Consider the following 60,948-nt stretch of genomic DNA (forward strand, 5'->3'; position numbering starts at 1 on the left):
GAAAAGTTGATTAATGGTAACGAAATAATTCTCCAAGAAGTTCCACTCTAACCCAACGTGGTCCCTTGCTGGGAGAAAGGATTATGTCCCCTTTCTCCGCACGAGTCACGGTGCAGCACACAATGACCATTCGTATAATTTCCTTTTACGTCCAGCTATCGGCAAAATGCCGCAAAAGCATCTAAAAAGGAACAAATCTCGCAAAAAGGACTCTCGTAAATCGTCCCTCGCAATTGTCCCCTGCCCGGGAGCATTTTATTGGCCAATAGTCAGCTTTGCCTCAACGGTCAGTCAGCAGTCCGGCTTTATTTGCATATTGGGTCGTTTAACTCTTTTTACGGCCCCCCGAGCAAAACCCTTTCCCTTCTTCATTAATCATTAACTTTACGTTCGTCATATCCCGAAGGTTTTGTTTTTACTGCCCCAGCGTGTGATCTCTATATTTCGTTTTTGTGTTGGAGTGTTGCAAAATGTGTCGTACATTTATTGCAAAACTAGCACGTTTTCGGTTCCAGGCAGGAACAGGCAGGTCCATAAACCGTTAACCCGTCCACGGCAAAGAGGTCAGCTTTTTCTTGGATTTCGATTTCGGTTCTCATTCGGTTGGCGAAGCCGACGAGGACTGAAACAATATTTATTCAGAGTCCTCGCAAACTTCCTCCTTTCGAGATTGTGTGGCGTCTCGAATGTTGGTTTTTAAGTTTTGCAAAAGTTTGCTGTTGGTTTTTTGGCGCACTCAAGGACCATGCCGGCGACGACCACGTGATGAGCTGTTATGTCAATAGGGTCAGATAAGACAAGACGATTTTGTATTTTTGGCAAAAAAAGGTATTGATGGGATGAAAAAAAAAAGATTATTGCTTGAAATTGTTTAAATTATTCACAAGAAAACGAAATTTCGATTTTTTTATTACTGATTTAGGCCGATGCAAATATTTTTAAAAGTTTTTGTCCCTCGGCTCTGGCCGGAGTCGAGGGGGGGGGGGCAAAAAAATAAAAAAAATATAAATATTAAAATAACATGCCATAGTTTCAACATTTGCATGGAAAAAGTGTTTTAAAATGTATTTTACACTCGTTCAATTGTTTTGCAATAAAAGTTTTCAAAAAATGTAAAATTTGACGAAAACAAAAATTTTAGCGAAAAAAAAAAAACTTTAGCGATAGTAGACATCGAAAATTTTCAAAAATTCAAAAGATTTTTAAATCAACCCAAACATGCTAAAAATGATTCTAAACGCAGGGGAATTCATTTTAAATTGATTTTAACTAATTGCACATAAATTTTCATAAAAATATTGAAGTTTTTTGAAAAAAAAAAATTTTTTCGCCCCCTGATTTTTCGGGCCAACATTAATGGGGGGGGGGACAAAAACTTTAAATAAAATTTGTACCAGCCTTACTGCCGCTCGAAGCTAGTCCGTCCCATATGTAATTTCGTCAATTTTGAGGTAATGATGCAGTTCGGTTCAAAATCACGTAAACTTTCAGAAAACCAATAAAATTTAGAACTTTGTTCTAGAAAACCGAAGAAAATCATTTTTTTCGTGAAATTCTAACACGTAGCCTTATGGGCGGGATAAATTTGACATGCGTTTTTTCGGCTTGCTGTTTTTACATATGGAACGGACTCGATTAGAGCGGCAGTGAAAATGTTTGGAAATTGCCACCCCACTGTTTTACTAAGTATACTAATGAATATTACTAAAATGTTAAGCAATACGGTTCCTCATGCATGTCACCTTTGCCAAACCTATTGTAATAGTATAAAAATAGCTCAAAACAAGAAAATATTTTTTCTACTTGAAACTGGATGTAATTTTTATGATTTACAACTTAAACATTTTGATTAGGTAACAATATGTAATACTTTCTTTAAATATTTTTTCATGTTAAATTGAAGTTTTCCCAAGATTATGTCCCTCGAAAAAGTTTAAAAAATGCGTTGAGGTATTTGCAAAAAATATTTTATAAAATAATTAATTTGGGGGCAAGACGGCCACCTGTTATTTGTATTTTGGTTTGATAAAGGTTGCATTTTTGAAGGATTTTTGACTGTTAAGGCATATTTAAGACATATTTGACATACTTTCGATAAAACTATCAATTTTTTATCAAAATGCTGTTTACTGCCGGTTCGTCAATATTCCTACTGTGATATAGCAAAGTTCATTGGCCATTCATGGTCACCCGCGACAGACACGGACGACGAAACAAAGAGAAACGCAAAAAGTAACTTTTTCAAAACTTTTTTTTCGTAAAATCGTGATAACTTGTGATGTTTATAAGCAAACCCCTTATGTCTATATATCAAAATTTTTGTAATTGTCTGCTCTACAACTGTGTAGAACATTGTTACACTCTAAAAAATAACCCTGCAAAGTTAGAAAAAACACGAAATTTTAAAATGAAAAATTTTGTTCTAAATGAAAAAATGACCCTTCTGGGACAATGTAGATTCGAAAAGTACATTAAATTTCCCATCAAATGACATGTTCCAAAAATTTTTACAGTCGAGGAACGGAAAATGGGAGAATTTTTAAAACTTTTTTAGTGTTTTTTTCGATGAAAAATACGTTTATTCGGAATTCTTTGTACGCCATCAAATCGGGCGTCTAATTTTACATAAAAGTCCCTTTGACACCAAATTTCTATCTCATCACCGTTTCAGGCTGAAAATTGTTGAAAAACACCTCTTTTTTCGCATGTTCAAAAATGGAAGGGGTCGTACCGCCCCTCCGTCACGAGATATAAAAAAACGGACCTCGGATTCGTGATCAGGGACAAAAGTTACCCCTAAGGACAAAGTTTCACGCAAATCGAAGAGGGGTCGGGGCAACTTTTCCCGATTTCGTGTGAGTTGGTAGAGAATTACCCATATATATATGCTCAGATCAGCTATTTCACATATGTTGAAATTTTAAACATTGCGATTTAATTTTTTAAAAAAATCATAGTTTCCTCAATTTCATGACAGTTGCAAATCTTTGGTCCCAGAGCTGGAAAGGTATTTTTAACGGTTTGAAGTTATGTTTTGGGAATATTTTGAGGTGGATGAGTGTGATATACATACTTGGAAAATAATAAAATCATTGATTTAAGAATTAATGAATTTTTAATTTTTACTTATCAATATACATTAATGGAACCTTAAAAGCTAACCGATTTACAGCTCAGTCTTTTGAAAACAGTCTTTGTAGGATGATTCTGTTACAAATAAGTAACACATTTTGGCAAATATCGAGCGAACACCGACCAAACGCACAAGGAACTTTACACCTATTTACACCGTACTCGTCGAATCCCATCAAGGCGATCCCGCGCCCGCAACCCCGTACAACGCCAGCTGCTTCCGTGCCGCGGCCAGCTCAAATTTCAGCTCGATATTTTCCCGCTCCAAAAACGCCGCCCGAATCGCGATTTCATCCTCCTTGATCCGACGCCGGTCGCGGCTCTTTTTCGCCGCCGCATTATTCTTCTTGCGCCGCTCGTAGTAGGCGGAGTCTTTCACCATTCCTCGTTCGCCGCCGCCATTGCTTGCGCCACTTGCGTCTTCCTGGCATGGCTTGCTGCTGCTGCTGCATTCGGTGGGCGTGTTGTCACTGGGTTGATTTGATTGGTGGGATTGCTGTTCGATGGATTCGGAGGTCCGTTCGGGGACGCTTTCCGTTTCGGACGCGTCGCTGAGGGATTTGTTGAGGCGTCGCATTTTCGGGTTCGACACGGTCGGTTGACCGCCGTTGGCCGCGTGAATCTGCTCCAGCATCCGCTTGCGGAACATGTTGTACTTTTCGGCGGAGTTGGCGTCCAGGATGGAGCCGCTGGACATGAAGCCGGTAGCGAGGCTTAGCGGATCGCGGGGGTAGGCTTTGAAGGGTCGGGCGAGTTTTCCGTCGCGGCCAACGACCATCGGGTAGGTTCCACCGGAAGTGTTGGAGCTGGTTTCACTGGGAATTTTGAGCTGAGGTAGTTTCATGGTGGATCCGATGAGTTGTCCTTCGGAACCGGATTCGGACAGCGAGTCGGATTCACGGGCCGGATGAATCGGACTGCTGTGAGGGAACTGGTGCTGGGGCGGAATGGCACCGGATTGAAGCAGATAGGAGGCAATCTCCGGACGATGCACTGGATGGTTTTCCTGTTTGGGGATCAGCGGAAATCCTTGAGCTGGAAGGAATCCCATTGGCATCGCCGGATGTCTCAGGTCCAGGTGGTTTGGCGATTCGTATGGCATAGCTGCTTTCGGGGACAGTTCTCGGTGGTGACGCTGCTGCATGGCGTGATAGTTCATCAGAAGTGCGTTGGTTGAGTTGATCGGGGAGGAGTTCTGGAACGGAGGCGATCCGTTTTCGCTGAAGCTGTTGTACGGTGACGGAGTTCGGCGAGTTTCGACAGAATCGCGACGTTTGGACAAATCCAGGACGCCGGAATCGGTCGAGTCTGGGCGGTAGTTTTCGTGCATTTTTGGAGAACTTGGCGGGTACAGCGAAGGACTTGTTCGATGCTCTGTAAAAATAATTTTAAGTTAGTAAAGTTATCATTTTTATCAAAAAAAAAATCACTACTTTTTTTATAAAATTGTGATTGATTCTTACCTGTTTTGAGATCCATCATAAACTGAGCCATCATTTTGATTTGATAATCACACTTTTTTTTCAACTCGTCGCAATATAATCCACGAAATCAAACAAACGCTCAAAAACAGGGCGATCGTATTCCTTCCACAAGCTAACGTCTGTCTAGTTTCAGATTCTCTCACTCAATGACCGCAAACTGACCACGGCGACCGGCTTTTATACCCGGCTCTGGAGAAACCCTTTCGCACCCACGCCTAGGCCCTAGGAAGTGAAAAATATGCAAAATTTCTGCAAATTGTCACTCTTTCCCGCTCTAGCCAACGCACCCAGAGAGAAAGTGCAACAAAAAAGATCGAAAATCCAAATTTGAAAGGGTCACTTTTTTCCTTCCTTGTCTCCCTTTCTCCCATTCGCCTTCGAGAGCTAATCCCTCACTGCAGTGGCCCATTCGGGACACTTGTGACTTTTTGCGGTCCCTTCCCGAATCTCTCTGAAAGGAGTTTATTGTGGGCGATCTCGTGTGTGCACGAGTGAGAGAGAGAGAGAAATGGAAAGAGTTTTTCGAAAATTTTGGTTTTGGACGAATCTACCTAAGAGGGTGCGATGTGATTTTCCGGCAGTAAACATTGGTTAACTTTTAGGTCAACTCGTAGCAGGCCATTATGATAAGCTTTTTAGTTAGTTTTTTTTTGCAAGACTTGACCGAATTACCCGACTATCACTAAAGCTATTCCCTGAATTAATAAGGTGCTACGAGTGCTTATATAATGCTAGTTTTACGCTACGCGAAAACTAGCGAAATCAACACTTTTCCTGCATTGGTTTTGGTACAAAAATGAGTTAGATTCTAGTATTCCCGAGTTTGAGAAATTTGCAATTCTGGTTCTAGTTAATTTTTCATTCATGTGAATATTTCATTGTTAAGTCTTGAGTGTTAATCGTTCAATTTGTATGCTTTGTAATAGTACGAAAAAAATATGAATATCGATTTCAGACAAAATGAAAGTTCAGCAAAATCTCAATCGATTTGATTTTTGTATAATTCGATTCAACATTTTATCAGCTATTTTCTATTAAACTTTCAAAGGTGATAATTAGGTTCAACTACTGAAACAATGCAAAGTTTCGCAATACTATCATAGTTTTCGGAAACTCCAAGCCAACGTAGGTTTCCCTAAAATGGATGCTTACTACAATGAAATTTTCCCCTGAATTTGCACTTTCCAATCACAAAAAGTAAATTTCAAGTAGGTACCCAGAATGCAGATATTTCTGGATCAAAACTAGTGTTTCCCAAAAACTTTATTATATTTGAAGTACCTTTAGCTATTTTTTCGCCAGTTGTGTGCCCATATCACTGTAAATCATTGTTTTATAAACTGACAAACATCATGTCATCCAAATATTTTTTTCGATGTCTTATTTTTTATTGTCGAGCTCAAGTATGACCCCTTAACTACTCTAAAGTGCTTTAGAATGTTTAAATCCAAGATGGCGGCCAAAATGGCGTTGATGAAATATTGAAAAAATGCTTATTTGATTTAGTAAGCACCGCTAATGAATTCAAATTTGACTAAAATTGGGACGCAGAACTCGAATTTGTTGTTAAAAGAAAGAAAACAAAAAAAAACGAAAAAAACATGTTTTTGCTCATACTTTGATTAGCCCATACAAACCTTCGGATAATCTAACTTCGTATAATCGAAACATCGGATAATCGAGGCTTTGGATAATCGAGTCTGGACTGTATTTCAAACCACCTTGAGTTAATGGTATTCAAAAGACTCAAAAAGCAAAAAAAAAAAATGGAAATTTTATCCTTATATAAATAAAACTCCAGAATTTTAAAATTTTGAAACTAGATTCTCAGAGTTGTGAAATTGAACAGTTTTAATGTTTTGTAGAAAAACATAAAAATTTTAAGATTGTTTTTTAAATTTTCAATTTTCCAATTGATAGGTAATTAAGATTTTTTTCATGAATGAAAAAATGATAGAATTTGAGAGTTTTAAAATTTAAAATTCTTAAATTTTCAACTGTGAGCTTTATACATTGAAATTCTTATTTTTTAAAATTTAGCTGTTTATTTAAAAATTATTAGCAAAAATGCTGAAATTTTGTTATGAGACTGCCATTTCTCTCAAATCAGACCACATGAACCATCTTCCCAGTACCGTAAGCCTTTTTCGCCCTGTGCGTTGTATTTCCTCGTTCTGATTGTTTGCAAAACCCAGAGAAGAAGAAAGTATAATATCCCGAAAAACGGGGTCCGGAATCCGTTAGGCCAAACTCTCGTATGCATGCATATGTGTGTCGTGTGAAAGGACACACCAAAACTTCCCTTTCTAATGTGGTGGGGGTGGGTCGGGAAAAGTGAGCTCTCGAGGGTCACACGCGCTCTAATTTTGCTTTTCCGTGAGAGTTTTTGCCGGGGGTAGCACAATAAACAGGGAACCCTTTTCGGACGGGACTACTATTGATGCAGGAAGAGAATGAATGGCTTTATTGATTTTGTACGCCGTCTTTCTCACTCTGGCTTAGGACGCGCCGTTCGGTTCAATGAAAAGGGGTGAATCTTGACGAGGAGCGCTTAATGAAGGCTGCATTATACTAGGACAATTTCTTCGTTACTTCCCGAAGACATTCGGACGGCTTTGGTCCCGGTTAAGGTCACATCATAGGGCATAAAATTGTTCAGGGCAAGCTATACAAGTTGTCATCCAAAGTAACCAAGTAAAAAATTGAATGCTGGTACAATTTACAAGAAACACAAGGAAATAACCAACAATAAACGCCTACCACATAATCCGCTCTTCCTCTCAAGAGCCGACCTTTTCCTTCACACAATGTCTTTGAAACATTTTTGTCCCAATTGAAAAAAAAACCCCTCCAACATCTTTGAAAAAACTTCTGAATTGCACTCGACTGCAAAATATGAGTTCAAAAGATCTTGGACTCACTCGTTTAAAAAAAAGGAAGGAAGCAGGAAGCAAAACCCAGAGAGGAGATCGCCCGCGTGAGCCTCTAATTGAGCTAAATCGGATTTGCAGAAGAAGCAGAGCAGTTCTCTAGGATTTCGGTCATTCGATTTTTTTTGTATTTTTTAATCCGACTGAAACTTTTTTGGTGCCTTCGGTATGCCCAAAGAAGCCATTTTGCATCATTAGTTTGTCCATATAATTTTCCATACAAATTTGGCAGCTGTCCATACAAAAATGATGTATGAAAATTCAAAAATCTGTATCTTTTGAAGGAATTTTTTGATCGATTTGGTGTCTTTGGCAAAGTTGTAGGTATGGATACGGACTACACTGGAAAAAAATGATACACGGTAAAAAAAATTTGGTGATTTTTTTATTTAACTTTTTATCACTAAAATTTGATTTGCAAAAAAACACTATTTTTAATTTTTTTTATTTTTTAATATGTTTTAGAGGACATAAAATGCCAACTTTTCAGAAATTTCCTGGTTGTGCAAAAAATCATTGCCCGAGTTATGAATTTTTTAATCAATACTGATTTTTTCAAAAAATCAAACATTCAATATTACGCCCTTTTAAAATGTTAGTCTTGATTTGAAAATTTTGAAAATAATGTTTTCGAAAAGATCGGAAAATTTCACAAATGTTTCATATATTAACATTGAAAATCGGACCATTAGTTGCTGAGATATCGACACTAAAAAATGGTGGGCTGTTTGAGTGAGACTTAGAAAACATCAATTTTCCTGTTTTTAAACCTTTGCATTGCAATATCTCAGCAACTAAAGGTCGTATCAACAAAGTCCCAAGAAGCAAAATATAGAGAATTTTCTCAGCTTTTCAAAAATATTTTTTCCAAAAGTGTGCAAACATGTGCACTAATTTAAAAAAATGAAAAACTGCCACAATTTTCAAAAAAGTCACCTAAATATGGATTTAACTTGAAAACGGTGCACTTTATCAAAATTTTACTAAAGTACTTTTTGATTGCAAATTTGATTTTACATCGAAAAATGAAGTTGAAAAAATTTTGCGACCAATATTTCGATTTTTTGAAAAAATCAGTATTGATTAAAAAATTTATAACTCGGTCAATGATTTTTTGCACAACCTGGAAATTTCTGAAAAGTTGGCATTTTATGTCCTCTAAAACATATCAAAAAATAAAAAAAATTAAAAATAGTGTTTTTTTGCAAATCAAATTTTAGTGATAAAAAGTTAAATAAAAAAATCACCAAATTTTTTTTACCGTGTATCATTTTTTTCCAGTGTAGTCCGTATTCATACCTACAACTTTGCCGAAGACACCAAATCGATCAAAAAATTCCTTCAAAAGATACAGATTTTTGAATTTTCATACATCATTTTTGTATGGACAGCTGCCAAATTTGTATGGAAAATTATATGGACAAACTAATGATGCAAAATGGCTTCTTTGGGCATAACGAAGGCACCAAAAAGGTTTCAGTCGGATTAAAAAATACAAAAATTAAAATTGAAGAAAAAAGACCGATTTCGTAGAGAATTGCTCAGCAGCAGGTCCACGGGGCACTTCTCCGGGCCACGGTCTGCTGATAGTGACCGGGATGCCGTCCAGTCCACCACGGACCGGGGTAAAAGGATTAACCATTGTTGGAACTATGTTACTTGCTGCAAAAACCAAGGCCTGAATGGATGCGTGAAAAAGGATTAGAGAATAATTTCATAATTGTTGGTCGAGTGCGCACCAGATTCGGGAATTGGTCAGCATCCGGACTCTGTGGGTCTTACCGGACAGAAGAGATCGTTCAGAATTGATAACATATGGTTGGTTTTTGTGTGGTGGATAGCGTTAAATTTTCTGAGCTATTCGTGCAAAAGAGGATGAACTTCTTTTAAGTATACTGACATTTTGAAATGCTCTTCTTTTTGAATGAAAGTTGAAGAAATTAGATTTTTTTTTCTTTGATGCGTGTAGCAATTAAAACAAGATCTGTAAAAAACTATGAATTTCTCATAATATTTCGAAAATGATTTTTATGCTTTCAGTCTACGGATATTCTCGGCATGCTATGATGTATAATTTATTCGTTAAAAAAATGTGTAACCGTTGCAACCATTTGAGTAGGCGGAGCACGTAGAGCGTAAAATTTTCCCGGGTTTTGAATTTTCCGGGAAACGGGAAAAATATTTTTAGAATCCCGGGAATTACTGGGATCCCGGGATATTTTTGAAACAGTCATAAAATCTATGTTTTCTCTATATTTGTTATGTTTTTCAAGCTTTAAATCATAGAATTAGCTCAATAAAATTAATTGGTGATAATCTACACTTAACAAGGACGATAGTTTTTTAAAAGCTTAAAAGAAATTAAAATTGGATTTTTGATGCTCCTTGTTGTGCTTTGGATTTTTAAATGAAGTACCTACAAGGTTTTATCCAATGTGATTAAAAAAAAGACATAAGTCTTTCATAAACATATTTCTTTTATATATTTTTATATGACATGACTGGAAAAACTTGAAAAATTTCTTTGAAAATGTATAAAAAAAAGAATCGACAGCAAATAAAATTATACAAGTTAATGTAAAATTTTAGATACTTTTTGAATTTCATGTTTTATGAAAAACATATTTTACAAATTATCTATTAGTTACTACCGCCAACTGGGGAAAACAGTCGGAATAGATACAGGAGATTTTAAAACAATAAAGTCAGAAATCGGTGAACTAATTGTTTTGTTCCTTTCCTGTTTTTAATCGAAGTCATTTAAAACAGTTTTGTTTTTTTTTTGCGGCGATTTAAATAATTAACGTAAATATAATTCCCAACTCTTTTAAAAACATATAAAATTCAATTGAAAATATTTATAGCGCTAGGCTGTTTATTGGCTATTTAAAGCGGATCTGTAAACGAAAATTTTAACAATTTTTCATAAAAAGCCAAATTAATGCTGATATATGCTAAAAAAAACAAAGTTTAATGCATTAAAATTCTTATCGATTACTATGCATTCAACTTGTCATCTACTTCCTTAAACCAAATATGATTTTCCAGACCAAAATAAGTTTTTTTTTTAATTTCGGGAATTCCCGGGACAAATTTTAAAATTTCCGGGATCCTGGAATTCCTGGTTTTGGAAAAATCCCGGGATTTTTGTCCCGGGAATTCCCGGGATGGACGCACTAGGTGCACGTCCTGAAAAATGGGGGTTGATTCCCGAATTCTTTTTAAGAATTTTACCGTGCATAAATGCAAGATATTAATTTATCGAAAGTTTCTTAAGCAACACACCGTGTTATTGCGTTATTCTATTGAATTGTACCGACAGATCGGCAGACTCAAAGAACTGCAATTTGTGAATAAATATGAAGTTCTAGTTGATCACAAAAGTATCTGTACTAAATTATTGAAAGGATAAATATCTCTTGATAGCTAATATCTACATGAGTCAGCATATTACAAGGTGGTCACCAGATTTAGAAATCAGTTTAAAATATTAAAATTTGAAGATTTCACGATAAATTGAAAAAAATAAATAAATAAAATGTTTCTGGAGATTGTGTTGTTTATGCAAATTTAAATGAACTTGTCTAAGAATAGTTTCAAAAATATCTAACAAGTGCACTTGCCAAAAAAGAATAATCACTGTAAACTATATTACTAGGTTTTTGTTGTTATTGTTAGATAATTTGATTTGTGCCATAAAAAGGAATAAGAGCAAGTTAGATATTTCGTAATTGATAATAATTGGTAAATCAAACAAATCATTTTACCTTATAATGTTGCCATTGTATTTTTACCAAAAACAAACAGTTCTAATTTGACAACCCAAACATTCTACTTTCTCACATTACATAACTGAACCCTTTGAGCCGGTTTGAAAGCAATAGACCTTAACGCGCTTACGGCATCCAAATTGCATCAACTCGCTGTAAATAATGGAAAACTCGTTTTTGAAACAAGTTCTTAACGCAACCGAAATTTCGTCTTTCCTAAGAGTGCAAATACTGCGTGCGGTAGAAAGGTGTGCGCCCTTTTTGGCAGCGGAAGTCGGAACATGTGTTTTCTGCCTCTTCACAAACGTTGACCATCGAAGGCTCCACAAATATTTGCTCAAAGTCTGTAAAATGGAAATGTCCCAAGCTGATGGATAACGGTTTCGTTCGGAGACTTGGAAGATTTGCCACCCAAAGAGTACAGAGAACAACCCCGATCATCGAGGTTCACGCTTAATTACACAACTTCCGGAAGTGGCAGTTATGATTGATGAGTTCTTCTCGGGGACACAATTATAACAAAGCTAAGATTTTTTTTTGGAGCTTCTGGTGTTAACCGCGTGGGATGATGAAGACATTTCTCACGGAAGTGACCGTTCGAGGTTGGTTCTGCTTGAGTGACGATACACATTGAGCGTTTGCTGGGGTTATTCAAATTCTGTCAATTCTACCTTGTGGAAATAAACCTTTCGGAGACAAATGGCTTCCAGAACTCACGTAATCTGATTATGTGACCATCCGAGCTCGGATTGTGGGACAAAATGCAGCAGCAGCAGCAGCAGCGAACATGAAAAGGTCTGCAAATTTGCATTTATCGGATTTAGATTTACTGTGCAAGCAAGCAGATAGCGCGAGGATCAGTCGGCAGGTAGGGATGTCCTTTTGAACTTGCTTTTTCCCTTCGGCTTTTCCGTAATCGTAATCCAATTCATTCATAAAAATGGCTAAGAACAGAGGAACAGGTACGTTTGAATGTTCACAATTGTTGCAACCAAATTTACTGTAACGACGGTTTTCGAAGTCAAATGATTCCAAAAGTATATTTTTGGAGGTGCTTGCAAATATTTTCTAAAAATGATAAGCAGTCCAAACGGCTTTTTCATTTTATCAATATAGAAACATCGCTTTCGAGAAATCAAAATCGAATTTGGATTGATGATTGCAGATGTACAATTTTTTTTAAATTTAAATCAATTGCAATCAAACATATTGACAATCTTCTAATTACTACTGAAACTTTCCGTTCGACAATTTCGATTGCAAAAATAAATAAAAATACAACGAAAAGCATAAAACATATCGTCTCGTCATCCCACCAAGCCCGTGGCACGTGGTCAAATCCCATGTGGCCACGAAATGCAGCTTTCAAATTAGTACCATTCAATCCTGCCCCGCAGCATCTATCCTTTCGTCCATCCATCTATCGCCAATCGAAACAAGAACGACGACCTTCTGCGAACACGATCTTGAAATAGAGATTCTTCCCAAACATAACCAGGCAAAATGAATGGCACACGAGCCAAGAAAACCCACCAATTCGAAAGGCGGCTGAAAAAGTTTATTTTTCTTGCTCTCGAAGACGACGACCGACGTCGACCAATGTTTGCCCTCTCCAAGTCGTCGTAACTCTTCCTCAATGATTTTCCACTTTCTTCGCCTGTGTCTGCGATTATAATGGAAACAGAATCGACTCCACTAATGATTCTGCGCAGATGTTGCCTGACGTCGATTCTTCCGAAAATTGCTTCCTTCCAGTTCTCCTCCAGCAGAGGATCAACCTTTAGGAAGACATCTTGTGAAAATAAACAAAAAAAAAAGTCAACGAGTTGTGTCTGCTTGCGGGGCGGTTGGGCTGTCGCTGGTGTTGTTGTTTTGTGTGTCGGAAATTAGTGAAACATAAATAAACGATGCAACTTTGTTCAACTCTATCCTGGCTGAGCTGAGGGGAAACGCTGCACTTCTGCGAAATTTTCCAGACAAAAATAACGGACAGTAAAAATAGGACATGGGATTGGCACCAATTTGACCAAAAAGGAAATACCCACGACGTTGCTAATGATGTTCGAAAGAAGATAAATGGATGCTGCGCGCCAGGCAGAAGCTCCCGACTCCAACCGAGAAGCAATTTGTCAATATTTGTAGCCTCATATGAAACGTTACACACAACAATTTTTACGCTTTCTTCATAGTTCTAATTTCAACAATTTTTGAAAAAGAAAAAATCCGATAAATGTGCGAGCTTTCTAAATCAGCAGAAATGCTGTTAAAAATTGTTTATCAAAATAAAAGAGTAAATCCATCAAGTAATTATCCTAAAATATAAGTCCATATAAAAAATCGTTTTTTTGTTCTTTTCCAGTCTCGGATCGCCTCTGAAATTTAGTTTGCCTCTGGAATTTAGATAAGTGATATGCTCCAATAAATGTTAAAAAACGCGCTTTCCACAAAAAATAAGAACATTTCTTGTAAACTATGATGAAAACATCAAAAATAATGTCAATAATAATGACTGATGTACATCCGAGAATTCCCAAAAATGTAACACAACCATTAAGATGGCCAGGCCTACTGCGTTGCTATAAACGCATAACCAGTGTCTTAAATGGATCAAATGTCACAGAATCAATGTCAGTGAAATGGAGTTTAAAAAGCAAAACAAAAACATTTTTAGCAGAGCAAAACATGATGCGAAAAAAATCAATTATGGTCACAGTTAGCCACGGTCTCCTCACATGGTACTTCATTTTTTCAATACTAAATAAATTAAATTGCGCAAAAATACCACTTAAATAAAAATGGGTTGTATTAGATGACAAAAAGTGCTAAAAAGCTATGGCTGACTTTAAAGGAGGTGAAAATATTTGCAACGGCCGAAATATATTTTTGACAAAAGTAGTGTTTTTTGTAAATCTCAAAATCATTGCCAGATTTTTTTTACTTCACTTTTCGATGTAAATCAAACCATATTCCACAATGCATTAAAATATTTTGGTCGTAAAAATCAGAAATTTTTCTAATGATTAGAATATTTTTTGCTGGATGCGCTGAAACAAAAACAAATGGGAAAAATACGGTTTTCTGAGTGTAACCCAAATATTGTCAAATATTCGATTGCCAATTTATCAGCAATTTATGTACTTTCTTTCAATGTAAAAAAAACATATTTTGTTGGACTAGAAATTCTTACCTTACAATTTTAAAGTTCCCGTCCCCTGTTTTGTATAATTTTTTGAAAATAAAGCTCGACTTTTTATTTCAGGGGTGCCCAAACCTTTTGGCCTTGCGAACCAGGTTTGGTTTTCCTGAAGCGGTTGGTTCGAAACAAGTGCTGGAAGTAAATAATTTTAAAAATCATTCAATCGCAATATAAAATTAACAAAATTGAATTCTGGAAAGTTGATTCAATCCTGTAGGTATTTAGCAAACAAAAACAATTCAACAAATATCTCTTATAATTTGAATCTGAATAAAATCTTTTCAAATAAGTAATTAGGAAGAAATTTTGAAGCCTCAATTTCTTATCTTATCTTATTTTAATTTTCCTTTTTTATAGTAACGACAAAGTTTTTTTTTTAAGAGATATAAAATAATATTGTTAACCAAAAAAATGTGGAAAAACTTCCTCCTCTGAAAATTTGCGCTTCACACTAAAAAGGTTCGTCACTTTCGCAGCTTCCAAGTCACCAAGCGTTAGTGAACGGTAACCCAGCTCACACAAGGCTCGGGTGATTCAAATGCGAATCAAAGTGACGAACCTCTTTGAATCACACAATGCAGATGAGTAACTGTACTCGACATAAACCTTTCCTTTATTACTTTCTTTTGGGAATCAATATTTTCCCACACACCTTTCCCGTAAGCTGCCACTAAATTGATAGAGGTTCTTTTTTTCTTCTTCTATAAATCACACCTATTTAGGTGTTGATTTGTAACGCCCTTTGCACACACGAATCAATCCTCGAAAGGATCCCTACTCAAAAATGGTTCAACCAAAAAAAAAAGGGAAGCCAAAGCTGTGAACAGTCAATATTGGTGGTGGTGGGCTAGAATGAAACCCAATAAAGTGCCCAACTTTTTCGATTGCCTGCACATGCCCTGAATAAATAAACAGAAACACACGCGCAGCGGAATGAAATCGAACAATGCGGGGTAACTTGGACAGGGTTAGAAGCTCCTGGCGAATGCCGGTGGCAATGGATTACGGTGCGAGTTAAGGGCTTGCACTATGTGACGAATATTTCTTTTGTAATCGGGTTATAACTGTTTCTAATAGAAAGAATTCCCGTATTTTTATTTTATACAAATTTTGTATTTTTGGTACAATATTTTTTCATTTCAAAGAAAGTGATTCTTTTTCCAAGCAGATGGCATCAACTGCGTTGTCATCACTTAACATCGAAGGGCTTACGTTTCAAGTTTTTGCCATTTCACACCTTTCAATTTCCGCAGAACATTTACTCTTTTTTTCCTTTCCTCGACAAAGATCTAACGGGTTTCCTCTGCCATTCCCAGAGAGAAGAACGGCTTAACGCGCTGGCTGATGTTTGGGAAAACGGATTTGCGAGACTCATCTTTTATCGACGAAACTTGCAGGCATAAAGAAGTGAAACAGATTACTTCCAGGATTTTGCAAAGACAATCCAAACCCAACCTAAAAAAGGGATGTACGAGAAGGTGTTAATGTGACCAAAAATTGTTCTCGATTTTATTTTTTGGGCGATCTCTTGACTGCTGCTGCTGCAGCTTCCCATTATCAGGAGACTAGGGCGAGGGCAAGGTAAAGATGCTGAACGATTCAAGGAAACACGCCCGAATGCACTGGTGTTTGCTTGGAAGAGGTTTAAAAAAGGATTTGTTTGTTTTCCTCGCATTATCCCGGGCCAGGAGTTAGGATGTACAATTATGGGTTTAGTAAAACATGGCGAAACAAAATCTACACCTTCATATCTGCTGCACAAGAGTGGGTGTAACCCGGGGTGTAATTTTACGAAAAATGGTATCCCAAGGAAGGTTTTTTTGTTTCTTGTCTTGCTTTTTTTCAAAATCGATCATTGACTCTGCGGGTTTACCAGCTTTTGGTCAATCTCGAGATTAGTTGTGTTTCGTCACGAGATTGTACGATGTAAATTGTAGATTTACAGTTTCTTTGGAACACGATCCGAATTAGTCGGTTCAAAATAGTTGAATTTTCAAATTTTTAGGGTAAAATTTTCCAAATTGTTTAGAAATTTTACTGTAAAGACAACAAACCCAAAAAATTTAACAAATTTAACAAATTTAACAAATTTAACAAATTTAACAAATTTAATAAATTTAATAAATTTAACAAATTTAACAAATTTAACAAATTCAACAAATTTAACAAATTTAACAAATTTAACAAATTTAACAAATTTAACAAATTTAACAAATTTAACAAATTTAACAAATTTAACAAATTTAACAAATTTAACAAATTTAACAAATTTAACAAATTTAACAAATTTAACAAATTTAACAAATTTAACAAATTTAACAAATTTAACAAATTTAACAAATTTAACAAATTTAACAAATTTAACAAATTTAACAAATTTAACAAATTTAACAAATTTAACAGATTTAACAGATTTAACACATTGTTGTAAATTCCATGAATTTTATGAATTTTATGAATTTTATGAATTTTATGAATTTTATGATTGTTATGAATTTTATGAATGTTATGAATTTTATGAATTTTATGAATTTTATGAATTTTATGAATTTTATGAATTTTATGAATTTTATGAATTTTATGAATTTTATGAATTTTATGAATTTTATGAATTTTATGAATTTTATGAATTTTATGAATTTTATGAATTTTATGAATTTGATGAATTTGATGATTATTTTGTAAAGTTTATATTTAATTTAATGTTTTTTTAGAATGATGTGAACTTTGAATACTTTATAAATTATATAATTTCATAAATTTTAGAAATTTCTATAATTTAAGGAAACCAACAAAATGTTGTTTTAGTAAACTTTGACAAATTTAAGTTTTTAAAGGTTATAGAATGTTTTTAAGTTTCCTTAAAATATGTTTTTTCGATATTTCTGCCAATTTTTACACCAAAAGTAAGTTTGCACTGATCATCTTCGTGAAGAACATCAATTTTGTGCGTGTAATGACCGACAAACAACGTAACAAATTACTACCGCAGCCTCTGCTCATTTTTATGCAAATCAATATAACCTTACCACAAATGGGAGAATGATTTGGCAACTTTCTTTCACTGCTTCCACCTTTCTAAACTCTTTGTCTAAGAAATTTTCCAGCTGACCGGTGTGGCATTGGTCAAATCTGTACATTTCTTCCGAGAATTACCAGCACCACTGAGAAAAAAACAACACACATCAAATCTGTTGAGTCACTTTCGGCAACTCTTTGCTCTTTATCCTTTCGAAGCCGCAAGAAATGAGGAAAATTCCGAGAAAAACTTACGTTAGTCAGGGACTTTCTTTCGCTTCCATCTCCTCTGCTCGAAATCGTGCCAATCTACACAGCTAACACACATCTCTCCTTTATTGATGGACCACGAGGAAGCACGTTCCGCTTACTTTTGCTTGCTCACGTGGGGCAGGTCGTACTTGCCGCGGACGCACTTGATCTTGACTCCGGGCAAATCCTGCATGCGACCAACCCGCACCAGCACCATGTTGTGCTCCTGCAGGTTGTGGCCGATTCCGGGGATGTACGCGACCAGTTCCTTGCCGGTGCTGAGCCGCACCAGGACGCACTTCCGGTTCGCCGAGTTGGGCTTTTTGGGCTTCTTGATCAGGGTCTTTAGGATGACGCCTTTGGCAAAGGGTTTCCCGTCCAGGGGCTGCCTCGGTGGACGGCTCTTGATGTGCGGTCCGGTGCGATGCATCTGGTTCAGGGTGGCCATCGTGCCTCGCTGCAGGAACGATGAGAAGGCTGGAAGGGAGGGCGGGAAAGTTTGGTTAGATTTATTGCTATTGCGATTCTAATGCAAAAACTGTATTGATTTTTCATGCGCAATCAGAACGTGGCAACTAGTCTTGCAGGACAAGTTTCATTAAGAAAATAACAGTTTATTTGTTTTAAAGCAACCTTAAAGTCGGTTAAATATTAGGGTGGTTCAGTTTCAAACCAAATAACGTGTTCAACTTCATAGAATGTGCAATGGAAATAGCAATAACATTAATAACTATCTAATTTGAAATAAATCTAAATGGGTAAGTTAAAGATAAACAAGTTTAAATGTGATGATTGAACAATCAAAAAAATAGAATTTCAGTAACCGACACTAAAGAAAGTCAACCCTAACAATCGAATCAATTTCTTAAGAAAGTCTATAAGCCACACACGTGAAGCCAATTAAGCTGCGGTTGTCCCATTTTCCATTATGCATGTGGCGTCAGAACATCTTTCTATTAAACGTGCGTTTACAAGGAAAGATCTGCGCAGGACGATATCTCCCACCACAAGATGATTGAACGATTTTTGCTTTTGTGGAATCCTTTGTCCCTCAAAGGAGTGACAGATGACCGATTGTTGCAAACAAAGCTGGCCATTATGGCTGGCTGAATAGAGAAAGTAGGCTTCGGGCGATTGTTTCTTGCATAAAATTGACCATTTCCAACAATCGGAAAGGTCATAATTATACACGTTTGATGCGAAACAAAAAACGAGAAAAGAGATGTCAAGTTCTGGGAAATATGCGACGAAAAGAGTTGGTTCGCGCCGTATGGTCAGATCTCTCGATAGTGAAAATCTCAATTTCACACCAACTGTTGTTGTGTCCTTTGAGTTAGTTTTGTGATAGCTCACCTGCCCGCAAAAATTGGCTACGAGCGGGGATCGAGCCTGATGGCTCCGGAATCCTTTACGGTATTTTACATCTTTGCGCCTCACATTCTTCAATCCTCGCAGCCTAGCAGGCCATGTGAAAGCCTAGCCGATGTTGGTCACAGTCACCAACTGGTGGTGGACACAACATTATGGGGTAAAGAGGAGGCCATGAAATATTAATCCCTGTTGTAGCGCAGATGATGACGATCGCAAGGGTTGCTGAGTTTCATTTTGCTTTCGTTTTTTTTTTTTGGCGAAAAAGGAATGAGGCTGATTTCCGCATAAGTGACCGTCAGAATAGACGAGTTGGATCTAAAACAAAATATTAAATTTTTGATACACCCAGAACTGGGCATCGGCATACGAGAGGATAAAGAGCACGATTCGGTAGTAAAATGTGTGCGGACGGAGAGGATAAATCCCGAAATTACCGAGAGTACTTTACTGCCGCTCTACTCTAGTCCGTCCCATATGTTAAAAGCGGGTGCTGAGATAACGCCGTGGGAAGCCCAAAAAATGTTTCACCATTTATCACAATTCTAATCAACATTTTTTTGATAAATTTGTATACAATTATTTCAATATCAGTTCAACAAATATCCCTAACAAAAAATTGTTTCAGAAAACTTATAATTTGGAGGTAAATTTGTGTTATTTTCATAATGGAACTGACTTTCCTTTATTAGTCGATAAATAAAGGCAAGTCAGTCGAGGTATCAAGGTAGGCTTCAACATATACACCAAAAGTTAAACTGTCATTTCAAGGTTTGTTTTGGTAATTTCCAAGTTAATTTAATAAAATTAAATACAATGTATGTTTATTTTATTTTTATTTTAGATTTATTTAATTTATAGAAGATTTCACAGCTGTACAATTTTAACTATAAACGAGACTAAATGACTAGAGAGGCAAATTATATAAGAACTATGTCTCAACATATGGACCGTTGAAGTTGAGTGATCCACAAAATCGGAATATGAACCTTTTCCAGAACCAGGACTACGAAAATGCATTCATGCTGGAATAGAATTTTACGGAATACTACCCATAGGCCATAATGGTGTGTAGTATATTTTGTATTCGTGACTGTCAATTGTTTAAAAACAGCATGATTTAAAACAATACGTTTAACAATTTATAAATACTCAAGTAAATACTCCTACAAATATGAACAATTTTTGATGTTTTTATGTTCTAAAGGTTCTTGAAAACATAGTCCATGAAATTTAAATAATTTCATTGACCATTAAATCGATTCATGAGACATTTTTTTAGAAGGAACTAACTTGCCTTTATTTTGCATATGGGACAGCACGAAAGTGATTTTTGTTTTGGAATTTCAAGAACAAACATAACATTTTTATTAAATAGGCTCAAAGTACATGTAAAAACAAGACTTTTGTTATGTTTATCTCAAAAATGATAAAAATACATATGGGACGGACTAGATTAGAGCGGCAGTTTACTCATGGTTCATTTTCCAAAAAAGTTCATCTATAAAAAAAAATTACCGGTACCGAGACTCGAACCCATTCCTTCGGCATATTGAACCGTGCCTTTGCCGTGTGGGCCACCATGGTTCGGTGACTAAGTGGCGGTCGTTTGTCCATATAAGCCACTCATAGGATGAACTGTTCCAATGAACGAATGAACACGCGAGAGGACTATACTCTCGCAATATAGCACTTTCCTCACGTTTCTTTTCGTGAGAACTATCCCCTCGTTCTTTAACTTTGGGTGTAGCTTTCAGATGCAACTATGAGCAAAAAGTAGACATAGCTTCACATAACACAGAAATCCAAACAAATAAAAAAAAATGTGTAGAGGTTTACATTGTTTCTTAGTCATATTTGAGCGAATTTTAAGTTTAAGGAACATAAGTAGGAACAAGTACCATTCACTTGTAGAGATAAATTATTATATCAAAGCAAATGAGAATTTCAATAACGTTATGAGTCATCCATTGCCTATAAAATCATGGGTCAACCCGCCACACCTGCGATCAAAAATTTCCCACTGGAAAAAAAAATAAAAAAAATAACTAATTAAAATTCCTCACAAAGCCGCAGCGGATTTCAAAAGGGACAAAAAAGTGACCAGCACCAAGCTTTTCGCACATTTCCCAATTGGACAAAGCTCGAAGCTGCCATTGTCCAGCCGAAATTGTTTTGTTTGTCCTTTGCGAGGCGTCCTTCTCGCTCACTCAATCCCATTTGGACGGTCGTACGGGAAAGTTTTCGCGTTCACAGAAAATCCTGTCAGAAAAAGGTGTGTTTTTGTTATGAGAAAGAGCTGGCAAAAAATAACACCGCCAAACAATTGAAAGGAATGACGCACACGTGCAGCAACTTAACCAAAATGGGACAGGACGCTGCATCCAATAGGATATCTTTAGAAATGCAACTTGATTTGCATTTAAATTGGATAGATGTTCGTTGGAAGTAGAAATGGCAAGTTGGTCCATAATGTGAAACCACGTGCATAAGTTAACATAAGTAAACGAATTTTAGTGCCTCAAAATAAGCCTAGGGAAGCATAGACTAACTGACCCAATAAAAACAAGGGCGTCTATGCAAAGTGTTGTTGTACCTTTCACTCTATCGACATCAAAAAAAATAATCGTTCGACCGTTAGGTATTTTCACATGAGACAAACAAGCCATTACGAGCACCAAAGATGCGCTCCTATCTTTCGATTTCGAGCACGGTTTTAATGATCCCTGCGTCGTTATCAGTTTACTGCTTGAACACTTAAAAATCTCACCTGGCGGCGAGAAACGTCCAGTTTGCATCTAAACGGTTCGCGAAACGGTCACGAAAATGGGAAGGTTGTCCCACCTCGGTGGTTTACTAGCGTTAGTGCTTGCTGTGGTAGGCGCAGATCACCCAATTTACGAGCGAACGTCGCTGAAAGAAGCTGGCGTAAGCCAAATCGATTCGGATACTCGTGAAGTTGATCAGTCGTACTTTCTTCCGAGGGATACAATTCCGTTTCATTACTTCATTCAATTGACTACCAATATTCACGCGAATGTTCGGACGTTCCGTGCCACGACGGAGATCTACTTCAACGTGGTTAATCCAACCAGCAAAATTACAATGCATCTGCAGGAGTTGGACATTCAGCTGACCGAGTTGTACAGGATTCCGGACAATTTCGGAGATCCAGTCAAGATCGGAAGTCCTCGGGTCGAAATTGATACCAAAATCGAGCACGTTGTGTTTAAAACGGAAAGTGAACTGCCCATTGGAAGATATTACCTCAAGGTGACGTACACCGGAACTATGAGGAACTACCAGAGCGGATATCTGGTATCCTCGTACCGGGATGATAGCGATGTCGTCAACTACGTTGGATCTACGCACTTCCAGGCGACGCTGGCTCGCCGTGTTTTCCCGTGCTACGACGAACCCGATCTTAAGGCCACCATTTCACTGTGGATCACGCATCATAAAACCTACTCAGCCATCGCCAATATGCCAATTGATTCCGGCAACCCCGATCCGAACAACGCAGAGTATGTTGTTACCAAATTCCGGATCTCTCCAAAAATGTCCACGTACTTGCTGGCATTCGCTGTGACCAACTTTGAGGGAAGATACAACGGAAAAATGCAAGTCTTTGCGCGATCGAATGCAATTCAGGACACCGGACTAGCTCTACAGGCTGGCGCTAAGATTCTGGAAGCGCTGGATCAGCATACCGGAGTCCCGTACTACGACTACATGCCGAAAATGACTCAGATTGCCGTGCCGGACCGGGGTACCGGAGCGATGGAAAACTGGGGTTTGGTGACGTACGGGTATGGCCGTCAATCAGATTAGATAGTTCCAGCAATAAACCGGCTTCAAATTTATTTACAGCGAACCATCATTGCTGTTCAATTCGGCGGTCAACGGCTATCGCAATCGTAAACGTGTCACCACGGTTATCGCGCACGAGTTTGCCCATCAGTGGTTCGGGAATTTGGTCAGCCCCCAGTGGTGGGAGTATATCTGGCTGAACGAAGGGTTCGCCACCCTGTACGAGTACTACGGGACGGAGTTGGCCTATCCCGAGCTGGAGTACTGGCAGCTGTTCAACGTGGAAGTGATTCAGCGAGCTTTTGTTCAGGATGCGAGTGAGGACATTCGTGCCATGAACCATCCGGCGGCAACGCAGGATGAAGTTTGGCACCTGTTTGACGTGATCGCGTATCAAAAGTGTAGGAAATTCATGATCTCTAGAAAACTTTTTTTTCCGTGTCTAACTCTAACTCTTTTCAGCTGGAAGTGTCCTGAACATGTTCCGTCAGGTGATCGGTGACGAAAACTGGAAAGCAGCTTTGAAGTCCTACCTACTCAAACGGAAGCTAAGCAGTGCAAAGCCCGAAGACTTGTACGTCGAATTACAAGCAGCAATCCAGGATCAAAATCTGCTTCCCGAACCCTTTACCGTTGAACATTTGATGAAGTCTTGGACGGACGCTCCCGGTTATCCGGTGCTGAACGTTCGTCGAGTTTACAAAACTGGTGAAGCCATTATTTCGCAAGATCGCTTCCTAGCCGACAAACGCCTGCCCGTCAATCACGTCTGGCACATCCCGTATAACTTTGTGAATCGCGGAGCAAGATCGGGCGATCAACTGCGTTGGTTGAGTACGAAAGCGGCCAAGATCGATCTTGAAACCAACGAAGATCAATGGGTGATCTTCAACCGCGAACAGTTCGGATACTACAGAGTCAACTACGATCGCAGAAATTGGGATCTCATCATCGACACGTTGCTCACGAACCCAGCGACCATCCATCGCGCCAATCGGGCTCAACTGATCGACGATGCCTTCAACCTAGCTCGATCCGATCGACTTGACATGTCGGTTGCGCTAAAACTCCTAACTTACCTGCGCCACGAAACAGAATACGCTCCTTGGGCCGCCGCCAACAACGTGCTCAGCTACTTCTATGCAAAACTTCGTGGAACACCGTACTACGCCGGTTTCGCCAACTTTGTCCACGAAATTACGTCCGAGATCTACGCGACCCTGCAGGTGACCACCGTATCGGAAGACGAGTCAACTCTGCACAAGTACCTAAAGCAAACTGTATCGAGCTGGGCTTGTCGGATGGGAAATCGAGACTGTCTGGACAGAACCTTCAACGCCCTAACGAACGAAGTAATCGAACAGCAAGCTGTCCATCCGGACGTGTCGGCTGTCGTGTACTGTTACGGGCTGCGCGAAGGATCGTACCAACTGCTGTCCTATCTGGTCCCCAAGATGGTGCAGTCCAAGAATCAAGCTCAGCGCACCGATTTGATCAACGCCATGGGATGTACGAAGGACGCGGAGAGTGTCCGGGCTCTGTTGACCGTAATTCAGATCCCAACGGTTTCGTTTTTGTCCAGCGAGAAGTCGCAGATCGTGGACGCCATCGTAGCCGGCGGTCGCGAAGGCATCGACGTTCTGATTGATTATCTCATGAATAATGCAAGCCAATTGTTGAGCGCCATTGGTGAAGGAGCATTCAACACCGTCATCACAAACATTGCATCCCACACGAACACGGTTGGGGAACGCCAGTGGCTGGAACAACTGCTGGAAGCTGTGAAGGATCACGTCACGAGCGAAACCGTCCAGACGGCACGTCAGCGAGCTCAGGCTAACGCCGGCTGGTACGACAGCTTGGAAGGGCTGGTGTCGGTTGAGTTCTACGAGAAGTACGCCGCCAACACAGTTTACTAGCAGATTACACATTTTTAGATTGAATAAACTCTTATCAGTTATACCTGCACGCATTTTTGATAAGCTTTTGTATAGCTTTAAAAAAAAATCTCTCCAAAAAATATCAAATATACACGGAAATTTCCAAATTCCTTAATTATAAAATTCTAAAATTTTAGAATAATATTTTTTTTCGTTTTCAAGTTTTTTTTTTTGTAACTTTTGCGATAAATCTCCTTCCCGTGTACCTCCACCTCATAGTGACTCTAGTAGTTAAGATTAGTATTGTCCATTAATACCGGCTTAACTGTGCTTTGAATTTTAATGCAAGCCTAAATACGCTACATTGACGGGGGTTCTTTTCACGAACCAATACACAAATTCCACCTCCAAGGTGTTATCTGGCCCGAACCCCTTTCGTATACAATTGTATCGTCTCCACAGATAAGCCGAATGTCACTCAGCTTCCATCCCAGAGCGCAAACAGATAAGCGCAATCAGGGCTCGGGCCGCGCTTGTAAAATTATTCAACACACAATAAGATCGTCAATCGATTGCCTTTAAATAAGCCGATCGAACCACTGCCGGCTTAGTACCGCGATGGCCCTCTTCAAAGTCGCGTTTTTGGGCGCAGTTGCGCTTGCCTTAGTAGCTGGGGAGTTACGATTCCCTCTGGGGAAAATCGGAGTCGATGCGGACGTGAAGCAGACGATTGCTCCGCTCCAGGAGGTCGACGAGAGCTACCGGCTTCCGTCGGATTCCGTTCCGACCCACTACACGATCCACCTGCGGACAACGGTCCACGAAGGCGATAGGCCTTTCAAGGGAAGCGTCGAGATTCACCTGAATGTGGTCAACCCAACGGATAAAATTGTCGTGAATAACCGCGAGCTGGTGATCACTTCGGCTGTGCTGTACCGAGTGCAAGATGATGTTCTGGCCGAGATCGATCGACCTGTTCCGGAGAATGACGAAACCAGACAACTGCTGACCTTCCAGTGTGCGATGCAGCTTGGAGTTGGTGCTTACGTGTTGAAGGTCGAATACAACGGAAATTTGCAAAGGGACTCTCCAAGCGGATTCTTCCGCAAGTATTACCGCGATGAGAATAACCGTGATCGCTACCTGGCTTCCACGCAGTTTGAACCAACCCGTGCCCGGATGGCCTTCCCATGTTACGATGAACCAACGCTGAAGGCTACGTTTACCGTTTCAATAACTCACCACAAAACGTATAACGCCGTGTCCAACATGCCGGTAGAAGCGCTGGTAGAGGACACTGATGATCCGGAGTTCGTAACTACCACCTTCGAGAAGTCACAGATCATGTCGACGTACCTGCTGGCATTCGTCGTCTCGGACTTTGAAACCAGAACCTACGGAATGCAGCTGATCCACGCACGACCGAACGCCATCGAAGAGACCGCGTTCGCGCTTGAAGCCGGCGAGAAGACGCTGCTCGAGCTGAGCTTGTACACGGACATTTCGTACTACAACTACATGCCAAAGCTGGCCCAGATCGCCATCCCGGACTGGGGATCCGGAGCGATGGAAAACTGGGGCCTGGTGACCTACGGCGAGCCGGCACTGCTGTTCAACCCGGAGGTCAACACGTACCGCACCAAAAAGGGCATCGCAACGGTCATTGCCCACGAGTACGCTCACCAGTGGTTCGGTAATTTGGTGACCACGGATTGGTGGAAGTACATCTGGCTAAACGAAGGATTCGCCACGTTGTACGGATACTACGGCGCTCATTTGGCCTATCCGGAGGAGGAGTACATGGACCTGTTCCAGCTGGACGTGCTGCAGCTTGCTCTTGGACCGGACTCGACTGAAGCAACGCGACCAATGAACTGGAATGCGGCTACACCCGGCGAAATTTCCGGCCTGTTTGATCGAGTTGCCTACGAAAAGTGTGAGTATGACCAGATTTGATACAGTGATCCTTTTCTAAAGATTTCTTCACGAACTTCCAGCTGGAAGCGTGCTGAACATGTTCCGCATTGTCCTCGGGGATGCCAACTGGAGAACCGGTCTCAAGACGTACCTTTTGAGCCGCCAGCTTGCTGCTGCTACCGATGATGATCTGTACGCCGCACTACAAAGTGCCATATCGGGCAAGCGCATGATCCCCGATACGATGACGGTGAAGGAGGTCATGGAGTCGTGGACCAATGTTGCTGGATACCCGGTGCTGAATGTTCGAAGAAACTACCAGTCCAAGGAGTTGATTCTGTCCCAGGATCGTTTCCTAGCTGATAAGAAGCTTCCCAGCGATCACGTTTGGTACATTCCGTACAATTTGGCTGATCAGCGCGATCCGAACTTTGAGCTGAACCATTTCCTGTGGCTGACGACCAAGGCTGCCAAGGTTCTGGTTGGTACCGAGCCCGAACATTGGCTGATCTTCAACCGACAGCAGTTTGGATATTATCGCGTAAACTACGACTCTCGAAACTGGGAGATGCTTACGGAAACTATGGTGCGTACTCCTGAAGCAATTCATCACTACAATCGTGCCCAGCTGATTGATGACGCGTTCAACCTTGCCAAAGCGGACCTGCTGGACTTTGGCGTTGTTCTACGAATGCTTACGTCTCTCACCAACGACTACGATTACCTCCCGTGGGCCGCAGGCAACAACGCGCTCAACTACCTGTACAACAAACTTCGCGGAACGGAGCATTACGAGGGATTCGTGTACTACGTTCACACACTGATTGGCAACATCTACACGTCACTCTCGGTCGTGACCGTCGACGAGCAGGAAACGCTGAAGCAGCGGTACCTCAAGCAGCTGATTTCCACGTGGGCCTGCCGAATCGGCTATTCCGAATGCCTGGACAAGACCCACGAAGCGTTTAGTGCTGCCGTTCGGGACAACACCAAGGTGCATCCGGATGTCGCTACGGTAGTCTACTGTTACGGCATGCACCGTGCAACAGATGAGGAGTTCGTCGCAATGTACAAGCGGATGTTCAACTCGCAGAACAGTGCCGAACGAACTCTGCTGATCGATGCGCTGGGATGTTCGCAAAGCATGGATCAGCTAGATGCGTTCCTGACGACTTCGATCGGTGCCGGAGTTGGAATCGAGGTCAACTATTTCGAAGCGGAGCGTACCCGAGTTCTGCAAGCCGTCTACTCGGCTTCCCGGACAGGAGTTGATGCACTGATCAAATTTTTGGACGATTGGGATATTGCCGACGATCTGATCTACTACTTGGAGCAACCGGTGTTCAACAGTGCCATCGCAGCCATTGCGGCTCGCACAAACACCGAGCAGGAGCTGAACCAGCTGAAGCAGCTTTTCGCGACCGTTGGAGAAATGGCGCCCGAGAATGTCGTCAGCGCTGCGCTGGAGACGGTTCAATCCAACTTTGACTGGCACTCGAGCCTGGAAGGCGTGATTGTGGCGGAGTTCCTGGAGAAGTACGCCGGGTGGGTTGAGGCTTAGATGTACAATCTCGCTGAATAAACCAAGTTTGATACTAAACAATTTATTCGTGCTTATTTGAGAATCCCTTTATTGGTCGAAAAATAGATCGTAGTCAATCTAAGCCAGTAGCTTCAACGATTGGGTTTGATAGGCTCGTAAAGATATTGAAAATCTTATCAGGTGATTTATTACCCGTTGGCGGACAGCAATAAAAAGTGGCACTTTAAGCCACCGGAGCTTTAGTAAGGGTGCGGACTTGGCTAGAAAGTGAACGAGCATGGGCTGGAAGGAAGTGTTTCTCTGTGCGCTGGTAGTGTCCGTTGTGGTGTCCGAAAATCCGATATGGCGCAAGCTGGAGGGAGACCTAGAGCCGGAAGCTGAAGCAGAAGTTGCACCGTTCCAGGAGGTCGATGAATCCTACCGACTTCCAACGGTTACTGCTCCAACGCATTACAATCTGCATCTTCGAACGGCAATCCACCGCAACGAGCGTACGTTCCAGGGAACGGTGGAGATCTTCCTAAATGTACTGCAAGCTACCGACAAGATCACGATCCTCAACCGTGACCTGGTTATTCGAAGAGTGACGCTGTATAGAGATGGAGCTGAGCCTGAACTTTTGGAGACTCCACCCTTCGACACCGATCCAAGGACGGAACATCTCACGATCACCAGTTCGCAGCAGCTTGCGGTTGGAAGTTACATGATCAAGGTCGAGTTCGACGGCAGATTGCAGGAAAACAACAATATGGGATTTTTCAGATCGTCATATCTGGACAACAACGGAAATCGTCGATACCTGGCGTCCAGCAAGTTCGAACCCACCCACGCCAGATCGGCCTTCCCGTGCTACGACGAACCCCGTCTGAAGGCCACCTTCACGTTGTCCATTACCCACGGAAAGGACTACCACGCCGTTGCCAATATGCCTCAAGAAGGTGAACTGGAGCCGGACCAGGACGACGCCGACTTTGTCACGACTCACTTCCAGAAATCGACCAGAATGTCCACCTATCTGTTAGCGTTTGCCGTGTCGGACTTTGCGATCCGAACTAGCGGTTACCAGACGGTCTACGCACGCTCGAACGTATTCGAAGAGACGGAATATCCGCTACAGGCCGGCGTGGACATTCTGAACGCGCTGAGCGCGTACACGAGAGTGGAATACACCGATCATATGCCTAAAATGACTCAAATTGCTATCCCTGATCGGGGCACTGGGGCAATGGAGAATTGGGGCTTGGTCGCGTACGGGTGAGTTGCACAAGTCGCTTATCAAATATCAAATCCATTGTTTCCCTCTTGATAAGCAGACTATTAGATTGCCGTCATAACTGTCTGGTCGGCTAAAAATATCGAACTTGTGTCTTTCCAGTGAACCCGTGCTGCTGTTCAACCCGTCCGTAAACACCTATCGAAACAAGAAGACCGTTGATACCATCATCGCCCACGAGTACGCCCACCAGTGGTTCGGAAACCTGGTCAGTCCCGACTGGTGGGACTACATCTGGCTGAACGAAGGATTCGCCACGGTGTACGAGTACTTGGCGGCGCAGCTGGCCTACCCGGAGAAGCGGTACATGGACCTGTGGAACGTGGAGGTCATTCACAACGCGTTCGCCGCCGATGCCCGCGAGTCGATCCGACCGATGACCTGGAATGCGGCTTCGCCGAGTGAGATCGCCGCGCTGTTTGATACTATTGCGTACAGTAAAGGTATGGTGATCGTGAAAAGGTGTTCGGTTCAAAATTTAGTATTTTTTGCATTTTTTTTTTTTTGCAATTTTAGCAGTTTATGTTAAATTTGTATTATTTGTAAACTTTGCATTTTTTTTTTAGAAAAAAAAATAGTAAATTTAGTAAATTTTGAAAATTCTGAAAATTTTAGAAAAATATGTAAAAGTTTGAAAAATTTGTAAACATGTAATTATTTTTTTTTTGTAATTCCTGCATTTTTTAAAGTTTGATCTTTTGTAAGTTTTATAATAGTATCTTTATGTATTTATTGTCATTGATGTGATTTTTGCATTATTATTATTATTTTATTTTTTGTAGTTTTTTTGTAATTTTTATAGTATTCTGGTAATTTTTACAATTATGACATTTTGAAATATGTAAAAATTTTCTGTAAATTTAAAAAAGTTTAGTACTTTTAGTAAAATGTGTAAATTTTGTATAACTGCTGGAAAAAAAAAGTTTATTTTGAAAATTCAGACTTCTTTTTTAAAATGTTGTAAATTTCAATTGGTAGAATTTATAAACACGTAAATTTTTAAATAAAATTTTTACCAGCCTTATCCGAAGTGAAATTTTTCCTAGACCTTCGGATAATCGAGTCTGGACTGTAATTTTTTGAAATTTTTGTATTGTTTGTTGTTTATGTAGTTCTTGAATATTTAGCATCGATTTTCAAAACAGACTTCGTTTTTATCTAGTTAGTAAATTGGTTTAATCGTTTTGCTAAATGATCGTGTTTTACTTATTTTATACTGAAACAAACTGTCAAATCAACGTTTTCCCCTGAATTTTTTTTTGCTGAAAATGTGGTTTGAATAATTGCTAACTTTTTGTAACTATTTCAAAACATCTATGTTGATTTTAGCCGGCAGCGTGTTGAACATGTTCCGCGTCGTATTCCAAGACGAAAACTGGCGCGTAGGTCTGCTGGAGTACTTCAACCAACGGCTTCTGGACGCGGCCGTTGCTGATCATCTGTACGACGGACTCCAACTGGCAATACAAGGAAAGGATGTCTACCCAACCGGATTCACCGTCAAACAGTTGATGGATTCGTGGACTACCGCCCCGGGCTTCCCTCTACTGACGGTTAAGCGAGACTACAAGAACGGTCAAATCTACCTCTCTCAAGAGAGATTCCTGAGTGATCGCCAATTGCCCAACAGCCACGTCTTCCACATTCCGTACAATTTCGCAACGCAAACTTCCGCAGACTTTGACAGTCTTCACTTTGACTGGTTGTCCTCGAAGGCGGCCAAGATATCGACAGAAGCAGCGGAGAACGAATGGGTGATCTTCAACAAGCAGCAAACCGGATACTATCGAGTCAATTACGACCCACAGAACTGGGAGCTGCTCATTGATGCGCTCATGACTGATCCCAGCGTGATTCACGTACAGAACCGAGCTCAGCTGATAAACGACGCCTACAATTTGGCTCGTGCCGACCGTCTGGACATGTCGCTTCCGTTGACGCTCATGAAGTACCTCGCACAGGAGACCGCGTACCCGCCGTGGGCAGCCGCCAACACAGTCCTGACCTACTTGAACAACAAACTACGTGGAACTGAACACTACCCGGCGTTCCTCAACTATGTCCACTCGATGCTGGATACGGTCTACGCTACCGTAACCGTTGACACCGTCCAAGATGGGGAAACCATGCTGGACAAATATCTGAGACAGAGCATCACCACGTGGGCGTGTCGCATCGGAACTACAGACTGTCTCACCCGTACGGAAGCTGCCTTGAAGCAAGCCGTTCAGAGCAATATCCCAGTCCATCCGGACGTTTCCAGTGTGGTCTATTGCTACGGTATGCACAACTCAGGAGAAACGGAATTCGTTTGGTTGTACAACCGACTCCACACCTCAAAGAATCAAGCCGAGCGATCGCTGCTCATCGACTCGCTCGGATGCTCCCAGAATAAGGAGTACCTCAAAGCATACCTGATGTCCGCGTTCGGAACCAACAACCTGCTCTCAACGGAGCGAACGCGCATTGTTTCCGCTGTGTACTCGACCAGCCGAGCGGGAGTGGACGCTATGATCGAGTTCCTGATGGACGAGACCATCGTGGACGAGTTCATCTCCAGCTTGGGCGTTGGTACGCTGAACAACGCAATTGCGAACATTGCCGCTAGGACGAACAATGCTGCCGAGCAGCAACAGCTGGAAGATTTGCTGGGCAAGCTGGGAAGCAGAGTTAGCGCTAGTACTGCGGCCGCTGCCAGGGCTACCGTGGCCAGCAACTTCTACTGGTTCAACACACTGGAGGGGCTGATTGTGGGAGAGTTTTTGGAAGGATTTGTTGAAGCTTAGAAAATGTTTAATACTGTATGAATAATATGTAATAAAATAATTAAATTGGAGATTTTAAAGTGCTTATTTAATGCTTGTAGGACAAATATTTTATTTATTTTTGGCTTTTGCTTATAAAGCCATGGAATCGCAAATAGCTCAAAAATATTTGTGTCGTACACTAGGGAGAACCTGAAAAAATACATTTGAGATAATCCTTGGCTCGTTCCTCAGACAAAAATAAGTAAATGTGCGAAATTTGAGCCGAATCGGTTAAGGTTATTCTCGATTTCATTGGTAGGTTTTCAAACACGCACGAAGCAAAATGTTCATCGTTCGGTCAAAACGTTCATCGTTTATGCAAAACGAGAGAGAATTGAGAGAAAAAATACAATTTCCGGTCTCTTTTCGCTCAATTCTCTCCCATTTATCATCGAATTCCTTCATTTTCTTGACATTCGCGTCCTACTTCCTACTCCCTGATTCCTGTTTGTGTCATTTTACATGCATTAAAGTTCATCGCTCATCAATTTGAGTTCATTGTAAGTGCTCGTTTGAAAACTTACCAATGAAATCGAGAATAGATTGCTGATCGTTTCGCTGAAAGCATATGTGTCAGTTTAGGCTGACTTCAACGACTTCAACGATGCATTGCATGAAAACAATGGCGCGAAGCGAGAGAAGAGAGGCTAGCAAAGAGAGAGAAGAGAGAAAAGCCTTTTTACAGATTGATCGCTAGAAGCAAAAACGCCGCCGCGGTCAAAAGTGGTTTGCTCGTGGCACGTCAGTTCGTTCAGGGGTCGCTATAGGCAATCAAACGTCAAAATTACCCCCCGTTAGAGGGCGCTGAAACTTGAGGTGATGTTTTCATTATAACCAACAGCGAGTAAATTGGTTTGAAATTTGAAATTGTTTTATTTCATCATAAAATCGACATTTGTAGCAAATTATACAATTTTCAGGTAAGAAATAAGTATCTTAATTGTTATAAACGAATATATTCTTGTGATGTCCGATTTAACCGGTTCATTATCTGATTAAAAAAAGGAAAAGTTTTATTCAACCAAAACCTAATTAATCAATTGAGAATGTAGATTATTAAAATTTATAAATATTTTTTAAAATCACTTCTACTATTAAAGCAACGCTCTGCTTGAAAAATGTTAATTGGAATGATTTTCAAAACTAGCAATCTAACCTCATTCTCGCGTTTTCAATCCGGATCTCAGAATTTTCAATGAAAAAGGCAACTTAGCAAAAAAATCAAAAAGTCAATCGATAGAACTTTTCATTTCTTACCTCCTGTTATCTTTATTTTATTTCAAAAAATCAATTTTCTTTTAAAAAATCTTAAAATAGTTTTCACTTCCTTTTGCGATTATCGCGCAAAAACGTAAACGTAACCTTGCACAAAAGTTCTCCTACTCGAATGTAGGTAGGTGGCGAATCGAGTTTTTAGCTTTGGTTTTGGGGGCCTATTTATCGATGAAGTTTGTATGGGAGAATCCGCAAAAATGTATGAGGAAAAACATGACTTCAGAACTTCGCCGGTTTTAGGAAATTACAGTGATTTTTTTTTTATATTTTGTACCGTAATCTGGGGTGAATCGGGACTACAGTCTGAATGGGGACAGCAATTTTTAGAGCACTTAAAGCTTTTAAATTTGGAAATGAATGTACACATTTTGTTGGCCTGAGTCTGTTCTAACCGAAACCAACCAGAAAAATCAAAATACTGTGCTCCAACATGGTTAAAACTGCTGTCCCAATTCGCCCCATGTGCCCCGATTGACCCCAGTTTACGGTACTTCGTTTTGTATCTGCCAGGTGAAAAATTCCCACCCGAATTTGGATTTTTTAATATTTTTATTTTTTGAGGAGGCTTTACTATGACCAAAATGGTTGTAACTATTCGAAAATCTGTAGCTTGGTAAATTATAAAAAAAAATAAATTCATAAATTTAATTAATTAATTAATTATTTGCTTCAATAATTTAAAATTATTTTCCGATTAGTCAACCAACCAATATGCAATTAAACTTTGAATCAATAAAAGTGAAATTCCAAAATCGCAATTTTCAAGTCAGTGATTCCCAAACTATTTTCTCTCAGGTGATCTTCTATAGCACAACTCAATTTTGACTATGTGGCGATCATATGTTTATTTTTAGATAAAATTTTAAATAAATAAAAACTATCTAGATTTTTGAGTTATCATTAAATTTTTTAAGGATTTACCATTTTGATTTAACTAAATTTGCTGTATCTTGATTCTGAAGTTACAACAACTAATTGTTAAAAACGTTACCTAATCCACCTCATTTATAGAGTGATTCCAACCCCCCTAACGTGATCGCAGCACCTTAGAGGTCCTAATAAAAATAAGTGATGACTAAAAAACAGACTACCTACAGACTTTTTGTCAAGGTTACACAGACACCGCCTTTGAGGAAAATGGTATCCCTCTTCACGGCTTTTTCATGGCGATCAGACCCGACCATTTGAGGTTATGTAAATTCAGACCAACTGCTTGTAATTTTAGATAGGTAAGTCAGATCTAAAAAAATTTTAATCCACAAGAAAGGTCATTTCAGAACCTTTTTAAAAATATATAATGTGGCAGGTTTTCATGCAAAAACCACCCTTTTATGCAAACTGTGAAATTTATTATTTATATAGTTTTTTAAGCACAACTTTTGATGTGCTTTACTAAATCTTATAAATTTCAATAGGAGCTTATGGGACCCAAAGACGAATCGAATGAGGCCAATACGGACAAAATCGGCTCAGCCAGTGACGAGATATTCCAGTGACATTGATTCGGTACACATGTCTACATACAGCCAAACACACAGACATTTGCTCAGCTGGTGATTCTGAGTCGATATGTACAAATGAAGGTAGGTCTAGGAGGTCTAACTAAAAAGTTCATTTTTCGAGTGATTTTATAGCCTTCCCCCAGTAAGGTGAGGAAGGCAAAAAGCAAAATTGTTCAGAACAAGATGTGTTTCCACTGTGTGTGTGCTTCATACGCAACAGGCGATGACCAGCAGCGAAATAGTGAGAAAGTATATTATTTGTCAGACTTGGATTAAGCTTATACAGCTTATAACTTATTTAAATCCCGGAAACTCAATATTTTTCTAAACATGTAGTAACTTTATCGAATTGATGTTTCGAATTTGAATTGATCAGAACATCCCTTCTCACAATACAGAGCGCAAAGTTGTATGAACTCACGAAAAATGTAAAATAAAAATAAAATTTAGGGAGACGCAGAAAATTACTCAGATCTAAAGTTTTTTTTGTTATTTTCGAAGGACACACACCAGTTTGATTGGATTAATTTTCTTTATTTATCCTTCTTAGAATACATAAGCACAGTAGCTAGTTCTAAATTAAAATTATCAATGCAACGTTTCCTATTCAATTTATAAAGATCAGCTGAAATTGTCCTGTCGCCCTCACGATTTTTCCGATCGTCCTTGGTAAGCACAGATCTTTCCTCTTCCCGATTGCCCAATTTCAGCCGACTTGTGTCCTAACAAAAAACAAAAAAAAGTAAATCATAGCTTCGCAATCATCACTAGCAAAAAAAAAAAGGTTTGCTCTGCTTTTCCACGTCGACGATTTTTTTTCCATCCCACGATGAGAGAAAAGCCAAACCCAAAAAAAATAAACACAGCAGCGATAGGGATTCCAAATCCAAATCCAGAGATCATGTACAAATCCATTACATTCGACATATTTTTTTTACACAATTTTTGTGTTGTTTGTCTGATATGATTCGAGTTAGACTATCAGGAGAAAGTAGGTGTATTTAAGAAAGAAACTTTTTGAAGGCTACGGCGAAGATTGCAGCGAAAACAAACGTACGTCTATTCTTTGTGGTTCCTCATAAAAGTGTATCAATGTTTCTGTTTTGTGTTTTAAGGTGTAGATATTGGCAAGAGTTTCTTTTTTCCCGCGCTGATATTCCGGCACTCAGTCCTCGCTCTTGTTAGTTCTCACACTATTGTGCATAAAATTTCGTCAAACAGTTTTATTGTGCTTCTCAAAATGGCACCCATCGTGTGGTCACAAACTGGCTACGGCGGTGGTGGTGGTGGCAAACGGATCCTGATTTTGTCAGCCTTGATAAATGCGCCTTCAAGGTGTGATTTTTTTTTTCTCGATTCGAACGTATAGAGCTTAGTGAGCTTCAGGATTAGTAGCAATTGGAGTGGCGTTTGTTTGTGGTGCAGTTGTAGTACGTAATTATTCTATTCCATGAGCAAATATCATGACCAGCCCCGGCTCGACCATAACGTCCTCGGACATGTGCGTGTTGTCGCAGTGTAACACCAGTACGGCTTGTTTTCCTAAAATGAAACAAATTTGATCGGGAATCTCAAAATATTAACATCACCAACGAACTAACCTGGAATTCGCCGGCAGACGTAGTTCTCGTATATCCGGCGATTATTTTGGCGGGTTTCTAGTGAGCTCAGACCGCGGGGCCACCGCCGCTCGTGGCAGTTCTCCATCAGGTCGTCGAGAATGTGAGGCGGGCAGCCGGATTCGGAGAGTGCTCGTTTGATCATCAGCTGGGCAGCAAAAAGAAGGATTTTTAGTTGTTTTACTGTTGGACATTTGGCCTGACTGCTGGACTTGATCACCGAACGTACGTACCTGCAGCGCGTCATCGGGAGTTGAGATCATTCCACCCCACCGAGTGACTCGTGCCCTCGCCAGTCCATTGCTCCATCTGGTCACTTCGTCCCGCTCCATCTGATCGGCGATAGCTCGCATCGCGGGATTCGACACGCGCATCGCCCTCATAAAATCCTTCACCAGGTTCAGTTCCCGCTTCAGCTCGTTTATCACCAGGTTTTGATCGTTGATTTCGTTCTTCAGCTCGCTCATCTTCTGCTGCTGGTTGTGCACCAGCGAACGCAGCTCCCGGAAGCAGTTGTGGTCCTTGTACTCGTCCTTCGGAATCACGAAGCCGCAGCCCTTCTCGCACGGCAGTGGCCGCTTCGGGTTGTGTTCGCACTCTTCGATGTGGGTGGCCAACGTGTCCAGCTTGAGCACCAGCGTACACCCGTACATGGCATTCTCGCAGCTAATGTTGAGTCGCGACAGGAGATTGCGCAGAATTCTTGGCACCGCTCGGAGATTACTGTTGGTGATGGGATTCCGGTCCACCGGGCAGGTCGGCTGCCGCGATAGCCACTCTGTGATGCAGGCTCGACAGAACGCGTGCTCACATGCTACCGCCTGGAAGTGAAAGGGAGGGATTGTATTTGGGGTCTTTAGAAGGATAGCCCTAGGAGAATCGTTGCCAGCGAAAGTAAGAATTTTTTCCCACAACAATTGACAAATTTCTAAATATTTTCAGATGTTAATTTTCAAAATTTTAAAATTACCGAATTTTAGAATTAAAAAAAAATCAAAATTACAAAATTAAAAGAAATTTTAGAATTTTACAATTTTGAAATTTTAGAATGTTGGTATTTTTGAATTTTGGTTTTTTGGAATTTTGCATTTTGGAATTTTAGAATTTTAGAATTTTAGACATTTTCGAAACATTTTAGATTTTTAGAATATTAGAATTTTAGAATTTTAGAACTTCAGAATTTTAGAATTTTAGAATTTTAGAATTTTAGAATTTTAGAATTTTAGAATTTTAGAATTTTAGAATTTTAGAATTTTAGAATTTTAGAATTTTAGAATTTTAGAATTTTAGAATTTTAGAATTTTAGAATTTTAGAATTTTAGAATTTTAGAATTTTAGAATTTTAGAATTTTAGAATTTTAGAATTTTAGAATTTTAGAATTTTAGAATTTTAGAATTTTAGAATTTTAGAATTGTAGAATTTTAGAATTTTAGAATTTTAGAATTTTAGAATTTTAGAATTTTAGAATTTTAGAATTTTAGAGTTTTAGAATTTTAGAATTTTAGAATTTTAGAATTCTAGAATTTTAGAATTTTAGAATTTTAGAATTTTAGAATTTAAGAATTTTAGAATTTTAGAATTTCAGAATTTTAGAATTTTAGAATTTTAGAATTTTAGAATTTTAGAATTTTAGAATTTTAGAATTTTAGAATTTTAGAATTTTAGAATTTTAGAATTTTAGAATTTTAGAATTTTAGAATTTTAGAATTTTAGAATTTTAGAATTTTAGAATTTTAGAATTTTAGAATTTTAGAATTTTAGAATTTTAGAATTTTAGAATTTTAGAATTTTAGAATTTTAGAATTTTAGAATTTTAGAATTTTGGAATTTTAGAATTTTAGAATTTTAGAATTTTAGAATTTTAGAATTTTAGAATTTTGGAATTTTAGAATTTTAGAATTTTGGAATTTCAGTGATTTTAAAACTATTGTGTACCTTTTTTGATGAAAAATACTCTTTCACGTATTCGAGCAATAAAAACGTGTCTTAGTAAAAATCCACAGCAATCAAAGGGATTGTCTCGTTTCCGTCACGAGAAATTGAAAAATGATTTTAAAGTTGTGATCACGGAAATCGAAGAGGGGTTGGGGCAACTGCAATTTTTAGAGATATGGTACAAGTTGGTCAACAGTAATTTGATTGTGCCGCCAATAAACAAAATCGAAAACTGAAAAATAGAAAATAAACATTTTTCCAAATACAGATTTTTCAAATACGGTAGGGTGACAAGAAAAAAATATTTTTTTTTGAAAATCTTAAGAGGTACCCCGTCGTTTATAACTGAGCAAAATTTGAGCCAAATCGATTAATTCGCTTTTTTTTATCGTTAAAATTTGCATGGAAAAAATCGTAAAAATGTATGGGGAAAAGCAAAAAATCAAAATTCCACTAAAAGGTGTCATTAAATGTGTCCTAATGGTCAAGTGTGAGATTCTTAGGTAAGATTTTATGACAAACAAAGAAGACGTTTTTGCATGACATGATTTTTTTTCTCCAACTGTAACGATCTTTAGCGACCCTTCAACCTTAATCTTTTCGCTCAAAATTTTCACAGTTACACAGCTGTTTTTTTTTTTTTGCAATTTTAACCAACCTCCTCTCCACAAGTCGTAAAATGGAAACAATAAATTTCACTTTTCATTGGCGCGGAAACGCGCGGCCCATACTAAGTTGTGCCCAAATACGGATCAATTGTTTCAATTAGAAGCAAAGCTACTGGATAGAACATTCATTGGCATCAATCGCCAATAAATTCGTTCGTCTATACCTACAACTTTCGTTGGACAATTATTCAATTGCTCACTTTTCTTCGAAAATGGCTCTCCACTCGGCCATTGGCTTTCTTTCGGCCCCAAAGTCGGAACCAAAAACGAGATCCCCTTCACTCGAGTGGCGAAGCTCATAATTGAATGAAAGTAAGGAAGAAAGGGAGCGACAGTTGCGTGCCAACATGTTTCGAGCAGCAGCAAGTGCATCTCTCTCCCAACTATACTACTGCACTTTGCACACACTGGTAATGGGAGGTAGTTATATTAACTCACGCAACGCGACCGACGTCCAAGTCGTCGTCGTCGTCGTCGGTTATAACTGTTGTTATCTTCATCAATTTTGCTCCGGGCTGTCGTCCGTCACCGCGTGGAGACACTTAGTCCACACGGGTTCGTGAATTTCTGGGCAAAGATTCTCCGAGGCATGATTAAAAAAAATGGAAACTGGTTGAAAAAGAAATTTGGACTCACCTGCAGTGGCTCCTCGAGCACTCCGGAGCAGATCGGACAGATCAGCTCCTCGTCCACGTCACCCTGGAAGCGCGTCAGATCGTAACCCATCTTCCCTGGGTGGGGAATCACCACCTCCGGTGGTGACCGTCACTGCTCTTCTTTCCGGTCGATCGCGTTTTATGCTTTTCACCAGTTCTTTTTGTCGAGCTTTGAACACTCTTCTCAAACGGCCCCGGGATCGGGGGTCACCGTTTCCTTTTGGTTTTTTTTTAATTTTAATTTATTACACACACTCCGCTCTCTTCGGGGCTTATCGCGTTGACTTGCTCAAGTTGGAGTTGGAGATGATGCACGCGACACACTAGCACCGCAGTAGCAGCAGTAGCGAATATTAACTAAACTACACTCACATGAGCGATGAGTTCAACACACAAAGATACAGGCAGGCAAAAAGGGATCGCGCAAAAAAAAAGTGCACAACTGGACGGGGGTCTTGAAGTTGGTGGGTGGTGACTGGTGATGGTGGTGGTGATCTCGGGGTTGTTCCTTTCTACTCCCAGCGGGCCCCCAGTCTGCGGTAGTTGTGGTCGCTGCTGTGAGGCGCTTCTTCGAGCTATAGCTCTTCGTTCGGTTCAGTGGTTCTTTCCCAAACCAAGTGAAACGAGCAACAATACGTTATTTTCATGTTTTAAGCATTCGTTAACGGTGTAATTTTGCAATAGTGGGTAGAATTCAACCTTTAAATTACTTAATTTTATTCAAAAGGTAAATGATACGAATATTTAAAAAGCATCATTTCTCAAAACAGATCGTGGTTATATATGAAGTGTTAGCAAATTGATTAGAACCAAAGTACTAAACTAATCACACCTTCTCAACATAGACTGAGTGCAGAAAAAGGGATAATAGTGCGGTCCAACGGTGTATGTAAACGTTTGGTGATGAATAATATTTTTTGAGTTAAAATCACTTAATGAAAAAATAAAACAATACCCAACGTTGTTTTTCTTGCATTTTTAGACATTTGTATCAAGAATAAATTTATATTTTAAGGTGAAACGAGAAGCTTGCCAAACACAATTTATTTTTCCCAAAATAAATTACTTTCAGTGGTACTGGTACTCGTTGAACTGTTTCACTTATGTGAAAAATGATCACCAACGCAGGAAACTGCACTTAATTTTTTTTCAGTAAAACAAATATATTATTTTTCCTTAAATACCATTATTTTTTGCCAATTAAAACATTTTAATAGTAATTTATGTTTTTATCCTTTAATATATTTTTCGGGTCTTTTTGAGGAACTGGAGTCAAAGTCGGAGTCGTCAAAACTTGAACAACTGGAATCAGAGTCGGTTAAATTTTATAAGCTATAGTCGAAGTCGAACCGGAAATTTCTGGTAGCCCGGAGTCGGAGTTATCTAAAATTCAGCAATTAGGATATTTTTTTGTTCAGTACTTGTTATAATGCAAGTAAGTTCACAAAAATCAGTTTTTTTTTATTTTTCACTAAGATCACAAAATGATATTCCTTAAGCAAACTATTTTGATAACGTTAAAAAAAAGTTGAACAAATCTCAACATTATATTTAAAAATGACAAGAACCGGGGTCACACCGATAGGATTTCAATTTATGTTTAAAATTTTATTATGCATACGTCCATGTACGTGTTTAAAAAAAATCTGTAGAGTTAAAAAAAAAGATTCATTGAAAATTGTAATTTTAAAACCAAAGTGACTTGTATAGTTACTGTCTTTGTTACAAATGTAAGCCGAAAAGTGAGCAAATTGAATTTATATGTTAAAACGATCATGAAGGCTAGGTTTATTCTAATGTTTGATTTGAAAAATTAACAATTATTTATATATGTTTATTACCTATCAATAAATTAAATGCAACTTTGAGGTTGAGTGAATTAACAGTTCAAAAGATTCACAAAAAAAAAATCAAATTTACTTACAAAATTGTACAACTGAAAATGCCTTTAAATCTGAAGATATTTAAGAATTCTGTTTCAATAACGTATTAAACTTTTAACCTAGAAACTATTATGCACTACCGTTTTGTGATTCGAACTTATTTTCGTTTAAAAAAGCTCAGTATGATTCCGTACCACTAGATTTGTATTTAATTCGAATTTTTCATTTTGCAAAAAAAATCAAGCTATCAAATTCACCCCAGTTTGCGGTATTCGGGCAAATGTAAACTGAACATGTGAGTGATGTGATTAAAAAAACGTTACTTAATCCACCTTTAGGTGGTTGGTGCCTTACTCTCATTTATAGAGTGATTCCAACCCCCCTAAAGTATCCACATAGTTTATGGATCTCCCGTAACGTGATCGCAGCACCTAAGAGGTCCTAATAAAAATAAGTGATGAGTAAAATAAAACAGACTATCTACAGACTTTTTGTCAAAATTATACAGACACCGCCTATCAGGAAAATTGCATTCCTCTACAAGGCTTTTAACATGTGAGGGTTTCATAAAAAAAAACCACCCTTTTTACCATAATTTTAATTTAATATGAAACAGTTTTTTTAACATAACTTTTTAAATACATGATAAAACTGCATGAATTTAAATAGCAACTTAGGGGACGTTAAGACGGATCGATTAAAACCATTCCGGCCAAAATCGGTTGAGCTTGTGACAAGATATTCCAGTGACATTGATTTGGTACACATGTCTACATACAGCCAAACACACAGACATTTGCTCAGCTGGTCATTCTGAGTCGATATGTACAAATGAAGGTAGATCTAGGAGGTCTAACTAAAAAGCTCGTTTTTCGAGTCATTTAAAAAAATAATGTTATTAAATTCATAGATATTTTTACTACTCATCAGGTGTCGGTGTCGAAGTAGGAGTCAACTTTTTTTTAAAAAAGAAAGCTACACAGTAAAAAATAATGTAAATTTGGAAGATGTAATTTTGGAAGGTTAAATGTTACCTCTTTTATGATGTAATTTTACCTCAATTTAGACTAAAAAAGTGACACCAGAAAAGTGGTAAAATTGCACATTTTCAGAGGTAAAATTACACATTATTTCTGACATAAAAGATGCATCTCTTTGCAGATGTAATATTACCATGTTTTTTTTTGCTGTGTAGAGTCCACATTAAGGACCTATAAAGGGAAATGAAAATTTCTGGGGAAAATATCAAACACCCAAAGTCATTCAAATTTAAGGTTGTAGTACCAAACATGCAAAAACAAAACAAAAACTACCAGATTTTTTTAAACAACAGTTTTACAATGCTTATAATTGTTATAAATTTAGTTTTTGGCCAACATTATTTCTAAATTGATTCCGACCTTGTTTTTGCATGGTCAACACAGATGTGAACTTCAAGTACCTAAATTGCATGAAATTTTGAAGCAAACCTAGTGTTACGCCATTCCGAATATGCGGCAAAGACACTTCGACTATTTCCATGCAATCGGCGACCACACTAGCTGGGATAGTTTTCTCTCCTTGGACGATCCCCCACAAGCAACGATCATCGACAACAGCATCGGCCAGCGGCTATTAGTGCCGAATGTTGTGGTGGATGGCCAAGAGAAGAAGCAGGTTGGGCTGGTGTGTAGTGTAGTCGTGCAAATTTGCTCCTTTTTCTGCTTTGCTTTGCCCACTGCTGGCGAATATCCGCACAACCCATCCGACCGACAATATGCTTGCCTTTATGCGGCCACCACAAATACACACAGAGAGCGAGCGATTCCACCCATTCACCGTCGTCACACCATCGCCTTCTTCCCCCGGGGTCTTTTCCTGTGTGTGTCCACAAAGTTGTAAAACAGGTTACACAATTTAGGTTTTTTTTGCTGAAGTTGTCCTTTTTTGCCTGTTTCCTTTTTCTTTGCTGGTGAACTCTGTCCTCTATCCAATGCACCCTGTATGGCGGCCCGGGGGACGACCCGGAGCAACACCGTAAACAACAGTTTCGTCACTGGTTTCTCTTCTTGCAGTTCTTCCGGCGTATGTGACCTCTTCTTCCTTCTGCAACCTCACGACGTTCTTTCGAAACCACCAAAGGCAAAGGCCACCGCCACAAAAAAAACTGGTTCAACACTTTCACGGCCGCTCCGGGGGCTTGCACTGAGGGCCCTAGGAACCGCCCTGAACCCTTCCTCCCTCCGTGAATTACCGCTCGTGAAATCTTTTCACGCCGTTTTCGACGCAACCCGAATCGGGGTTCCCTCGGGGACACACGGACACGGATACGAGAAACTGCACGCAGCGGCCAGCCACCACCAGCGGCCATCAAAACTTGCTCATTTCGACACACTTCTTCCACCCAACTCGGCACGGCAGCTTGCGAAAGGAAAATAAAAACCCAACAAAAACTGGCTGCTGCGCGAGAGAGGCCGAGAGAGAGAGAGAGAGAGTTTGAAGTTTGAAGGAAAGAGGTAAGGCAAATAAACGGGGTTGCACTGTATTAGTGAGAGGAGTTGTCAAATTAGGATTCTTGGTCATCTTGGTTGATACTTCTGAAATTTGTTTGAAAATTCCTATTTGCCGTGTTTAGAAATTTGGCAAATGGCCCAAAAGTAATTTTCAGTAATAATTTGAATGTTGAGAAGCTCAACCATTCAGCACTTGCCTGGAAAACTATTAAGACCGAAAACAAATACTCGGTGAAACCTCGTTGGATTAATGTAAGACTCGTGCTGAAAAAAATCTTCTTATTCTAACCTGCTCAAAAACCTACTTCGACTTTGAAAAAGATAATCTTAAGAAAATGCAAAAAAAGCAAAGCAATCCTTTTTAACGACGCCCGGGTCTTTTGTGGCCTCTGTTGCAAGTTTCTGCTCATTTCTAGGCGTCCGAAGGTTATGTGGCGTCCGAAGGTGAGTCACTCAAAACCTCTTTTACGCATATGGACCAAGTTTTACTTCCCCATCCGATAGAAGGCCAGGAGGATAAGGCGGGAATCGAACCCGCGCCCCATAGCAACTTAGGGATCGGCAGCCGAAGCCGCTATCCACAGCGCAAGGAAAAAATGCAATAATATCAAAACAAGAAAATATTGAATTCTAGTAACACTACGATAGATGTTCTGTTATTATTTTTCAGCATTTCTATATGAAAGTCAAACAAAAAATAAAAGAGCTTCGATTTGACTCTTAGAAAGAATATCCAGTTGCATTCAAAAGGAACATCTTCTAGGATTTTGTTCCAGAAGTTGAGCAAAATTCGTAAAAATCTAATATTTTAGAATTTCATTTTTTTTAAAGAATTCTCTCAAATATTCGCTCGTATTATAACAGGAACATGTTTCCAAGACTCAAAGAAAGCATTTACAATCATTTGTTAATTGGAAAATTCCCTTCCAAGTTCCTTCTTCCACGGTTTTAGCATAGCATAGCATAGCATTGGTGTCTACCCGTAGATGCTACTGTGTTATTGACCTGGACCCCCAAAAATTGCTCCGTGGACCACAGATGAAAAGTAGGAATCATCACCCCTTCACAATTTTTAAAGGTCCCTAATATCATGCTGATCAATACTGACGCCGGCAAAGAAATTGAAAATTTCTTCAAAAGAATTCTCTCAAATTATCGCTGGTATTATCACAAGACCCCCAGAAAGCAATTCCAATCATTGGTTGGTTGGAAGATGCATAAAAACCATCTTCCCATATTTTGTACCAGAAGCTGAGCGAAATTCAAAAAATAATCTTCTTATGCATTTCGTATTGCGCCGACTCTAAGGTCAAATATTCACTCATATTATGATTGGAATATGCTTTAATTCACTGCAGAGTATGTTCTCTGTCAATGGTTTCGTTTATTTTGACCAATATTCGCTGGTAGATGGCATGATGTTTTTGAAACCTGGAAGATGAGCCTGGAAGCTGGAAGCTAACATGTGATAGCTCTTTGAATGGGAGTCAAAGTTAAACGTCCATATCTGGAGTTTTTTTTTTTTTTTTTTTTGAAAAAGTCCAATAAACCAATTTTTTAGTTTTTGGGTGTTTTTGAAACCGCCTTGAGTTTTTTTTTTCGCAAAATTATTTTTATTAGGTCCTTTTCGGTACTGGGACCTGATTAGGACCGAGTCGGCTTTTGCAATTACATTTGACTTAATAGTTACAGAGGATCTTGTGTGTAAATGTTAGTGGGAGGGGAGCCGATTACCCGCGGCCTACTCGGGGTTAGTAGGGAAGGGATTGATGTTAAAGACAAGGCGTGGGAAGGGAAGGGGGATTGTGTAGGGGTCTTGGTTGGCTCTGCTGGCCTTTGCTTTTGTCCTCAGCCGCAACTCGACCGCCTTGTATTAAAAAACACCCAAGAAGCAAAAACTGAAAATTTGGTTGATTGGACCTTTTTTTAAAAAAAAAAACTCCAGATATGTTTAGTCAATTCACCGTTCATTTCAAAATGATATTGAAAAAAATACTATTCAATATAAGTGCTGAAAAGTTGATTCGCGAAAAGTAGTACTTTTCAGTCCTTGTATCGAAAAGTATTTCTTATCAATTCTGTTATTTTTGATGAAGAAAGGTAGGTGTTTTGTCATTCGAGAATGACAGTAATAGTAGGTAGTTTCACAATGAAGTTGCAAACATCTGGAGGAACATGGGAAAACTGGAGGAACATGGGAAAAGGGCGGATAAGCAACCTGCAACCTGATTAATGTTTTTTTACGCAATGGTTTCGAATTCAGGAACCCAATGCTGTATTGCACAAATTTGAGAGATACAGAAACAGGCGCATGAGACAGCTTTAAATTCAATGACTGCGGCAGACTATAGAATAATAACACATAAAAACATACTGAAATTGTAGATAAGTACTAATAACAATTATAATTTAATAATAACAATGTCTAGTTCTGCCGAAAAGAAAACTCTTGGTAAAACCATATGTTTAACTATTTTTTGGCGAGATCGTATCTTGTATCAGTTCAACACACAGTATTACACAACCAACACCGGTGCGGTACTTACCTTCACTGGCAAGCGTTTTCGTCACGCTCAACGTTTGTCGCAGGAAATTCATTGTGCTGAAAAACAGAGTTATTATTAATACATCGTGTTATGTTGTAAAACACCGAATGCAACCTACCTGAACAAATTTGATGCTTTGGCACCCGATGAAATCCAAAACTGCACGATGTTTTCGCACTCACGAGCTTACTTTCGCACTTGTGTTTACCAACAGCAGCGCAGGGACAGGAACGAACTGTCACTGTCACATTTTGGTAGAGGGTTCCGCTATCAGGGTCGAAACTAAAAAGGTCGAAATAGGGGAAATATACCCATTTTAATCACTCTAAGCCGTTCGACCAATTCTCATCACTTTTGCCGTTTTCCGCTATTAAATCAACATTTTCAGATGTATCAACAATGAAGAGTTGCTTGCTCACTTTTATTTGAGCTATTTATTACTTTGGAACAGTCAAAAACACTCTAAGAAAGCTGTAATTCATGAGCAAAGTGCTGATAGGCCGATAATAGAAATAGGCTGAAAAAGGGTATGGTTCCCCTCGAGGGGGACGTCACTCCTGCGTTCACCGAGCGATAAAGCTCCCCTTTCAAACCTTTGCAGCGCTAACATTTGCTTTTCCGCTTTAACTTGCTTTAACTCGCGTTAACCGCGATAACTTGCTTTTTGGCTTACCTTTTGTTGCGATCTCGCATCAGACTGCTCGATTTTTTTTGACAGCGAGAACTGTCAAAAGCAAATGACAGTTCTCGTTGTCAAACCATTCGAGCAGTTTGTTTTGTTTTCCTCTTGAAAGAAAAGGGACAAATCATCCGCCGGAACCGTTTCCTGCGCCTGCCACAGGTTTGTGTTCCGGGGACTCGAGACGGCTTCATCACTGGCTCGGTCTTTCGTAGATTTCGTGGTGGAGACAGCCTTCTCAGGTTGGGAATCTGCAAAAAGGATTGACCTGGAACGGCCAAGAAGAGCACGCCCTACATCGACGGGACGCGGTCCGTCTTCAAGTGTGCCACCCGGACGAACCTTCCCAGTGCCGCTGGTCTGAGCAGATACAAGTTGTAACAATATCGACGAATCGTGCGCATTTGCTTCCGGAGTTGATCAAGTCGACTTGAGGCGAGCAGGCTGAAGGAACCGTGGAAAAGAGTGGTGCCAACCTGGAGGTGGTCAGGGTGATCCTTGAGCTGGCCGTGATAATTAGGGCATTCTAAAATCTGTCGGAGTGCTTATTGGAACTGGCCGGAATCTGGTTCGAGAAAACTCACGATGTTAAAGTGACTAAGTGATCGAAAAGGAAAATGCAAAGGAACAGAACGACAATGTCAAGGCCTCCATCATGATACTCCAAGAGTCAAGATTGCGGAAAACGGTAGATTGAGGAAGCGAAGAAAACGGTAGGTTAAATATATCCAACATCTTAATAAGCTGCTAAGTTTCTGTTCTTTTCTTCTTTCTAATCACTCCAGTGCATAGAGGAAGTCACGAACGGTTTCGATGCTATCGGTGCCAGGTACGGCTGGTTCTGCAGCCAACAGTGGATCGTCGTCCAGTTAGGAAAACAGCTCCTAAAACCAGGAGATGACAAAACGCCGCTTCGCAAGAAAAAGAAGAAGTAAGACGCAACACTTCTGTGTAGTAACTAATAAATTGTAGTAGGATGCGTTTTTTAATAAATAAATCTTCCGCTGAAGGAATCTAAACTGTATCTAAAAAAAATCTTTTTTTTTATAATTTTATCACTGATTTTATTCGATGAGAAAACGGGCGAGATCGGAGCCGTAGTTGATCAGGAGCGGCGGATTCGGGTGAAACCGTCAACGGAAGTTTGTTCTAAGGCAGCCAGAAAACTTTTCCACACATGCCGCGGGTGGGGCATTTTCTTGTGCATCAGGTTGAACCGGTGGTAAACAGTAATTTCGATGCGCGAGACCAGTGCTTGGGAACGTCCAGCTTGCTGAACGAAGCACTTAAGCCGTTGAACTTTCTCGGAATACTGGAAGCTGGTTGAGTGCGTCCAGCACTCGATCTGGTCTGTGATCGTGATGCAGCATTGTCGTTGCTTGACGTAGCCACGCTTGTAGACCAGGTTGCAAATCGACTTGAGCGAGAGGAAAGTGAAGTACGGATCGGCGATGCGCCGACCACCGTTACTATTGGTGTTGTCCCCGCGGTGGTACAGATTCAACAGAGACCTCCATTGGAAGCACCCGCGTGACTATTTGTATCCGCGAGGAGCAGGAGAAACTCGAAACTCTGCGCACGGCGTTACTGTTAGTCTGCAAAAGAACCCGAATTAAACCACTAAAATCTACAGGTAGATCCAGACCAACTTACGTAGGCACTCAGCTGCTCGTAAGGGCCGTGAAAAAGATGCAGACTTTGCCGTCACCATCGCTGGCACGAGGTTGCTCATGTCGGGAGAAGTCTAAATTACACCCACAACTGGAGACCAAGTAGCCGGTGAAGGTTAATTGCCCTGACAATCACTTGTGCAAGCTCCGGCTGTCCAGGATGTCCAGGTCCTGCCATCGCTGCAGCGTCCTTCGATGGGCATGTGGATTACACGTGCACCTGCAAAGAAAATAATCATAAACTTAAAAAGTCCTGCAAAACCCCACCTCCTACATTCTTACTCTTCGTTCCGCTATGCGTTACAAACGGTATCGTACTCTTCGTTGTCGGCGATCGTCGTCGGCAGCTAGAGCAGAGCTCGACCGAACGCTTCCATGGCCATCGATTCCTTACCGGACGTTTCCGCGGCCAGCACGCAAAGGGCGTCGTGCAGCGAACGATCCGATTCGTCGATGATCAGCTGGGTTGCCCAACGGATTACGACGGTACAGGCCTCTCCGAGAGGAACTCCGCTGAAGCACAACAGCGTGTCCTCGCCGATTATGACCAGCTCGATCAGATCGCAACGACCAAGCCGAACCTGGTCCGGTTTGTCACCTTTTCCTTCATCTTCTCCTTCTCGACGACCTCCAGCTCGACAATTTTCGCCATCGAGTCCATTTTGATGATCGTACCAAAAACCTTGATCTTGTCCGTGGCCATCTGCGTGTTGGCGATCAAGATCTTTGCGTTCTTGATGCGCTTCGGCTTGTGCACACCGGGCTTCTTGTCCAGTCCTCCAAACAACCGCCGTCCAGGCAATGTTCATTAAATCCTCTCGGAACTTGTCCACAACCTTCGAATTGTTCTGAGCCGCGGCAATCAGTGCCGAACGTGCCGCCTACGTGGCCTCGATAAACTTTTTCGCCTCGCGCAGCAACTCTGACACCAGCGCCGTCACGGAAGTCGTTCCATCGCCAACCTCGTCTTCCTGGAAGCGACTCATGTCAACTGATCGTCTACGCCGACCGCCTTCAGAATCTTCGCCCCGTCATTGGTGACCTCAACCTGCCCGGCGCTGCGGCCGTGCGCAACCAGAATCTTGTCCATTCCCTTCGGACCGAGTGTGCTCTTGACCAGATCGCCGATCATGATGGCCCCCACAAACGAGAACAGCCGGGCAAATTCGCCCTTCTCCTTCTCGGGAAACGTTTCGGCGATTCGCTGGGGGAAGGTAACAAGCAGGGCAAAAGCCGGTGATAAATAGCTTATCTACATCCAAGCGCGTCGATTATCTGCCTACAAAAACAATACAAATCACAACTAAAATCTCTAAATCACACTGCTAAAAAAAAACATTACCCGAAAACTTTTGTTCCTCCATGAGTTTGCGCCAGGATTTTCCGCCAAAGTCCGTTTTAACCACTTGATGTTAGAGCCGCCGATCACACCCAAAACACCGGGAATAAAGTTAACTTTTCCGGTCGTCAAAACGTGCGCTGTGCTCTGTGGAGCCGGCGATCACACCGGAGCAAACTTTTCCGGACGTCGACAAAAAAGTGCAAAGTTTGCTTTGTTTTTTTTTTCTTTCTGTCAAAACTGCTTGAAAAAAACCAAAACAAATACCGAGTTGCCAAACTTGACCAAAAACTGCTCGACGGCAAGGTTGCAAGAAAGATTTCCCTGGTTCAAAAGTCGAGCAGACGCTGGTCGCTTTAACTCGCTTTAACGCGCGTTAACTTGCGATAACTTGCTTTAAGGTGGCGTTATGTGAAAACTCGGCACGATGAGTAGCGTTGATGCTTTTCGAGCTCGTTTTTGTGCGTTTTAGTGTGTTATCGCGGAGTGACGTCCCCCTCGGTTCCCCTAATAAAATTAAAAAAAAAATCTAGCAAAATAATGAAAAAGGCCGTAATAGGTTTGCAAACAACAAGCGTATCCCTTTTATGTCAGACATTCTCTATCGTGAACAAGATACAATCTTTGATTACAAACCAAATTACAAACCCACTAAGGCATTATTTTGCTAGAATTTAGAAAATAATTCAAGCAAAACAAAGTGAATGAGCTAATAAGCAGGTTACACTCTTTGTGTGCAAACTCCTCGGCAAACTCCGAACGCAACATTTTTTAATACCGTCATCAGGAGTAATATTAGTTGGGGGTGTGAAAATGGGTAATACAAAAATGCTGAAATTTGTATGACCCAATCTCACCCCCCAGACCCAATGTCACCCCTGATGACAGGACTATGCAAATCAGAGCAAGGGTCAAAATATAAAAAAGTAACATTAGATTTAAATAATGAGCAAAACAGTAAGCGTTCCAACCAGTTTCAAATTGAGTCGTAAAATTAACTTCAAATTTCTGTGTATAATAACCCTTTGTACGTATGCATAAAAAAATGTAAAATACAACATCTTATTTATAGTTTTTTTTTTTTTACTATTTTTTATGATATAAGTGATCAAAACTAGTTCTCAGGCTTCCTTTTTTACCGTTTTACCTGAGGTTTTACCATTTTTATGATGGTTTGCTTTAACAAACGTAGTGCTTTAGGAGTTCCACATGTTCGTATAGACTTAAAGGACTATTTTGGTTCAATAATAAGTGAACAATAAGGCAACTAAATCTTTCCTTCAAATCAAAATATTCGCTCTACAGCATTGGCTTGGCGTTCTCGATTGCGAGATTCCTACTCGAAACTAGATGTCCGAAGGTTTGATTGTTGAGACAATTGCAAACCTCTTTTTAAAACTTGAGCTTCCTTCCACCCCGTGATTCGAACTGACGACCTTTGCATTGTGAGTCCAACTGCTTACCAGCGACTCCACCGTGGCAGGACCTAGGAAGACGACTCCTACACCTGGACTGAGCTAACGACCTAACCTCTAGGTTAGATCGGGGCCAACATTTACTTCCCCGTCCGACGGAAGGCGTGATCAGACAAATCTCGTCTCGAAAAAAAACCACCGGAACCGTCCGGGACCAAACCCAGACCGACTGGGTGAGAGGCAATCATGCTTACCCCTACACCACGGTTCCCGGCATATCTAAATCAAATATTCAAAATTTTCCGGAAGTCGAGCGTTTGAATACGCGTTTGAGTGCGTACTATGCCTTAACCAGGTAAAACAAACTAATTTCCTCTACCACTCACAATATTAAGGCGAATCTAATTTGAATAACGAAGAATAAATAATTGTAGCCCCAACCGTTCATTTGAAATACAATTCGAACAGGAATTTGTCGTGCAACAACAGGACGTGCCAAACAAACTCAGCATGTGTCAAAAATCAGTCACGCGACTACCTCTACCGCGCCCGAGTCTATAAAAGCAGGCCCGATTCGGCATTACGAAATCATTGTATCGTCATCAGCGTAGTGCCACGGTTGTGCTCTGGTCGTGAAGACACCTAGTTCAAAAGGCAGAAGCAGCTCCTTGTTCTAGCACAGTATAGTTCCAGATCCCAGACAACCACATTCGCACATCTAGCCAACACTCTCTCTCACACACACATCTCTATACGACGTCGGCCTGCAAAAGTGGAGTGAAGGAAGAAGAAAATTTTCCTCGGTCGGTACATTTCGGTGAAAGAGCAAAAGAGAAAGAATAGGCAAAAATTGATTTTTTTTGCTGGCTGGAATTTTCTCGCCACAAACGGAAAAAGTAACCAAAACAGGTCGATTCCGGCCTACTGTTGATAACGCTTTTGTTCGTTGCATCGATCAGTAGTGCGGACTCCTCGCTCTCTTCGGAAGTGAAGTTCTCGATTCTGACAGTGTGTGACATTTGGTAAACGAAGAAGGTGCAGATCAAGCGACGCTGAGTGAGGAAAAAGTTCGTCTAAATTTGGAAGTGTTTGGTGAATTGCTGCGTGCGTGAGCGTGTGTGTGTTTGTTAACAGCACGCCTCCAAAGCAAATTTTAATTGTGAAAGCAGGGTAAAAGTACAGCCTCAAAATTACTACTTCAATCATGACCAACAAAGTGCTGGCAGCCGTACAAGATCTACAAAAACAAAATGGCGAATCGCAGCAGAACACCACTGCAGCGTCATCCGGATCGGACAACGCACGCACCAACCTGATCGTGAACTACCTCCCACAAACAATGACTGAGGAGGAGATCCGTAGTCTTTTCTCTTCGGTGGGGGAGGTAGAAAGCGTCAAGCTGGTTCGGGACAAGAACGTCATCTACCCGGGTCAACCGAAGGGGCAGAGTTTGGGGTACGGCTTTGTGAACTTCCACCGGTCTCAGGATGCTGAACAGGCGGTGAATGTGCTGAACGGGTTGCGGCTGCAGAACAAGGTTCTGAAGGTGTCCTTTGCCAGACCCAGCTCGGAGGGCATCAAGGGTGCAAATCTGTACATCTCGGGTCTGCCCAAAACCATCACCCAGGAAGAGTTGGAGATTATCTTCCGGCCGTACGGAGAGATTATTACGAGCCGTGTGTTGGTACAGGATGGCAATGATAAGCCAAAGGGTGTTGGGTTCATTCGTTTCGATCAGCGCAAGGAAGCTGAACGGGCTATTGCTGCACTGAATGGAACGACCCCGAAGGGATTGACCGACCCGATTACGGTCAAGTTCTCCAACACTCCCGGACAAAACTCGACCGCTAAGATTGTGCAACCGGCGCTGCCCACTTTCCTGAACCCGCAGTTGACACGCCGGCTGGGTGCCATTCATCATCCGATCAACAAGGGATTAGCTCGTTTCTCGCCGATGGGTGGCGAAGTGCTGGACATGATGTTGCCGACGGCCCCAACCAACGGACTTGGCGCGGTCGCACCGTCGGGCGGCTGGAGCATCTTCATCTACAATCTCGCTCCGGAAACTGAGGAAAACACGCTGTGGCAGCTGTTTGGCCCGTTCGGTGCCGTTCAGAACGTCAAGATCATCAAAGACTCCGCCACGAACCAGTGCAAGGGCTACGGATTCGTCACGATGACCAATTACGAGGAGGCCATGCTGGCGATCCGATCGCTCAACGGATACACCCTAGGCCAGCGGGTGTTACAAGTCAGCTTCAAGACCAACAAATCAAAGTAATTTCCCTAATTTATAACCTAACAGATTTCTTTCTCCTTTCCACACAAAAAAAAAAAACTCACAACTAACACATCAAACAACATGAGATGGACGCGTGTTGAAGCTCTTGAAATAATTTTCAATCTGCTAAAAATATCCAACTTTTTCTGTCTGTCTGCCGTCTACCCAACATTGGACGGCCGCGGCACAGTGATCCTAATTCAAATTTCTCCCCCCACATTCATTCTTTATACGCTCCAGAAATGACAAACTAATGTAACGATGAGCTATTTGCCAATTTTTTCTGACGCTGACATTTTGATTTCCAGCTCCGGATTGGGCGATCATTAAAGATCATTGTAGGAAGTAAATCAAGCGCCTCAGGACGCTACCCCCTTGCGCGGCAGTAATGGTCATCCACCATCCACACCCCCTTGTGAGTAAATCGAAAGAGAGTTTTGAGTGAGTGAGCAAATACAACGGTGCAATATTTCACTCACACACGCACGTAAAAGCAACCATATACATATACAAACACACAGACACATACTAAATATTACCAATTGCGAGCTTGTTGTGGAGGGTGCCGACATTCGATGCAACGACGACGCGAGGGTGCGTTCCGAGGAGTTTGAATTTTTCCGACTTTTCATACAAAACGCGCGCGCGAGCTGAGCTGAGCGCATGCGGAAGATCAAAGCCAGTGTCGTGAAAATCACACAACTCACCCCCTCAACTCGACGCTCAGCTCTAACTCACACTGACACGTGTCCAAAGCCAGAGAGATAGATGACATCAAACAAAAATACGCAGCAGACAGGCAGACAGCACTGAGCTGGAAACAAGTATGTGTGCACTTCCCTCCTTCTCTCTCTCTCTCTCTCTCTCTATCTATACATGATCCGTAGTAACGTACAATTTCTCCTTGTTGGATTACATATTATATACAATTTTATGCATTCACGTTTTAAGCAATCACATCTTTACGCTTGCTCTTACTTGCTCGCAGCACATCCGCTAATCATCTCTTGTTGGCGCTCTTGAGCGAGTTTCCAAACCTATTGCCATCTAGCACATGTTCTCTTTCCGGCTCCGTCACACACAGGCGACTAATAAAGCGACTAATTCAGTGTTTCGTTTCGTCGTATTCTTCCTCTTCTAAGGCAGCCCGACACTTAAATAGAATGAGCAGCTGGAAAAGTGATGATAACGTGTGATGAGATCAGAGTATAATAGAGGAGATGCTCTGCTGCGAATTTTTGAAATGTCTTCAATCTAGTTGGCTTGGCGCAAATTACACAGAAATTTGAATTAGATCCGATTAAGTTCAAGATTTTACGGTGGAAAAAAAAGAAAAGGAAACCATTTTTGATGGGGCTTCCTGAAGGAGCTGGTAGGAGGCTAGTTAACAAATCCAACCAACACACAAGCTTGACAAAGCTCGTTGACACGACGAAAACGACGATCAATAAGTAACAACAGCAGACATGCCAAGAATGTCTGCTGGATTTAAAATAAAACTGAAAGAAACACGAAATTCTAGTCAAAAGAAAAAGAAATTTTTACAAAAGCATATTAGACAGCATAGGATCTTTTACGCTATAGTCATAAATGTCCCACACGCCCCTTGGTAACAAATACACACGTATTGCAAGAACTATTAAGCTAAAATAAAACCAAGGAGGATGTGCATTTTCGCTGAGTGTTACAACAGTGAAAGTGGTACTGCAATATTTATTTAAAAAGAAAACATGCAAACTATTACATACCAATGTCACGACACACAGTTTTCTTTTTTTCACACATCCACGTACAGCTATCACGAGCAGCCATTTGTCTAAATTTGGCAGAGCATAACAGGCAAGCAAGAAAGCTATGATGAGAGACGATACAAGATAGTATGATTAAAGTAATATTTTAGGAAAATTTTATTTATTTTTACAACTAATTTATTTAAAAAAGCAAAAACAATGGGGTAACCGACGGTTAATGTGTAAGAAAAGCAAACTATTTGCTGAAAGTAAAGCAAAAATATAAACATTGTAATTTCAACTACATGAAAGCAAATAATGAAATGAATAACCGCAAGTATGTGCATGAAACAAGCAAAGAGATCTCATTCTAGTATAAAACTTAACGTGGTTAAATGTAGAGGAGAATCCCACACACACAAAAAGGAAGGAAGCAGAGCCATTTAGTCAAATTGAGATATTCTGTGGAGAGTCATTCCTTTACACTGTGAAAGTAAAACAAACGCGCAAATCGAAAGAGACACAAAACAAACGACAAATGAAACGTACTTAGAAGAATATAGAAAGAATGAAATGACAAAGTTGAATTACTGGGTTTTTATCACTCAAAGTTGGGAAGAAATTCAATTTGTTACAAAGCATTAATGTTTTGTTTTATGCCAACAGTTTTTATGGCTAATTTATTTTTCAAATCAACAGTCCGAGGACATTTAATAGACTTTTTATACAAAAAAGAGACAAACTTAAAATGGAATACACGTGCTGAAACCCACCACTGACTACGATTTATGTTGTCTGTGTTATTTTTTGGAGAAAATTAAATAATTTTGAGCAGCTTTCCGGAAAAGTTTGCGACCATTGGAAGTAAAGTATTATCAACAAGCCGCAAAGCGAATGAAAAGGTACATTTATCAAGATATTCACACAACACTAAATGGAGATAACCAACGGTATAAGCAGCAAACAGATGCATAAAACTTTCGCACAGTAATTTTTAAGGTGAACGTAAAACCAGCTATTTGATATACACAAAACAAAAATACTCCCACTTCTTTTCTCTCTGAAACAAAAATGATATTAATCTTAAGGTTAACATCATTGCAATTCCTTAATTGTTCGTCCTCAGCTTAATTTATTAAACAAAATATTTATTCATTTTAAAGTAACATTGCTTTGCATTTAAATCTACACAAAACAAAAACTTTCGTAATTTCTAGTCGTTGCCAACAGTACGGCGCTTGGAAACGGCCTACTGTTGGTACTTAAAAAACGAGCGAAAAGTTTCATGGAACCGTTCTATTACTTTAAAGAAACAACAACACCCCAACACCCGAATCTATTCCATAAAACTGTGATAAGAGCAAAACAAGAACAAAAACAAAAAAACTACTTTAAGAATGCGTTGACACAAGTGCAAATATTTCGGCTCGAAGTTTTAACCTGCGGCGCAGCAACCCGTGCCGCTGCCGCGTATATTTTTAGTTCTCAACTTTACTTATTCCCACGACTCTTGTTGCAAATTTGCACGCGCGGATCTAAGCAGGCTCGCGCGTGAAGAAAGGCATCTCTTCCCTTTTGACATTTGACAGCGACATGCACCCAGAGCCAGAGAGCAAAGGAGATGCTCTTTTTTTTTGTTTTGGCGCTCTCACATTTGTTCTTCTGTTTTATTTCAGTTCTTTTTGCGTTTACTTTGTTTTGTTCTGTTCTTCTTTTCATACGTTCTTTCACTTGTTTATACGTTTATTGTATTTTTTCGTTTGTTTTGGTTTCTTTCGTTTTTAGTGCTACCATTTTTGATTTTGGAAAGATTTGAAGAAGAAAAGATAATCTGACACGGAAATCATTATTTGCTTCAGGTTTGACAGTATTCAAAAACTAAACAAAAGATCACAATTCGACAAATCTGTTCTTTTTAAACGTCATTCAATTTTTGTTTGCTTTATTCTTACTCTTAAGTTGTAGCAGGAAACACACACACACAGGCAAAATCACGTGCGTAAAATCACAAAATGTAATTTTCTTTTTCTTTATATTATTGTTTCGTAGGCACAAGGCCTTTATTTTTTCAGTTTATTTATTGTTGTTTTCGTCCATTCAATTATTCAGCTTACATTTAATATATTTTTATCATTTCGCCATTTGGTGGAAAAAAAATCGAAACAAGATTTTGCTATTGATAGCTTAGTCTTACAGAAATTTTCTTTCTACCAAATGGTTTTATTTATAAGTTTTCATATGGGTTCACACTTTATTTATATTATTTATAAGCATTGTATTTTTATTTTATTTTTATTTTCGTCTTAATTTCTCTTTTTCTTTTTCGTGTGTTTTTTTCTTTTCTTTTTTTATTTTTAGGGTTTATGTTAGAAACAATTGAGAGTGATGTGTGCAATAGGATGTGACCATGTTTTTTTCTTTCTATCCTACCTTTAATCTTACTTTACCTACCCATTCTACTCTTGCTTTTGCTTAGATTATCTTAAGGCAACTTAGAATATATTTAGAGCGAAACGGACAGAGAGAAACCTTATTTATTGAAACAGATTTTCACACTTATTTAAAAACAAATAGTTTGGGTAGCAAAACATTAGACAAGTAAGCATATTTGTGTATCACTCTTATCACTGCACAGACACACTGGCAATTTTGAGTTTTTGAGTTTAACCATTTTAAATTTTTGCCAGCAAACGCAACGTACTCTGTTTATTTGAGTATTTTGAAAGCGAGGCGCTAATTTTTCATCCTAGTTCCTTAAAACAATGGGGTCATAATTTAAACCAAAAAAAGTGTCCCCGAGAATCCAGCAAATTGTGTTGACTAACAATAAATTGAGAAATAAAATTATTTGGAAAAAATCACAAACTCTCACTCACACAAGTACAAACAGATCAAGAACAACGCTTAAGTGAAAAATAGCATTCCCACACAGGTTTTGAACACAACTCGTACTCGTAATCAGACAATTTGCTGGATTGTCCCCCCTTCAAATGCTAAAGAAATGCGCTAAAATAGAAGAAAACAGAAAAAAAACCGTGCTGAAAATCAGCAATTTAAACGAAACTAAAAAAAAAATGCAGAAAGTTATCACCAAAACCACCAACATTGTTATTACAAAAAAACGATGGCTTGATTTCTGTTCAGAATCACAGTTTTTCACTGTATTTTACTAGGAAGCAATGTTTCGAACAATTATATAAACACAGAGTAATACCACCTTAAAGAGGAAATCGAAGCGACTCTCAAAACAAAACTTTCGAATATTAAGCAAAGAAAAAACTGGGAAAAATACTGATATTTGAAACCAACTATAGAAATAATTGTCACATTTGGTAGCTTCAGTTATTGTTCCCCCTTCTGGACAGATATCTTGAATGTAAGTGAAACAATACAACAACATTTTAACTTATTGCAGAAAAAGAGAAAGAGACAAAAACAAAAAGAAAACATTAGGATAAAACAAAAGCAAAACGTATATAATTACAGCTTTGATTTGTCATTATTTATATTCGAATTAATCAATGTATGATTTTATTTTCCCAAATATGTTCTTGTGTATATAAAAATTATAAAACAGAAAAATCAACATTAAAATAGTGAAAAAAAAAATATGGAATACAATAAAAACTTATAATTTACGTCCATTTTTCTTCATTTTATTTTTCCGTTATTCCTTTATTGGTTTCCACTAACAACAACAAAAATAGCAGTTCAAGCAACAGTATCGACCAGCAATCAACAATTTGGCGTGTGTGCTTCATTTCCTTGAGTTCGTTTGTTGCGTCCCAAAACGGAGAGTTTGTCTGATTTAAAAGTTGCCATTTTTTCCTGCATTTTCAGGGTATGATACGCAAATATTTTCTTTTTTTTAAGAGATTACACTTTTTCCCAAAAATCTAATTTAATTTTAAAATATTTGTGATTATGCCCTGTAAAGCGGAAAAAGTTCAATTTAAACAAAATAATGTTAATGGACGAATGTGCTTTTGTAAATAGTGCAACGTCAGTGAATGTTTGCATTAAAAATAAGCACAAACGCAAATTCGTCCATTTAAATTGTTTTGCTTAAATTTGAAATCAGCCTACTTTGCGTTATCTTCCTCAGTTTTGTTGTGCGTCTGTTTCTTGGGTTTGTAAGTGCTGTTTTAGGAGTATTTCGATTGGGTTTTTAAGTTCACCGTCTTCAAAATAGTTAAAACGATACACTTTACTCGTTCTGCCCCCTTCACACATACACACACACAAAGTCACACAAATTACAAAAAAAAAGACCAAGAAAACACGCTTCCAAGGGTCGAAACGTCGGTTTTTACGTCACTTTTATGTGTTTCTTTTGGTTCGTCCACTCAAATCTCCACCCTTTTTTTGGTCAGGCATTCCAATTTTGTGTTTTGATGACAAACATCCATCGAAAAGGATTGAAAACAAACAAACAAAAAATCGCAACTGTTTTGTTTTGATATCAGTTTTTATCGGCTTCTTCTTCCGTTTCAAAAACAACAGCAAACCAAAACAATCGAATTTGTTCACTTCCGTTTCCGTCACTTTTACGTTCCCGTGAATTTGTGTACGTGTGTGCGTGTATCGTCAGACTTTTTGAGTTCACGGAATTCACGGTGAAAGCCAAGCAAACAACAACAACCAAAAAAAAAGTATCAACAGCAAACCTAGAGCATCGTTTTGTAAGCGTATACCTAAGTCAAATGCAAATCATTTCATTTGGTTTATTACTTATTATTATCTTTCTGTGGGTAAGTAATGATTTCACATTTTCTTTCTTATTCCTGTTTTCAGGATTTTCCGTTGTCTATTTACTGTCATTTCAAGCTTTCCACCTAAAAATATTATCTCATACGTTATTTTTGTCGTATCACAGC

At 39.7% G+C, this 60,948-nt stretch overlaps 6 protein-coding genes, 1 long non-coding RNA gene and 1 pseudogene across 15 annotated transcripts; 4 read left to right on the forward strand and 4 right to left on the reverse strand.

The window, feature by feature from the left end:
* Positions 1-3,107: 3,107 nt before the first annotated feature.
* LOC120414351 (protein giant) lies at positions 3,108-6,227 on the reverse strand. The gene is made up of 2 exons (XM_039575508.2): positions 4,596-6,227; positions 3,108-4,506 (listed from the first exon to the last, which is right to left on the reverse strand). Exons 1-2 carry the CDS (start codon positions 4,627-4,629, stop codon positions 3,308-3,310), a joined length of 1,233 nt encoding a protein of 410 aa, XP_039431442.1. The 5' UTR covers positions 4,630-6,227; the 3' UTR covers positions 3,108-3,307.
* Positions 6,228-17,840: 11,613 nt separating this feature from the next.
* Positions 17,841-47,209, reverse strand: LOC120414355 (40S ribosomal protein S12, mitochondrial). Of its 3 annotated transcripts, XM_039575516.2 has the most exons (3): positions 47,076-47,209; positions 46,958-47,013; positions 17,841-18,259 (listed from the first exon to the last, which is right to left on the reverse strand). In XM_039575516.2, the coding sequence occupies exons 2-3, from the start codon at positions 47,007-47,009 to the stop codon at positions 17,898-17,900; spliced, it is 414 nt and encodes a 137-aa protein (XP_039431450.1). In that variant the 5' UTR covers positions 47,010-47,013; positions 47,076-47,209; the 3' UTR covers positions 17,841-17,897. The 3 variants fall into 3 exon arrangements, with proteins under 3 accessions (XP_039431450.1, XP_052566485.1, XP_039431451.1); XM_052710525.1 differs by lacking the exons at positions 46,958-47,013; positions 47,076-47,209 and adding an exon at positions 44,153-44,289; XM_039575517.2 differs by lacking the exons at positions 46,958-47,013; positions 47,076-47,209 and adding an exon at positions 43,389-43,854.
* LOC120414349 (aminopeptidase N-like) lies at positions 21,918-24,922 on the forward strand. The gene is made up of 3 exons (XM_039575506.2): positions 21,918-22,959; positions 23,021-23,361; positions 23,423-24,922. The coding sequence occupies exons 1-3, from the start codon at positions 21,977-21,979 to the stop codon at positions 24,877-24,879; spliced, it is 2,781 nt and encodes a 926-aa protein (XP_039431440.1). The 5' UTR covers positions 21,918-21,976; the 3' UTR covers positions 24,880-24,922.
* Positions 25,443-32,418, forward strand: LOC120414356 (uncharacterized). The gene is made up of 5 exons (XM_039575518.2): positions 25,443-26,776; positions 26,838-28,302; positions 28,577-29,554; positions 29,676-30,016; positions 30,903-32,418. The coding sequence occupies exons 1-5, from the start codon at positions 25,459-25,461 to the stop codon at positions 32,357-32,359; spliced, it is 5,559 nt and encodes a 1,852-aa protein (XP_039431452.1). The 5' UTR covers positions 25,443-25,458; the 3' UTR covers positions 32,360-32,418.
* LOC120414353 (E3 ubiquitin-protein ligase NRDP1) lies at positions 35,680-44,293 on the reverse strand. 2 transcript variants are annotated; one of them, XM_039575511.2, is made up of 5 exons: positions 44,153-44,293; positions 40,017-40,359; positions 37,010-37,597; positions 36,759-36,924; positions 35,680-36,699 (listed from the first exon to the last, which is right to left on the reverse strand). In XM_039575511.2, exons 2-5 carry the CDS (start codon positions 40,104-40,106, stop codon positions 36,596-36,598), a joined length of 948 nt encoding a protein of 315 aa, XP_039431445.1. In that variant the 5' UTR covers positions 40,107-40,359; positions 44,153-44,293; the 3' UTR covers positions 35,680-36,595. The 2 variants fall into 2 exon arrangements, with proteins under 2 accessions (XP_039431445.1, XP_039431443.1); XM_039575509.2 differs by having other exon boundaries at positions 40,017-40,398.
* Positions 47,210-47,337: 128 nt separating the features above from the next.
* Positions 47,338-48,621, forward strand: LOC120414347 (uncharacterized). Its single transcript, XR_005605074.2, has 2 exons — positions 47,338-48,349; positions 48,422-48,621. It is a non-coding gene; the product is annotated as an uncharacterized LOC120414347 (long non-coding RNA).
* Positions 48,622-48,741: 120 nt separating this feature from the next.
* Positions 48,742-51,807, reverse strand: LOC120414313 (T-complex protein 1 subunit beta-like; annotated as a pseudogene).
* Positions 51,808-52,640: 833 nt separating this feature from the next.
* Positions 52,641-59,709, forward strand: LOC120414346 (protein elav). Of its 6 annotated transcripts, none has more exons than XR_005605071.2 (3): positions 52,641-54,337; positions 54,650-55,165; positions 55,484-59,709. XR_005605071.2 is itself a non-coding variant. In XM_039575501.2 (2 exons), exons 1-2 carry the CDS (start codon positions 53,265-53,267, stop codon positions 54,669-54,671), a joined length of 1,095 nt encoding a protein of 364 aa, XP_039431435.1. In that variant the 5' UTR covers positions 52,641-53,264; the 3' UTR covers positions 54,672-59,709. The 6 variants fall into 6 exon arrangements, 2 of the variants coding, with proteins under 2 accessions (XP_039431435.1, XP_052565216.1); XR_005605072.2 differs by having other exon boundaries at positions 58,430-59,709; XR_008212335.1 differs by having other exon boundaries at positions 54,650-54,756.
* The last annotated feature ends 1,239 nt before the right edge of the window (positions 59,710-60,948 follow it).

Source organism: Culex pipiens, chromosome 3 (genome assembly GCF_016801865.2).
Source record: "Culex pipiens pallens isolate TS chromosome 3, TS_CPP_V2, whole genome shotgun sequence".
NCBI lineage: Eukaryota > Metazoa > Arthropoda > Insecta > Diptera > Culicidae > Culex > Culex pipiens.

Bases quoted from the DNA above. Each gene is read 5' to 3' on its own strand.
- LOC120414353 (XM_039575511.2), bottom strand. From the start codon at position 40,106: ATGGGTTACGATCTGACGCGCTTCCAGGGTGACGTGGACGAGGAGCTG. The intron at 37,598-40,016 runs GTGAGTCCAAAT...TTTCACTTCCAG, and splicing joins TGCTCGAGGAGCCACTGCAG to GCGGTAGCATGTGAGCACGC. The intron at 36,925-37,009 runs GTACGTACGTTC...TTTGCTGCCCAG, and splicing joins CTCCCGATGACGCGCTGCAG to CTGATGATCAAACGAGCACT.
- LOC120414351 (XM_039575508.2), bottom strand. From the start codon at position 4,629: ATGATGGCTCAGTTTATGATGGATCTCAAAACAG. The intron at 4,507-4,595 runs GTAAGAATCAAT...TTATTTTTACAG, and splicing joins TATGATGGATCTCAAAACAG to AGCATCGAACAAGTCCTTCG.
- LOC120414349 (XM_039575506.2), top strand. From the start codon at position 21,977: ATGGGAAGGTTGTCCCACCTCGGTGGTTTACTAGCGTTAGTGCTTGCT. The intron at 22,960-23,020 runs GTATGGCCGTCA...ATTTATTTACAG, and splicing joins TGGGGTTTGGTGACGTACGG to CGAACCATCATTGCTGTTCA. The intron at 23,362-23,422 runs GTAGGAAATTCA...AACTCTTTTCAG, and splicing joins CGTGATCGCGTATCAAAAGT to CTGGAAGTGTCCTGAACATG.
- LOC120414355 (XM_039575516.2), bottom strand. From the start codon at position 47,009: ATGAATTTCCTGCGACAAACGTTGAGCGTGACGAAAACGCTTGCCAGT. The intron at 18,260-46,957 runs GTAAGTACCGCA...CCTCCCTTCCAG, and splicing joins GAAAACGCTTGCCAGTGAAG to CCTTCTCATCGTTCCTGCAG.
- LOC120414346 (XM_039575501.2), top strand. From the start codon at position 53,265: ATGACCAACAAAGTGCTGGCAGCCGTACAAGATCTACAAAAACAAAAT. The intron at 54,338-54,649 runs GTAATTTCCCTA...TTTGATTTCCAG, and splicing joins TTCAAGACCAACAAATCAAA to CTCCGGATTGGGCGATCATT.
- LOC120414356 (XM_039575518.2), top strand. From the start codon at position 25,459: ATGGCCCTCTTCAAAGTCGCGTTTTTGGGCGCAGTTGCGCTTGCCTTA. The intron at 28,303-28,576 runs GTGGGTTGAGGC...AAAGTGAACGAG, and splicing joins TTCCTGGAGAAGTACGCCGG to CATGGGCTGGAAGGAAGTGT. The intron at 29,555-29,675 runs GTGAGTTGCACA...GTGTCTTTCCAG, and splicing joins TGGGGCTTGGTCGCGTACGG to TGAACCCGTGCTGCTGTTCA.